Below are 72,089 nucleotides of genomic sequence, written 5' to 3'. Positions count from 1 at the left end.
AGGGTTCGCTGCTGGAGGATGGCGGCACAGATCTAAGGAAGTCGTGTGGGGCTTGTTTGTAACCACGAGACAAGTGTTCAAGGTGAATCGGGGCAGAAAAGCTAAATAAAGTGACGTGAACGTTAAAAAAGGCAACTGTATGATGCTATCCAGGAACCATCTAAGGAAAAACTCCAGCGAGACAGATTGAGAATTTTAAAACAACACCCTCCGTGCCGACTTCCCTGTGACATCTGTTAACACAAGAGGCAGAGCCATTTCCTGGAAAGGGTCTTTGTGTTTACAAAGGTGAGACCCTCTTGATGTTTTTGTGACTTTAATTAAAGAACTGAGGGATGGAACTCCGTCTCGAGCATGTCCCAGGAGGGGACTGGCTGTACACAATGCCTCACGTTCAAACACACAGAAAAAACAGCCAAGGATCCAGGTGCCGTTGATTTTACATGGATGGTAATGGATTATTCTTGCAAAGGGGGTGGGTGGGAGGGAAATGCTTTCAGAGGAGACCCACTCGTGAAGGTGTTCCGTTAATATCTTTTTTACACTTTCTTTTCCTTTTTTGAGTATGTTTGCCAACATCAGGCAAAACAGAATACCAAGATGGAGGAGAGAAAGACACAGAACAGGTTTTTATGGCAGGGAGGGGAGAGGAGGTGAGGGCAGAGGAGAGGTGAGGAGCACAGTTAGGTGGAGGCTCAGAAGAGGTTCTCTGTGACTTTTCTGTAAATTAACATGAATTAAATTTATCCTTGTCTAGCTTCAAATGAGTGAGACTCAAACTCTGATTTATTTATTAGGCGTTGAGCAATTACTGGGGGATGACCACTAATCTAATCCTCTATGCTAGACTGGCTACTTCCCCAGCTCTGCTCCCCAAACACTTGCTGTTTGAATCTTCCTGGGTTATTTCTGCTCCCACAGTCTGGTGTCCAGGGGTGGCATTTCACTGATGTGTCATGACTAATGAAGACCTCCTGTTTTCAGTCTCCATCTGCAACCCCACAGCTTGGTAATTCAAACTCTACCTCTCTCTAGCCCCTCAGTAATTGGCTGTTAACAGTTTTATTTAACCAATAGTTTTAAACTGGGGAGTAAGGTTTGCACAACAAAGGTTGGTGTGTGGGAATTATCTGGCCTTGGGACAACCAGATCCTGGGGTATAGGATTTAGCATATGAATGCAAACAGTCCCAGACCAACCCCCAACATTTTCCTTTGTGTCTGACAGTTTCTCATTAGAAACCTATTTGCTGAGTTAAGGGAAGGTCCTCATATATTAACAAGCCTAAGAACCATTCCAGAAATAACATTGCAGGTTTCTGGAAATCCATGTGCAGAGACTGGGGTTAAGTAGGACTAGGGGTTGGTGCTGGAATGAAAGCCATGGACAAGCACCCGCAGCGTTCCAGCTTGTCTCTGTTTTGTGAGGTCCTTTAGGTCCTGTCTACTCTAGCTCTGCCTTCTCCAAAGGAGACATGGCTGGAGAGAGCTGCTGCCCAGCCACGCTGTGGGGACCAGATTCCGGGAGACTGCAGCAGAGTCTAAGACCCATCCATCGAGCTCTGTGATTTGAACCAGAAAGTTCAACTCTAGGAGCTTCAGTTGTTCATCCTAATTGGTTGAACAACAGAAGAACCAACGTAAACTGGTATGCTGTGCCCTGCCTGCAGTCAAGCACAATGGAGACGGAGTCAGGAAGGCCCTGGGGCTTCTTGGTCAGCTCCCATTGCTTTGTTGGTAGGTTCAGGTTCCGTGAGAGACCACGTGCCAAAAAATAGGGTGGCCAGATGTAGTGGTTCACACCTTTAATCCCAGCACTCAAGAGGCAGAGGTAGGCAGATCTTTGTGAGTTTGAGCCAGCCTGGTCTACATAGCCTTAGAAAAGATAGGATAGAGAATAACTGAGGAAAACACCACCCATCTTGTGGTCTCCACATGTATATATGTGTACATATGTATGTGCATGCCTACATACATGAGCACACACTGAGGAAAACACCATGTCATCTTGTGGGCTCCACACGTATGTGTATATATGTATATGCAGGCCTGCATACTTGAGCACACACATGGACATGCATACATGCAATCTAAAAACAGAAACAAAGGACAAAAAACCCCCATATGATTGGCTGGACTTGATGGCTTATAGCTGTAACCCTAGCTATCACTCAGCAGAGTGGTAGGAGGTGGGTGGCTTGAGCTATACTGCAGAAATCTACCTCAAAAACAGAATCCAAAATACTTGAAAGGAACAGGAAAGTCTCAGAAATTCTCTTGTGTTCTATAAAGCACAGAAATAGTTATTAAATTCCTGGTATCATTCTCTAGGGTAAGTGTTGAATTTGGAGCTCAAGAGACAATAGCAGAAGGGGGTATGTCAACTTCTAAGGCAGCCAAGAAGGCTCCAGAGGGCACTGAGAGGCCAAGAGAAGTGAGCTGAGTGTGCCTGTCAGTGGCGAATGTTGGAGGAAATCTTAACCCCACAGCTTGGCTTCAGGCTATTAGCTGCTAATCAAGGGTTTGGGGTGAGTTCTGTGTATTTTTACACTTGAGATATCTTAATAAGTGTCGAGAATCACCAACATAAGTATAAGGGACTAACTCTTCATAAAAAATTCAACAAAAGATACCATGGGAATCATATGGGAAGAGAATGAACTTCAACACAGAACTTAAAATATACATTTTAACCAGTCACAGATGGCCTCTCGCCTTCTGGAAATTGTCACAGTCTTTTGGGCAACAAGAATGGCCAGCACCCTTCTCATCCCCCAGATATGTTTAAAATAGTCATTTCCTTTGCGGTATCAAACCAAAAGGACATACTGCCTTCCACAGTGGAGAGGGGGGGCTGTACAGTTATCTCCCACAGGCTGGAGGGCAGTACCTCTGTCTCTGCTGGCCTTCCTGATTAGGCAGCTTAGGAATAGGGGTTATGTCTGTCCCCTCTTCAGCATAGGACACAAGAGTTTGGAATATGTAAATCTTCTGGCTAAGGATAGTATGGGGGTGGGTGGAATGGAGAATACAGTCAGTATTGTGGGGAGCCCTGACACTGAGAGGTCATCGGAGTCAGTCTGTGGGTCTACTCTTCCATCCCACTGAACCCCTTGGACCCCACACACCCTGAAACTCCTGATAGTGGTATCAGCTCACACAGCCCCTGGAGTTCCTATAACTGCTTGGCATGACACGGCAGGTCACCGAAGTTGTCCACCTGTGAGATAGGAAAAGACCGTTAAAGTAAATGAGGAGATGGGGACAACTCTCATTTAGGGCTGGGAAGCTGGCGTAGCTGGTAAAGCGTTTGCCTTGCAAGCATGAGGACCCAGTGCCAGCTCCAGAACCCACATAAAAAGGTGAGGATGGCGTCTTTCCTTGTGCTCTGAGTGCTGGGGAGGCAGAGACATGGAAGTCCATGGGGCTTGATAGTCAGCTAGCTTAGGCTTCTTGGCGAGTTCCAGATCAATGAGAGACACTGTTTCCACACACCAAAAAAGATCGTGGAACCGAGGGATGGTGCCTGGGTCTGGCCTCCTCACGCACGCACATCAACACACACCCACTCAGGCACATGTGCACAACTTTGTAGAGAAAGGACTTGGATCGTCAGCTCAGTTTGTGGCCTGGAATGGTGGAGTCTGGAATGCTGAAAGAATGGGGCCCAATCTGCCTGCAGAAGACCAGGGAGGCCTTCTGTGGTCAGGGGGAGTCAGGCGTGGAGCTGGGCAGGAGTCTGCTTCGCTGGTGAGGTCCCTACTCAAACGTCTCTCGTGCCTCTGAGCTTGGGGAAAGGATGGCGCCATGCAAATGCAGAGCTGTTTTCCAGTCCCTAACACATCCCAGATTTGTACAGCTGAGCGTCCGTCCAATCCTGTGAAATTCCCACTGTTTTCCTTTTCTAACAGTCACGGGGCTCACAGTTCAGGAATGCTTCCTTAAGCAGCAAAATAGAATGGGCCAGAGTTCAGGCTCTAGAGGAAGAGGAATGTGGATAATCCTTAGTTCTCAAAAAGCCCCAAATCACAAAGGATTAGCTAGGGAGTGGGGTGGGGGCGGGGCAAGTAGCAGGTTCATCTGCTGTTAGCTTTGCTCTGGTGAGTATTTTCCTGCATAAGCATTCTGAGTCCTCACTAATGACAGGTGCTAGGACACCCCTGGGCATCCGTGGGCACGGGAGGATGGGGGCTACACTCTGCCAGGCGAAATTGGGTGGACAATGCCCTAAGTGTTGAAGCCACGCATGGGTAATGAGGTGCGTGCCACACATGCATGGGTAATGAGGTGCGTGCCACACTGCATTTCTTTTTCTAAAGATGAACTTAATGAAACTAATGGTTACCCTTCTCTTTCTTTTCATTCATTTTCTCAGTGGTCTGGAAGAAAGAGTGGCTTTCTTCCAGACACAAAGTAGACTCTAATCTCCCCAGGAAGAGCCTGCTGTGGGGGTTAGCGACTATGTGTTCTGTTGACTTAGGGGTGCATTTCCAGACTTCTGAGAACTCAGGCTGAGTGGCATGTTTCACCCCACTTTCTCTTGGGGGCACTTGGTTTATATGCCCTGCTCTACCCCCACCCCCACTCGACGACGTTTCTTTTTCTTTTTTTTTTCTTTTCTTTCCTCCCCTCCACCCCCCCCCCCCCCCGCCCGCACGACGCTTCTTGTTTGCCACTTGTTACTTAGGATGAGAAACATTTTGTGCCGTGGCAATTTTGTCCCTCTTAAAGGGGAAATTTCTGTTTTCACACTGTTTCTGGTATAATCCTTTCATGTAGCGTGTCGGGTTGAATCCTCTGGCCTCTCTCTCACCTTGGCTCTTTTAAACAGGCACCTTGAGAACGCAGTTCTGTGTTCCCTTTACCTTTATACAGACCCTGAGCTCATGCACACAGGAGCGACTGCTTCACGTTGGTTGTGTAGCCGGGCAGGCAAAGAAGTAGGACTTACAGACTGAGCTCTCCGAAAGATGAAATCTTATTAAGGTAATATGATTAGTAGATACACAAATAATTGCCTTAGGGATACAGCCAATGACTGTGAGTTGGCTCAGTGAACAAAGGAGTAGCCATGCGAACCTGACCACAGGGGGTTCAACCCACCATAGAAGAAGAGAATGGATCCCCAAAAGTTGTCCTTTAACTCCACATGTGCACTGTGGCCCATGGAAGGAGTCTTCATGGAGGCTTGGGATGCTCACCATTTTCTAATACCCTATAATTGGCAGCAGAGAGATATTAATGATAACATCATCTTGGGTTGACCTCCCTGAGATCTCACAGATATTTGGGAAGATCTTAAGATTGTTTTTCCAAAGGTTTTTAAGTAGAATTCTTTCTCTTTTGATATGGAGAGGCAGGGGGCTCAGTGTATACTGACTTCCTCACTTCTGACCATATTCCTTCTAAAATGCTCACTTAGCTGTGGAAGAGGGTAGTGCTACCTATTTATAGCACTGCTGTAGGGATTAGACTTGATGCAAAAGGCCACCAGACATGCTGGCTGTTAGTAGACTCTCAGATGGCGACAGTCATTAACTGCAACCTGTGAGTCTGACGAGCTGACAAGTGACTTGTACCATATTGTCCCCTTCAGTTCTGGAACTGCCACACACGCTCTTGGAATCCCCATCTCTGTGTCACCTGCTGTCTGAGTTACTTTTGCAGTGTGGTGACCAAACCATGTATGGAGCAGAGAAAGCAGAGAAAGCCCTGAGTGATTGATGTCCTTAGTAAATGTATATTCTGACAGAAGGATGGCCTGCTGGGCACTCTGAGGCCTCAGGCCCATGTGACTTGATCCCCATGTTACCATATGTGTGTTTGTCCTTTCTATGTTCCTTTACCACACATAGCCAGGGTTCTGGGATCCAAGTGGCACAGGTTGAGGCAAAACACCTGACAGAAACACCTTCAGGAAGGAAGGTGCACTTTGACTCGTGGTTTCATAAAGGCCCAGTCCAGCAGGCCAAGCAGGGGGCAAAGCCACTGAGATCACACTAAGGATGGCGTATGTGGCAGAGCTTGTATACCCCATGGTGTACCACAGAAGTAGAGTGCAAAGCAGGAGAAAAGAATTGAGTCTATGCTTAGAAGGCTGCCTCCCAATGTGACCTACTTCTGTCACTTCAGCCCCATCTCCCAGGAGCTAGGGGCTCTCAACACAGCACCACTAGCCAGGAAGAAGCATGCAAGACATGAGCCTGTGGGAGTGGTTTCAGATTTAGATCTTAACACCTATTTCATGAATGTGTTGGATGATTGGATCAGCCACCTCGAAATGCTTCCCTCTTTGTATGGGAAGACTCCAGCTATGACAGAGCTCACCTCTGTGTCAGTAGGCATGCCCCTTTGGTGGGGGTGGGGAGCTGGAGCACTCCCAGGTATGGCTTTCCACTTCTGAAGGCAATTTCTAGGTTAGGGAGGAAATGGGTTTTTGCAAAGCTTTTTTACATAAATAGGAAAGCTGAGCCTTGGATAGGTTGGGACATGCCCAAGGTTCTGGCAGTGTCAAAGAGGAACTTGATTCTGAGATCTGGCAGTTTTAGTCAGGGAACTTTGGAAGCATGCAAGGGACAAGTGTCACTCAAGTCAGCTTCCCATCTTCTTCACCCCTGGGCTTTTGTATGTGTTTTCTCTTGTGCTTCCAGAGCACATGACCTTACCGAGGTGAACATCTGCCAAGAATGGTCATCTCATCCCAGAAGATTCACCGTAAGCAGAACAGGTCACCACAGGAGTGAGTTTTCTCTCAGATACTGTAGAGAATGCAAGTTCAAAGTGCTTCTAAAAGTAAATCTCCCCCGTGGAGGGTTTGGCCTGTGGCGGATGTGTTTGGAAACATGTTTTCTGTAAAACTCAACCTCATTAATCTCCTTGCAATTCCAGAAAGACAGCTTTCACTGCACACATCGGGGCTTGTCCCAAATTCTCCCATTCTCAGTGGCAGATGCAGGCAAGTGGCTCCAGCACGGTTCAGGAACTGAGGGCTTGGGTCTCAGGACCAGCTTGGCCTCAGGAGACTGGTTGTCTTGGGCCTGGACAATGCTAAAGAGATCTCGTACTTCGGCCTTATCCTTCGGTCTCCCATCCCTCGTCCTGTCTGGGAACTTGGAAGGTGCTGAAGGCTGTCACCTTCTCATAGATTAGAGTCCCTCCCTTGAGTTATCTTCAACAAGTTTGAAGAGTCAGCAGAGATGTTTCAATCTTACCTTCCTCAAACTGTGCAACTTTCTGAGTCTCCTTTCCTTTGTAGGGAGCTCAGGAAACTGCCAGAGAATGGGTAGAGAGCCGGTGAAGCACTGGGTGAGTTGTATTGTTGACATAGGCACAGTCATGCCAAGAACCCAATGCCTCAGACCCATGGCAGTAGCAAAGCCTTCCCTAGGGTGAGGCTCAGAGGAATGGCAAAGCCTTCTTCTGGTCTGTGTTCAGGTGTTGTCAATGTGTACAAAAGCTAGCAACTTCAGCTTCACCCTCCCGGAAGACTGCAGTCTGAGGCTGCTCTTGTACAGAAACCTCCCTCCAAGACTCTCTAACTCCTACCCCTGTGTTGTGCATAATAAAAGCACCAAGGTTCTGGCCTATCATTACCTAGCAATGCTGTTCCGACAGAGTGGGCACAACCTACCCAATCCTGCCTTTTTTGTACCATGTACCCATTGTTTGTCTTTTTCTCCACTCCTGCTGCCTGAGTTAGGTCTAGGTCAAAGCCACAAAAGACATGGCTCTTACTCTTTTTGAACAAGGGCACCTCTTAAACAAGTTGTAATCACAGAAAGAGAGAGAGAGAGAGAGAGAGAGAGAGAGAGAGAGAGAGAGAGAGAGAGAGAGAGATGAAAAGAGCCCTGTCTAAGGTTTTACTGCTGTGAAGAGACATCTTGACCAAGGCAACTCTTATAAGGGCAAACTTTTGATTGGGCTAGCTTATAGGTTCAGAGGTTCAGTCAATTATCATCAAGGTGGGAAGCATGGTAGAAGTCAGGCAGACAGAGTGCTGGAGAAGGAGCTGAGAGATCTACATTTTGTTCCTAAGGCAAACAGAAGACTGGCTTCCAGACAGCTATAAGGAAGGATTCAAAGCCTACCTCATAGTGAAACAATTTCTCCAACAAAGTCATACCTACTTCAACAAGGCCACATTTCTTAATAGTGCCACTTCCTGGGATTTCCTTCAACAAGATCACACCTACACTAAAGCCGTACCTCATAATGGTGTTACTCCCTGGGTCAAGCATATTCGAATCACCACATTCTACTCCCTAGCACCCCTAGATTTGTTAAAAAACACATGAGTCTATGCGAGTCATACCTAGCCACAGCACAATGCAAGATACACTCAGTCAATTTTAAGGTCCCATAGTCCATATTAGTCTCAACAACGTTAGAAGTCTAAAGTTTAAAGTCTTTTCTGAGATTCAACGAATCACTTAACTGTAATCCCCTCTAAAATAAAAAAGCACATCACATACTTCCAACATCACAGGATATACATTAGTATTCCAAAAATTTATAGTGAAGAAATATGGGAACAAAGCAAGGCCCCAAAAACCAGCTGGGCAAACTCCAAACTCTGCATCTCCATGTCTGATGTAAAAGCGCTCTTCTTATCTCCAGCTCCTTTCATCCTTGGTGACTGCAACAAACTTCTTCCTCTTGGGCTATTTACACTCCATTTCCTCAGCAGATATCCCGTGGTTCTGACATCTCTATCATCTTGGTGTTTCCAAGGCAACTTAAACATTATACCTTCTTGTTCCAATGTCTGGAATCCACACATCATCTTCTGGGCTCCTCTAAAGGGCTTGGGTTACTCTCCAGCTCTGCCCTCTGTAGCACTCTAAGCTCTCATTGACTCCACTCAATTGCTGCTGCTATTCTTGGTGATCATCCCATGACACTGGCCTCTCCAGTTTGATGGAGTCTTCTACTGCAGCTAGGCTTCACCAATAGCATCTCATAGGCTCCCTTCATGGTGCCAAGCCTCAACTTCTTTGCATGACCCCTTCAGTCCTGGGCTGTCAATTGCAACTGAGTCTGCACCTTCACTAATGTTTTCCCCTAGCCTCTCACAGTGCCAAGCCTCAGCTGCTCTCCATGACTCCTTCATGCCTTAAAAACTAGTGATTTTTACACATTTCCAAGTCCAACTGAAGCATGAGGTACAGCCTTGGCTCTCTCTAGAACACAGCTTCTTCGTGCTCCCAGAAAACACTTCCCAGAAGATTTCACCTCAGTGATGCTGGTATCTTCTTAATCACTTCTAATATCTTAGCTCCAGCTAACTAGTATCAATTGTCCCAGTTGTCCCTTTCATTCTTGACTCTAAAGCCAGAGCCATGTGGGTGAAGTTGCTGAGTTCTGTTGCTTTTGGGGGCTAGAACATGCCCTCCCTTGTACTATTATATAATCACTAGCTTTCTGTTTTCCACCTCCCTTCATTGCTTAAGATTGGCTGTCCTGGTACTTCATCTGTAAACTAACCTTGAACTCAAGAGATTTGTATTCCTCTGTCTCCTGAGTTCTTGGATTAAAGGCATATACCACTATACCTGGACCTAAGCTTTCCTCTACTTGGAACTTGCTCTGTACCTGGCTGGCCTTGAACTCAGAGATCTGCTTGCCTCTGTCTCCTGGAATTAAAGGTGTGTACCACCATGCCTGGGCCTAAGAATTTCATGGTCACTATTCCTCAAGATCCAGATCAAAAGTATGTGCCATCAATTTCTGAATTGTAATTCATTCCTGATTAAAAGTCCAAATGAAAACAATAACCAAGTAATAATAACACCTATCCTTGTTCAATGGTAAACATGTAAACAATAAGCTTAGCTGGGTGGGATCTTGCCCCAAAGTGACCACTCCCTTAATCTGTTTATCTCCTGGAACACAGAATTTAGCTTCATTGCATTTCCTGGTGCCCCTTTACTCTTTGAACCATCCAGTTTGTATTTCCACCCCCTTTTTTTTCTTGCTATGCTTCATCCAAATGCTTTTCATGAGGGTAAACCACAGCACAGAGTCTAATGCAAATTGTTTTGAGACCTCTTTTTTTCAACGCAATTAATTTGACTCTCTTCACCTTAGCCTTGGGCAGACTCTTCAGATAAGGGCAAAAGGCCACACTCTTCACCAAAATATTACAAAAATCTTTTGGCCACATACTAAAATTCTTTTCCTCTGAAATCTCTAAAGCTAGGCTGCCCCAGTTCAAATAACCCTCAGCAACAAAGTCTTACATTTTCTTACTAGGATAGTCCATTAAATCCCACTTAAAGCATTCCATTGCTTTCCAAATCCAAAGTTCCAAAATCTACATTCTTCCAAGCAAAAGCATGGTTAGGCTTATCACAGCAATTCCCCACTCCTGGTACCAATTTCTGTCTGAGTTCAGGTTTTACTGCTATGAAGAGACACCTTGACCAAGGCAACTCTTATAAGGGTAAACTTTTAATTGGGCTAGCTTATTGGTTCAGAGGAAGCATGGTCAAGTGTAGGCAGACAGGGTGATGGAGAAGGAGCTGAGAGTTCCTTATTTTGTTCCTAAGGCAAACAGGAGAAGACTGGCTTCCAAGCGAAGAACTCAAAGCCCACTCCACAGTGACACACTTCCTCCAACAAGGTCATACCCCCTAATAGTGCCACTTCTTGGGCTAAACATATTCAAACCACCACAAATGCCAAATGACAAAGTAACTTATTGCAGTGTAAGTGGGACAGTCACTCTTTAGTAACTAAAGTTCAGGGGACATTCGGAAGCCCAAGACTAACACATGCAATGGTTTGGCTTTGAGAAGCAGAGTGGGGATTTTACCAATTCCAAGAAAGCCCCATTAAAGTATCTGCAGGGATTCTCTACAAAATGAGTGTGTGCCCATGACAGATGTTATTTCTCCTTTCAAATGTGGCTTTAAATGAAACAACAACAGGGGTGGGGGAGGGCCATTGAGGAAGGCTTCATAAAAAGTTCCTTGACATGGAAGAGAATTATAGCAGGAGACAAAGCCTTCAAGGTTGAGAGGAAGATCTAAGAGGGCCTGACAGCACAGAGAAGGATGGAATAGCTAACTGTGTTCAGGAGTCTAGTTGTGGCCATCCACAGTGGGGTCCTTGGTAATGATGGTGGTAATAGCTACTGAGGGAGTGTTAGAAGAAGTAGTGGGATCCATCACGGTGCTGTTGAGAATCCAGTGAAGAAGTTGTATATCTTAGGCCTGGAGGCTTCTCCAGGGAGGGGAGACTAGCAGGGAAATGGCCTTCGATTGCTGCTAGGATAAACCTTCCGTGACAGGCTGCTTGCTTCAATGCCAAGGCCCACACTTGTACCTGGAGGCCTGTAGTGGGGGTGGAGACGGTCGGGTGGAGAGAGTGACAGTGTGAGATGTGTCCATGCCCACAGGGCTGAGGATGCTATTGTGGTACAATGAGGGCATTGAGAGTCCCCAGCACCAGGACTCAGATCCAACCAGATGCCAAGGCCTCCAAAGCCTTGCCATGAAGGTGCAGAGAGCTGTGGTCACAGCCCTTGGAAATATCATCAAAAGAAGTTGTTCAGCGCAAAATGCATTCCATGTGTTGGCCCTGCCCATGTGTTTCTTGTCAATTGGGCTGCTCTTCCTGGGTTCAGAAGGGTTTCTGTTTGAAATTTTATGAGCCTTGGCTGGGAAGGAGCACTTACCCCTGGGTTTGTGGGAGTTAATGGCCTTTTCTGGCGGCACAACTTTGGGGGCCTCAGAGAGTTCCCAAATGCCAGGAAAGGAGAAACCTAGAGCCCATATTTCAACTGAAAATTATGCTTTATTTATAGGCCTCCAGGGACCAAAGCCTCCCCCAAGTCCTTCCTCAGCATCCCTTCAGGATCCAATGTGGTGTGTTTGGGGTCAACACTCAGATGCCCACGTTAGAAGCCCTTCTCTCCGCTCTGGCATCCTCCATCCAGAGCAGAAACTGCATTCATTCTCCTGCTTTATAGTTTTGCTATTTAAATAGAATATTTAGCACTGGTCTTCACACATTGGTATTGACTTAATTCACCTCGGTCAATACTCACAGATACAGGCTGGGGATTGATCGCTGTAGGTGTCATGGGGACACAAAGGAACACAAGTGGGATGAGCAGCTTAGAGCACCTTGTTCCAGGTTCTGCCCTTCTTCACACTATCTGTCAACTTCTGCCACTGTGATGTACCAGTCCCTGTCCCTGCTACCTCTCACTTAAAAATGAGGAACTTGGGTGAATTCAAGGGCTGAAGAAATTCAAAGCCAGGAAAGTTCCTAAACAATTAGTCTAAAGAAGGTAATCAAAGGAGACTCAGGAACACGCTGGGTTTTTGTTTTTCATAAATGACATGACTGCATATTGTTATGGCAGACAGGGACAGGCTAAGAAGGACTGCTGCTGCTGCTGCTGCTGTTGCCTGGCTTGACCATTCTGGGACCACTCGTCACTCGGAATCCTTAAGTCAGTAAGGCATCTCCTGTTCTAACCCGCCACAGAAGTTGCTGTTCACAGTGATTACCTGGATAGGGGATGAATGACCTGTTTAGCCTGCATTCCCATTTTCTCTTTCCTTCCCTTTGGAACAGTAATTCCTGTGGGACTGCTATTTCTCCTTCCTGGATTGATTCTTACCTTTCCTGGAAGTATTGGTTGAGACCTAATTTTGAGCTTGTAGGGAGCCGTATTGGATTTGGACCTGGCCGCCTTTTTACTGCATGGCTCAAAGTGGCTAGGTGACTCTGGGCTGTTTGACCACAGATATTCACCCCTAAGATGACTGCCATAAAGTCTTGAGATTGTTGGACAAAAGCCTCTCCCATGAATTTACGGCACAGGAAGATAACATTCAAGGGATGCCTCAGCTCGCGCAGATACCAGTTATCTCCTGAGTCAACACCCGGTGTCTCCACTGCCTGACCTCATCGTCTACCGCCTGACCTCTTTGCCTCCTGCTATCACTGCCTATACCCTCATCCCTCCATCCTTCGTGTTTCACAAAGGACACTCCCCCTATCTGAAAGCCTTAAAAGCTGTAACGTTCACCCCAATAAACGAGACCTTGACAGCAGAACTTTTGCTTGGTCTCCTTCTTCTCTTCACCCCCATTTGGCCCACAGGTAGAAAGCCTCTTCAGGACCCTGAATAACTGGGTCCCCGCTGGCGGGGACATGAGCTAATCTCTAATAAAACTGCCTGAGATTGGGCTCCCATAGCTTAGTTAAAGAAAGCAGGTCTTTGGTTTTTGCCTTTGATACATTCCTGACCATTTTTCTGCATCCCTTTCTCTCTTTTTGCATCCTGTCTGCCAGGAAGTTACAGCCTCCTCCCCATCTGTCCATTCCCAATGATTCTCTGCCTCACCATAAACCCAAGAGTAACTGGATCTGCCATGGACTGGAACTTAGACACCGGGAATCAAGATAAACCTTTCCTTCTTAGTTGATTTTCTCAGATAGTTTTCATCATGATCACAGAGAGAACAACATATAAACTACGATGATCAAGCCACCGGCATTCTGTGGACCAGCTCTCCTGCCAAGTGCACCTTTTCAGACAAAACATGTTAATTTCTTAGTTTTAGAATTCTACTAGCCAGAGTACCCTTTCTAACCCTGCCCAAGTGATCTCTTTCCCTGTCCTCTTAGTGAATAATACATTTTAGATAGGCTCTGACCAGCCCTGGGACAGAATTTCTTTGCTTTAAATCAATTTGTTCCAATGTGTCTTTCGTTCACAGCTTGGGTCAGAGGTACTTAGTTTTATGATCGAGTATGTTTAAGAAATCCTGCAGAGATTTGATGATATATATTAAATATATATATATATATATATATATATATAGCCACTGGGGATTCTGAATAGTCTTAATTCTTGTATTTTTAAAGATTTATTTATTTTTATATGCATTATTTTGCCTGCATGTATGCTGTGTGAAGAGGTTCGATTCCCTGGAACTGGAGTTACAGAACTGGAGTTACGGTTGTCATGCGGGTGCTGGGAATTGAACCCAGGTCCTTTGGCAGAGCTATATATCAATCTGACACTCACTCTCCTCTCTACAGGCACACAGTTTTGTGTGGTTCTGCTCAACTTTTCCTCATAGCACTTGAAACAACCTCCCCTCCTTCCTTCTTTCCTTTCTTCAGCTATCATTCCATCATTCGGTCACATACGGAGGTCAGTGTGGGTTAAAACTCAGACCCTTTTCAAACCAACTTCTGATAAGCTATGTGCATGCGTTCCCATTTTCCTATTAGAGCAGTTGTTCTTTGCTATTTGTAATTTACGTGTTAAGCAAGCCATATAAACCTTAATTGAAATAATTAACATAAATGGGCCTTTGTATCTTTTGATATAAATAATAACAACTTAGGTAGAGGTCTGAGGTTTATATACTCGGTACACAGAATTTTACTAGCAACTATCCAATTCATACTGAGATGCAGTATGTGCTTCTCTCTGCTTGTCTCTAAAGCTACCTTGGAATGTTTGTCAAATGCTTCCCTCCAAGAAGAATCACTGGAAAGTTGTATCCTCAACTGACCAGTCTAGAAAATTCATGTGCAAACAAGAGATGGAGTTCAGTAGAACTCTATACTTCAAGAGCTCAGGCAGAAGTTAAGAGACAGAGTGGTATCTTGATGAGTGGTAGGATTTAGATAAATGTTAGGGGTCACAGAGGAAATCGTGAGTGTGTAGTAAGTACAAGTAATGTGCTTTGGCATGGGTAGACGAGATAGTGATAAAGTCAACAGATGTTTATCTAGAATTCACTCCTGTGAGACTATATGCAGAAGCTGGCTAGAAGGAGGTCAGGTGAGGTGGATGTGTAGACCATCTTTGCCACGACTACTTGCATAATAAACTGTGGTATTATAAAGAAGGAGGGAGCAATGTAGCAGGACCTTTGTTATTTTCAGAGTGAGGGAAGGTTTCACAACAGACATGAAGATGGGTACAGCTCTGCCAGGGAGAGACAGAGGGCTGCAGAATTCACAGCATAGGTGCCGGATGACAGGTCCACATGATAAGGTCCATGTGACCAAGGAAAGACATAGGAGGAATATGTAATCATTGAAGGCACAAGGGGACATGGCATTTTAAAGTCTTTGTTCAGGGAGAGCAAAGGACATGCAGATGGTACTGAAGCTGAGAGGTGAGAAGATTCTGAAACAGGTGTTTGACCCCGAGGGCCTGGGCTGAGCTCACAGCCATTTAAGAGGCTGATGAAGAGCAAATGTAAATGTTTCCCCAAAGAAGAAAGAGCGGGATGCAACAGCTGTTGACCCTGGGAATTGTGAGAAGGAAAAGGGTAGGCCTGGAAAGATGGCTCAGCAGTGAAGAGCACTGCTCTTCCAGAGGACCCAGGTTCAATTCCCAGCAGCCACATGGCAGCTCATGTGTGTTCCAGGGGATCCAACACCCTTAAACCAGACATACATTCAGGCAGAACATACATGTGCATTTAAAAAAGAGGATGTGCACCCCCACGGTGGGCATGACTTTAAAAGAGAGAGAATGAAAAGGATAAACTGTGAAACATATGGTAAAACTTTCAGCCTATTATGGGATGGAAGGGAAACATGGGGTGCAGAGTCACGGAAGGAGTGGGAGGTCAATGGATCTCCTCCCAGCAAGGGGGCTTCCTGTCAGTAAGCACCTTTGCTACCCACAAGTGGGTGACAATGTTGGTATTAAGTGCTGAGTGTGTTTAGAATTGGCCTAGGACCAGTGGTGATTTTTGTTTTAGACATTCTTGAGGACGGTGAGATTAACTCATGTCTTTTCTTTCATGAGCCAGTCTCACAGAACAAACACATTTTGTGCTAGCTGGGCACCAGTCACTGCAGGAAGTACTTCTGCTGTAATACTGCCTTAGGGCCGAGTAACTCTGGGACACCTTTGTTTTTCCCACTGTGGGATTTGTCAAGTCTTCAAACAGTCTAACTCCAGCTCTGGGCTGAAGCAAGCCTAAGATGCTCATACGGGTTTCTAGAACCTTCCCACCAACTCCTCTTGTTCTTCCCCCAATGTCTCTGTTATCAGTAGAGTGAATCTATCAGTAGAGTAGATCTAACTACAATAATTAAGATTTACTGGTACATTGACCTATTGCTTCCCTTACTCAAGAATGTTATACAGTTAGTCTCTCTTGGCTTTTGTAGCTAAGACCCAGTGCTTATTGCCCCTGCTGGCTCCTTGTTTCCATTTCTCTGAGTGTTAATCTCGTTTTCAGTCTGTTTCCCAATTGATGCTGTTTTCTGGATGACAGCCTTTCCCAGGGAAGCCTGCATGTGAGTTGCAGAACAGTGGCAGCCATCTGCCATCATTGCAGGCTCACCTGTCACTCTCATCACCTCCCCCTGCTAGATACAGCTTAGGTCTTCCAGACCCGTTAGTGCTGAGATAGGGCTGCCAAGGGTTAATGAGTTCTGGCTCCTTCTGTCCTAATCTCTTTTTAGAGGAACAGGCTGGTGCTGGGCTCTATCTAGCCTGTGGGGTAGGCAGCGAAGGAGCACTGAAGGAGAGTTGGGCCCTCTCATCTTTACTCAGAGGGGACCTGTAGTATAGATGCTCAGGGACAGTTATTTTTGTCCCCTTTCCTCTTTCTCTCAGAGCTTCAGCCCCCAGGGTTCCTCATCCCTTCCTCCAGGCCCTGCTCCTCAGACAGAGGGAACACTGTTGAAGAGAACCAGCCTCCAGCCTTTGGTCAGCATTTGTTTTACATGGTTATGCAGTTCTCCAATATGTGGATTACTCACTTTAAAGAAAGCCAATTTTTCCCTGATGGGGGTCTTACAGTTTATGTAAGAACACAGGATATAGACCGGCAGGTTTTATTTTTCCTTGCTTACTGGAGTGTGAGAGAGAAACCCTGATCCACTGTTGGAAAAGGTGAGAACTAGGACAGCCACTGTGGAAATCAGTGTGGAAACTTCCCCAAAACTAATACTAGAACTGCTAATGACCCAGCTAGCTATACTGTTGCTGGGCTCAAACCCAAAGCACTCCATATTCTATTACAGAGTAATTAATTATGCCTTCATATTTATTGTTTTTCCACAATAGCAAGGAAATGGATAATGAAAATGTGATACACACACATCCACACAAGTGCATATGTGTACATAGTTGTGTGGATAATTCTAAATGTAGGTTCTATATATGAGAGATAATATCAGCCTATATTGCTTAGCATATTAATTTCTAGTTCAACCACTTTCCAGTGAATATCATGATTTCATTTTTCTTTGTGGCTGAGAAAACTCCACCATGCCTGTGAATGGACACGAAGGCTGATCTCATTTCTTAGCTACTGTGAGCAAGCAGCTCTGTGATACAATCACTTATCGTCCTTAGTGTGGATCCCCAGCACCAGTGTAGCCCAGTCAGGTGATATTTCTACATTTAGTTCTTTTAGAAATATCCATACTGATTTCTGTCATGTCCATAAGAATTTACAACCCCATCCACAGTGTATAAATACTCCACTTTCCTGTGTCTTCACCAGGCTTTGTTGTTATTTGCTTAACAATGGCCTTTTTTTTCCCAGGACTTTTTAACCACAGAGGAGTTTTGAACTTTGTCAAAGAAGTTTTCTGCCTGTATTGAGGTAATTGTATGATTTGTACAATCCCCTAATCTATTATGTGCAGAATCACACTTATTGATTTCAAGGATTCGTTAGCGTCCTTGAATGTCTGAAGTGATATGCTTAAGGTGTCCTTAAATTCGCTATAACACAATTTTGTGTTGATGTTTGTCGGGAAAAGTGCTCAGTAGTGTCGTGTTTGCCTTGCTATCTGGCTTGGGCATCAGGGTAACACTGACTTCAGAGGATGGTTTTAGGGGTGTTCCTTCTCTTTCTGTTTTATTGAGGAATAGTGGTACTAGCTCTTCTTTAAAGAGTTGGTAGAGTTTGGCGGAACATCTGTCCTTTCTTGGACTCTTTTTGGTGCAGGATTTTTTGTATTTTGCTTCATTTTCATTGGCGGTTATGAATTTGCTTGAGCTGCTTATATTCTTCTTACATCTTCTTGATTTAATTTTGTTAGATCATATACTTCTAAGAATCTACTCACTTCTTACGAATTTTCCAGTGTTTTAGACATAAAATTTCAAAGTTCTCCCAAATGATCCTCTGGAATTCATTGCAATCTGTAGCTACCACCCCCACCCTGGCCCCTTCATCTTTAATTGTATTAGTTTGGGCCTTCTCTCTTTCTTTTGGTTAGTTTGACTCTGGCTTTGTCAATCTTGTCTATTTATTTCAAAGAACCAACTCTTTGATTCTATCCATTGTTCATTCTGTTCCCATTTCATTATTTTCTGACCTGTCTTTATTATTTCTCATCTTCTACTGCTTTGGGTTTGGTTTATTCTTATTTTCCTGAGACTCAGTTACATGGTGAGATTATGTATTTAAGATCTCAATGCTTCAGTAAAATGTACTCAGAGCTGTGTCCTGTCTTAGAACTGCCTTAGCTGTGTCCCAAATGTTCTGGCAAGCCGTGCTTTCATTCTGATTGGACTATAGGAATTAAAAAATTATCTATATGGTTTTCCAGTGACTTACCACTCATTCAAGAGTGTGTTGGTGAAATTTCATTATTTTGTCCTGATGTTAGTTTCTAGTTTTATTCCACTGTTATTTGACAAATACAAGAGATTATTTCAATTATTTGGTATTTGTTGAGACTTGACTTGTGGTCTAGAATGTGGCCAACTTTGGAGAATGTTTTGTTGCTTGTGAGAAGAAAATGTGTTGTGTTTCTGTTGGATGGAATATTCTGTAGCTGTCTGTCAATTCAAATTTATCTATGTCATAGGTGCTGTAGGCGAACTGAGGTTCCTTTGTTGAATTTAATTTGGATGATCTATCAAAAGGTAAGAGTAGGGTGCTGCAACCTACTCTTATTATATCAGGACCCATTCAATCGTGTATTCCCATCATTGTTGGTTTTATAAAATGGGAACCCCAGGTTTTACACATGTGTATTTATGCATTTATAATTATTTGATATTATTGATTTCTCCTTTATTAATGTGCAGTGGCATTCTTCACTTCCTTTAATTTTAGTTTGAGTTATGCTGTATCTGATACAAGAATAGCTATGCCAGCTCAGCTTTGTTAGATTATTTTTGTTTTGAGCCATTTGCTTTGATCTACCTTTTAATCCAGTCAGCCAGTCTGTGTTACTTCATTGCTGACATGAAGCCATTTACATTTCAGATAAGTATTGAGTGGTGTTTATTAATTCTTGTAACTTTTTGGTTACTTTTTTCTATTAGTTAGAGTATCGTTTTCCTTTTTTCTTTGTATCCTACTAGTGTAGTATGAAGGTCTTGCTGGTTTGGTGAGTTGATCATAACAGATTTCTTCTTAGTGCTTCTTTGTTCATCTATTTCTAATTTAAAGAGAGCTCTGATGTTTGCCTTTGCCTCCTTATAGCTTTTAATATTATGTCTTGCTTTTTTTTTGACATCTTGACTATGCTGTGGAGAAATTGCTTTATGATTATACTTATTTGGGGTTGAAATGTCTTTTTTGTTTAGATGTCATTTCTTCTTTTAGATTTTGGAGCTTTCATGTTATAATTTCATTGAATAAATTATGTCTTTTAATATTTATCTCAGACTATTCTAACCCATGGATTATTAGGTTTGATCTCTTTATTATATCCCAGAGTTTTTGGACATTGTAGTCATGTTGATTTATTAATTTTTCTTTATTGATGTTTGGATGCAGTATTCTATCAGCTTTGTCCACCATCTCTGGAATTATAATTTTCCGCTTAATCAAGTCTACTAAACATTTTCTCTACTGTTTTTAAAATTTTGATACGTTGAATATTTTTACTTCCAACATTTATATGTTTTTCTTTTCAGAATCTTAATTTTCTTGCTGACCTTTTCTTCCATGTTTCTGAATTTTCATTCACATTGCTGACTTTTCTCATAAGTTTTGATAACTTATTTCTCGATATTTCTGACTTTCTATTTCAGGTCCTTGATTGAATCCATCTTTTCATTTGTATCTTCTTACAGGTCCTTGATTACTTTTATCAGTAAATGTTTGCAAATTCCATGTTGCATTTTAACCCCAGCATCTTCAAGCTTATTAGTTCAGGAGATATGATCTTTTGGGGGAATTCACTTCCTGTGTCTCTGGTGCAACATGTGCATCAGTTGGTTTGGAAATCTCCTCTACTTTTATCTGGGAATTTTAGAGAGAAGAGAAGAAACTGTTATAATAGAAATAATACCAAAGCACATAAGACATAGAAATAGACGTTAAGTTTAACCAAATACATCACCAATAAACATAAAAGACAAAATGACAAAAGCTATTTTAGAATGTACTGTGATGTTAAACGTTAATTAGGGTAAAGGAGAAGTAATAAATGGATGAGATTAGGGAAAGAAAAAGAGGAAGGGGAGGAATAGAGGAGAACCAATATTAAATAGACAGACAAAAGAGGAGGCACAGTGAATGTCATAATGAGGGGTGTGTGGATAGTTTTAAGTCAACTTGATCCAAGCTAAAGTCATCTGAGAAGAAGGAACTTCAATTGAGAAAATGTCCCCATAAGATTGGCCCAATGAGCAATTGACGGGGGAGAGTCCAGCCCTTTGTGAGGGGTGCCATCCCTGGGCTGGTGGTCCTGGGTCTCATAGGAAATCAGGCTGAGGAAACCATGAAGAGCAAGCTTGTAAGCAGCATCCCTCCATGGTCTCTGCTCATTTCCTGCATTCAGGTTCCTGCCTGTTTGAGTTCCTGTCCTGACTTCCTTCAGTGAGGGATTACAATGTGGAAGTGTAAAGCAAATAAATCCTTTCTGTAGGCATACATTTTTCTCGACCTACTTTATCAACAGTTCAATTTCTCCTATAGCCCAGCACCGACCAGAGGTAGTAGAAAATAGAGGTTATTAGGACACAGGGGCAGCGGACATGTTTAGAAATAGTTCTTTGGAGGCGATTCCAATCTTAATTGTTCTCAGTCCAGTCCACTAGCAAACACCAAACATGAATCAGCAGCTGCAGTTCAACCCAGAAGAAACTGCTAGGCTCACCAACCAGCCCGAATCCACAGACAATTTTCTCTGTATGAAGTCATCACCAGCAAAGCTCAGCAACCCAATGTAAGGCAAACCAATACATGCATGTCATCAGTGAAGAACATCAAGTTGGAGCAAAGGGAACCAATGCTTGAGGTCTCCCGTCTGTGGGGCCATATTCTTTCTAAACACCATGTGTCCTTTCACATATCTGCTTTAGCAAAACATCTTTCACCTATGTCTGCTTCAGGAAAACAGTCTTTCATGTATCTGCTTTAGCAAGATGTCCTTTCACCTGTGTGCTCCAACACAGCATTATTTGACACAACTGACTTTTCAAGAAACCAGAAGTTTCCACTTCATCTTCCCTCTTCAGGTTGCTTTGGGTCATGGTGTTTCATCACAGCAATAGTAACTTCGACTAAGACAAATGAGAAGAGACTATATCAAGAAACTAGAAAAAGGGAGACATTTTAAAGGGGGAGGAAGGTTTCTCAATAATGAGAAAGTTTAATAATAAAATTAAATAATAGTAAGGAGAGGGATTAAAGTATGAAAACATGAGTATTAAAAAGTAAGGGAATGTCAAAATAATACCAAAAGTATGATAGAAATGGCAAAACAGAAGACACATTGGAGGTAAAAAGAAAAACAGAAGAAAAAAGTGAAGGGAAAGAAAACAGATTGCCCACTAATCAAAAGCACAAGTATGAAAAATTAAATGAATACATTGAGGGAAATAAAATATGAAAACAAAAATTTAAAAACACAATAAAGTAAAAATATGACTGGCAGCAGAGTGAAAGAGAGTGGAATCATAACCCAGTAGAAACATTACCAATAGACTAGCCAAGCAGAAGAAACAATGTCCATTCTCTTAAAAAGTTGAAATGCCGGAGTGTCTTCTTTGAAATGTGGAAACTGCCAGTTCTATGTACAGTGGGGATTCTGCCAAGCCTGTAGACTCTTGCCTTCCTTGCCATATATACTGTTGCTGAGTCTGTATTGCACACATGTCTGGTGTCTGTCAGAGCTGTCCTCACGTCAACAGTTTTGCATTCTTTGAGTACTGAGGGCATCTGCTGTCCACACTTAGCTTTATAGTCTGTGGGCTGAGCAGGTTCTCGTGCCCTCTGGAGACTCTCTTCCCAGACTGGACACCATGGAATGGCCCACATTTTAAATGTGTGTTTCCCAAGTGCGTTGGGGCTGTAGGAAGCAACCACAGTCCTAAGATTTTTCAAGACACTGAATATCATTTGCCCTCTTGGAGGGCTTCACCTGTGGATGAGAAATATGCTGGGACTTCAGCCTTCTACAGCCCTAGCCGTGAACAGCAGAAGGGTAGCTCCTGAGGTGGATCTGCCAATTGCTTTTAGGCTCATCAAACTCCAGGATTATTCTCAGTTGATAACTCTTGCCTCAAGCATCTGTCTTTCCCTATGCATTTCCTGGCTTATGGGGAGCTTTCTGCTACTTTTCTGTTGTGCACTGATAACTTTTTTATTGTTTGATAAAATACCATGACCAAGGCAACCTTCATAAGAAAGAGTCTGTGGGGGTTTATGAACTTCTGGAGGGTCAGAGTTCATAATGATGGGGTGCAAGCATGGTAATGGGAGCAGGTTGCTGAGGGATCATAGCTTGAACTGCAGCCACAAATCGAGAGTAACCTGAAATGGCTCAAAGCTTGCTTCCAGTGGCAGACTTCTTTCAGCAAGGCCATGCTTCCTAAACTTACCCTAACAGCTCTATCAACTGGGAACAATTGTTCAAATATTATTCAAACATCTGAGCCTATGGGGGACATTCTTATTCAAACCACTACAACTTACCAGTGTCTGGCTCTCCTAGATTCCACAGCTGTTTCTTTCCCATGGGGTGGTGGCAGACAAATGAAGCTGTCTGGCCTGTGGATGTACCCTGATCTCTGACATCCAAGATAGCTAGCCTAATTTTGAATCATAATTTCTCTTTTAAGATGGTACCTAGTCTGGGCTGGAGAGATGGCTCAGTGGTTAAGAGCACTGACTGCTCTTCCAGAGGTCCTGAGTTCAAATCCTAGCAACCACATGGTGGCTCACAACCATCTGTAATGCCCTCTTCTGGTGTGTCTGAAGACAACAACAGTGTATTTATATATAATAAAAATAAATAAATCTTTAAAAAAACCAAAATACTACACATTAAAAAAAATGGTACCTAGTTACTGACCTCATACGAGGTGAGAAAAAACACATTTTGTCTCCAGTCTAGATCCATCTACAAGAGGTATTGCTGTCTCAATCAGCAGCACGGCAAGACTGGAGGCTTGTGGGGCTGTAGACTTGCCCTCATTTACCTTCTGACTACAGCTTCTGCTTCCCATCACCTACTAGTGAGTCCTGTGGTTGAAGCCCTGTGCCCTTACTTCTTGCTGGTGGACCTCCTGCTTTTTGCTTTGTGTTTTTTTTTTGGGGGGGGGTATCTGTTTACATAATTTACAGGTTTTCAAGACTCTCCCTCTTTGGACTAGGGTCTATTTTTCCTTATTATAACCTTGTTCTTCACTGAGTCTCACAGAGGCAGCCTTAAGTCTGGCATCCCATCCTGGAGTCCTTACTTTCTAATTTAATTATGTAAAACTCTCAGTGAGGAGCGATCAGCTTCACTTAGATCAGGAAACAGAAAAAAAAAGTGTTGACTTTTCTGAAGTCACATACCTAGTCAGTGAAGGGGGCAAGATACAAATGACAAGTGTGAACTTGAGGGGTCCCACATGGTGGGGCAGCCTATCAATCTAAAGCCTTATATCAGTCTTCCTGGGAGAAATCTCTCTGCTCTTCCTCCCATACGCTGGGTCACTCTTGGTCTGGGGCAATGAATATCACCAGCCGTGTCTCCCACCTTGACTTCAAGTCTGCTGGCAGAACGTGCCCAGATGACAGACACTGCAGTTAGCTGTTTGAAAAGGTCCTTAGGATCATGACCTTTCATATCTACCAGTACAGACTGGACTGGAAGGGTAGGTGTCGAGCCAGGTAACGGGAGGAGGCAGTTTATCTCTTTTAAGTCTCATGTTTCAACAGGCAATCATCAAATTCTTGTTCATTGCTAAGTTAAAAATGAGCCGTAACAACAGCTTTGGGGCTCAACAGTGTCCACAGAGCCGAAGAGGAGTAACGACAGTACACATAATTAGTGCTGTCTAGTTGGCCCACAGCTAACAAAAGCAAAGCACAAACTCACTTAGTTATCTCCTATCTCAAATACCCATCTCTGATCCTGGGCCATACATGACAGTCTTTAATTGACTGCAAAATTAAACAAACAGTAAGAGAATGTGGCTAATTATGTTGGCCCTGGGGAAGTGGAACACAGGTTTAATACCCAAGGCTCACATCATCCTGGGCAGAACACACTTTTCGTGCTTACCTTAAATAAAAGTCTCAGTGGACAACAATTTAGGGCAGTTGACTGGTTCCTTGGTCTCTTCATAGGTCACCCACCTCACCTCTTCTCACAAAGAATACTCTCTTTTCTCTGAACTCTCATTCCAATAGAAGTTTGGTTAGCATTTTTTTTTTCTAGTCTCTGAGTCTTTGACTGGGAATGTTCTAGGGAAGGAATATCTAACTTTAGGCTCCCCCACCCAGGTCAACAGTAACTTCACTCAGGACAATGGTGACCTGACCTAGAATAAGGGTGACTTTCTAGTTCTCTGAAAACAAGGCCCTAGGATTTGAATTTGTTTAGATTCATGAAGGAAACTCAAGTCATTTCTGAAGTCATCAGGGTGAGTATGTTCTGCAGGAAGTGGTCTAGAAGTTAACCCAGGGTCCCCGGTGTCTTCATGTAGCTGAGAAGATACGGTTTGGTGGAGGAAAAGACCACAAGTCTCACCAGGTTGTACCTTCTTAACCCCAGAACATTTTAAGGTTAGGTTTTGAACACACGAATGTTAAGCATGTAAGTTTTATTTACTTGATTTACTGTTACCTTGGAAAAGCTATTAAATTTAGCATTGTCCATTTGAATGCTGTTTCGTGTGTGTTATCTTAGAGGAAAGGAGTGTGGGTATTTGTCTTATCTGGTTAAACTACATGCTTATGTGCTGAAAAGAAAGGAAGAAAGAAAAAGGAAATCAGTTTCGAACATAAAGCTTTGATGCGATGGACAGTGTAACAGGTCCCAAGACCTTAGCATAACTGACTCCATGATAGAAGTATTCCATGATTTAGGCTGTAAAACTCAGCATGTAGACAGCATCACATTCCAAAACTAAAACAAAGGCCTAATCCACCAATTTCTCTATAGTTCTGAGAAAGTTTTAAAATGTATTAGCCTTGCTTTTTAGCTTCTGTAGTTCTGCTTCTGGGTAATTGCTTTTGTTAACTGAAGTATGTCAACCCCAAACATGGGGTTTTTTTTGTCCTTAAAAGTTTACTCTGAGAAAAGCTCATTGCTACACCAGGATCCCAAACATCTAAGTGTAATTGCTACCCAGCTAAGAGACATTCTATTGTCATAAACCCTTGTCTAAGCAGTCTTCATTTGTGAATAGCCTGCAATAGCTAGCTAGAGACAGGACAGCAACTAGAACCCAACATTCCAGACTCATGGACCTTTTGGAGCTGAGTAAAGCTCTGGGTATCTTAGGCAGAGCAAGTTTTAAAGTCACACACATGCCTGAATTCCATCAGCCATTGACCTGCCCTGGCACCATGGGCTCTGCAGGACCCACCTTTATCATTCATGAGTGACGGAAGTAGTGTAGGGGTGAGGGTTGTGTAATAGTGAGAGTGAGTCTCTTTCCCATCGGGGGCTTACTGATCCTCCTTCCTCCCATCTCTCCCAACCACTGAAGAAGGGAAGAGAATTGTCACCCTGATCTGTCAACTCAGGGTCCTTGGATGCAGTGCCAATTAGGTTTTATGCTTCATCTGTCTCTGAGCAGTTTACTGGCAAGTCAAGTCCTTGCTGATAATTGATGAGAGCTGTTCTGATGACAGCAATGGCTGACATGGATTGTCTGTGCTACACAGGGGCTGCATTGAGATTACCTCACGGAGTCCTTACAGAAAGGAAGAACCCGGCATCATGCTAACCTTGCGCTACCATCAGAGGAGACCAGGACTACAACCGTTAGGTCATTTTCCTACTATGTCAAAGTTGTCCAGTGTCTGCACTTGGGTTTGGTTGGCCCAGAGTCTCCCTCTTAACATGTTGGTTTTTACTATGTACTTAATGTTTAAATATCTAAGCAAAGTCTACTGTGAGCCTGACCCCTGAGCCAGGCCTTGTCCCCAACCTCCATGATCTCAGAGCTGAAACAGGGCAGCTAGGTGTAGGGTCAGGGGCCATAAGGACCCATTCTCTTGCTTCTGGAGGCCAGGGCACACTAGGGGCGCATTTTATGAGCATGAAGAAAAGGCTTCCAGAAGCACCAGCCTCCCTGCTGGGGCTGAACTGCTTTAAATCCTTCAGCCACAGCATCAAGGTCATAAAATGGAAGGGATGCAATTTCCTCTCGAGCTGGCAGCATAAGGAACTGATGGAGGGAGCGGACACTCCTGCAGATCTGAACTGCTGTTCAGCAGGGCTGGCAAATCTCACTGGATCTATAGTAGTTGGGACTGAAGTGGCTTTTGGGGGGGGTGCAGGTCTGGGATCAGAAACTTGGCAAATGGTACCAGAAAGAAAATATCAACCACAGCTACCATTTTGTAGTGTGTCATTGTTTATAGAATATCATGCTTTTTATTCCAAGCCTCTTTCTCTTGGTTATTACTTGAGTTTCCCAAGACACCAGTTTTGAATCCTTTTGACCCCAAGGATTGAAAATTTTGACAAAGTTTAGAGAGTTAATCCAGAAAGTTCTCATTTTCCCCCCTCCAAAAGTAGGCCTGGATCGAGATTCAGAAGAATCAAACCTGCTTCTAGGATTCTGAGCAGTTTCTTTCTCGTCTACAGGAAGAGTCTAACACTGCATCAGGCATGGTGAAACCCATATGAGATGTGTACAAATACCAGAAGTTGTAGGTTTTCAGATAGTGCAGAATAAAGAGAACTTCCTGGATCGAATGCATACATACAGCTTCATATTTGGGCAATGAAAATACTCACCCTCTACTCCTAAAATGTAGCCTCTCTTTTCTATTGGTAGTAGCACCCGGAGTGTCTAACATTCCTTTAAAAACAGTTGTCCATTGTTTCATGATGTGTCAACTATTAGCTCAATACTTCTTGTCAATGTTTTCTCATGTGACAGTAATTCCCTTGTTTTCTAATTATACTTGGAAATGGCATCCTGCTAGAAATGGTATGTCCTATCCAAGGTCACATGTGCCTTACCTGGGTTGAGTTCTTTGAATTGAGCCCTTAGCATGGACTTCCCCAGAGCAGTAAACGAAGTCTGTTTTGGTTATGCCTTCCCAACACCCTCTCAGACGCTTTCATGTTGATCTTTGATGAAGGTGTGGTAATTCGACAGGTATAGAACTAATGCCAGAGAAAGAACCATGCAAGGTTCATTAGGTAGCTACTTAACAACTCCAGAGAGTGCTCTACAACAACACATAGCAAATAAGAAAAAAGAAATGAAACGAAACACAAGAAACCAAACAATAGAGGAGTATCATTTTGCTTTGGATATTGCTACGAAAACCAACAAATAAGCCATACTTTACGGCATATGAACTCTGGAGCCAGAATGACTGACAGGGCTGCCTTCCTGGTGGTCTTGTTTTAGGGTTCTACCTCTATTGTTCTTACTACTGAGTTGACTTTGGATGGGGCACATATATAGCTACTTTACTTTTGGATAAGCTCACAGTTTACATGAACTGGCCAGAAAGCCTCCTCTCTGCCTGTGGTTGGCTTATGGTACCTTACCACTGTCCTCTTCACTGCCACACTCTTAATTCAGATGTTGCTGTTTATTGAACACAGCCATGCAGTGCTGGACCTAAGGGAAGGGCTTTCCTTCCTCATTCTTTCTGCCAGTTATCTGCTTGGCAGGTTTATTTTAGAGCGTTGGCTCTATATGGCTTCTGGCAGTTGAAGAGCAGCCAATCAGGACTGAAGGATGCTACCTCCGTCTTCCTTCATCACTTAAGGCTGCTTCCTGGGCGTGCTCAAACCTCCCCCTCATTTTTTGTTTTGTTTGACAATTTCATATCTGTTCTATATCTATACATAAAATTTCCTTCGTGAATTTCATTAACATGGCTTCTGTTCTGTTTTTATAGCTTTCATGTCATTGTGCACCCTGGATAGAATCAACCCTGAGAAATTAGGAAGGAGGTTAGGTTTGTCTTTATGCTCTTTGAGCTGCCGCTTCCCATGCTTTTTCTTCCATGAAGTGGACTCATGGCTGCTTAGCTTGAGAGCCTTTGGTGTGTATCTGTTCTCAGTTTACATCACAGCAAAAAGAGGTCACCTTTGACAATGGCTCACAGTGAAGTCAGGTCCTTTCAGGAGGAAAAGACCAAGGAATTGAGTGACCTGCCACCATCACATTCACTAGAAAACTGGATGACTCCATGGCTACCCCAAGGTGGCAAGAATCTAGCAAGACAGAAAGAAGCTATCCAAGGAAAGAAAGCAAGGCTCAAAATGTGTTCCAGCAACTGCATGAATGCAATCAATGTTATTTGAGGAAAAAGATCTGGGTGAGGACTGGTGCCTTCGGGGCCATCTGTCCCAGATGGCAATGTGGCCTGTTGAGAGGCATGTCTGAGTGTGCAGCTGGAGTGTCAGGAGGAGGAGAAAATTGACTACATTCTGCTTCTACTTTACAGATCCCTTTTGTAGAAGATGGGGAAGGTGAACTGATACTCTGGCCTAAGTTATCTGCAATGGCATTATATTTTGTAAGTGTTTGTTATTTTGAAAACAGTGTTAGAAATTCTGAGGCGATCTGTCGAAAACGCACAGCTTTGCCAGACTGAAAGCCCAGTGAATGCTTTGGAGCCTTTGCTGCTCTGTTTGCACAAGTGGAACGTTGTACAGGGGGCCATGTCCTTAGGATTCCTGCTTCAGTGCCATCCCAATTCCCACCCCTGAGCCTAGCTCGGGTTTCAAGTCATGAGAATCCTTCCGATCTACACTCAAGGCATATCAGTATGGAAGGAAAGATTTGGCAGATGAAAAAACAGCAGAGACATTGGGAGGAGGAGTCTTCTATAGGAGCTGTGGGTGGGAATATCTCCCTTGTATTTACAAAAGCAGATTCCACCAAAAATAAGATGCAAAGCCAGGGCAATCAAGCATATTTAAGTCTAGGAGAGTCTAAGTATTTTACATGAGGCTGATAAAGACGAAAGGTTAAGCTGCCAGAGAAAGACATGGTGGCCCTTAGGGACTGTTGAGGTCAGCTTTCCAAGGAAGAAATATGTAGACACGGGAGGAGGTGACCTACCCAAGGTCAGCAGAGATCCACAGCAAGAGAGAATTTCTCAATTGCAGCAGATGTGTTGAGTGTAAGAGTGTAATGGGTGTTTTAAAAACTGGTCAGAGAGAAAGGAAAAATCAAAGGAGTCATGGTCTCTTTCCTCCGGACAGCTGGTGAAATGCTAATGGGAAAGAGAAAGAAACCATAACTCCTCAACTTCTCTGCGCTCCCTCCTTAGCAAGGAGAACATTCTTCCTGTAGAAAAGATGCAGAGTGGCCCCCAATGCAGAGGAGCTGGGGACAGAGAGAGGGGGAGGGGGAGGTGCAAATAAGGGATCAGGAGCTGTCTTTCAGTGAGTTTCCATTTTTGGAACAGACGCAGCTGCAGATGTGATGAAGGATTCCAGGGCTCCGCAGCTGGCAGGGGGCAGATGTTTTCAAGATGGCGGGAAAGGTAGATTTTGAAATGTGGAGACTACAATATGAGCTAGTGCTTGTAAGCCAGGCCACTCAAGGTGTGGTGTGGAGGAGGAACCTTGAGGCTCATCTCCCCCTCCAGAGACCCTTCCTTTCCTGAAAGCAAAGCAACCAGTCAGTGTGATCAGAAGACAGGAGCCTACCCACAAAGAAGAATTCAGGGCAGGATAGGGATGGCTGCAGGGCTGTGAGTGGACATAGACTCTTTCTGCCCTCCCACTTCTGGGCTTCTTTCTGCAAGAGTCTCAAGAAATGCCTTACTAACCCCTTCATTAAGATAAAGAGGTAAGAGACCCAACCGCCTGGTCAGGTGGGCACTCCTGAGGCTGCAGAGCGGAAGAGACCACCAACACTGCTCACCCCTGCCCACATCCCTGGCCCAAGAGGAAACTGTATAAGGCCTCTGGGCTCCCGTGGGGGAGGGCCCAGGAGCGGCAGGACCCCTGCCAGAGACACCTCCGGACCCTGAAGGAAACAGACCGGATAAACAGTTCTCTGCACCCAAATCCCGTGGGAGGGAGAGCTAAACCTTCAGAGAGGCAGACAAGCCTGGGAAACCAGGAGAGACTGCTCCCTGCACACACATCTCGGACGCCAGAGGAAAAAGCCAAAGACCATCTGGAACCCTGGTGCACTGAAGCTCCCGGAAGGGGTGGCACAGGTCTTCCTGGTTGCTGCCGCTGCAGAGAGCCCCTGGGCAGCACCCCACGAGCGAACCTGAGCCTCGAGACCACAGGTAAGACCAAATTTTCTGCTGCAAGAAAGCTGCCTGGTGAGCTTGGGACACACGGAAGCAGAATTTCTCTAGGACCGGGCACGTTCTGTGTTTACCGGAAGACCCACACCCGCGGATCCCGGCCCGCAGCAGCTCTCTGCTCCCAGACCCGGTGAGAGAGAGACCCAACCGCCTGGTCAGGTGGGCACTCCTGAGGCTGCAGAGCAGAAGAGACCACCAACACTGCTCACCCCTGCCCACATCCCTGGCCCAAGAGGAAACTGTATAAGGCTTCTGGGCTCCCGTGGGGGAGGGCCCAGGAGCGGCAGGACCCCTGCCAGAGACACCTCCGGACCCTGAAGGAAACAGACCGGATAAACAGTTCTCTGCACCCAAATCCCGTGGGAGGGAGAGCTAAACCTTCAGAGAGGCAGACAAGCCTGGGAAACCAGAAGAGACTGCTCCCTGCACACACATCTCGGACGCCAGAGGAAAAAGCCAAAGACCATCTGGAACCCTGGTGCACTGAAGCTCCCGGAAGGGGCAGCACAGGTCTTCCTGGTTGCTGCCGCTGCAGAGAGCCCCTGGGCAGCACCCCACGAGCGAACCTGAGCCTCGGGACCACAGGTAAGACTAAATTTTCTGCTGCAAGAAAGATGCCTGGTGAACTCAAGACACAGGCCCACAGGAACAGCTGAAGACCTGTAGAGAGGAAAAACTACACGCCCGAAAGCAGAACACTCTGTCCCCATAACTGACTGAAAGAGAGGAAAACAGGTCTACAGCACTCCTGACACACAGGCTTATAGGACAGTCTAGCCACTGTCAGAAATAGCAGAACAAAGTAACACTAGAGATAATCTGATGGCGAGAGGCAAGCGCAGGAACCCAAGCAACAGAAACCAAGACTACATGCCATCATCGGAGTCCAATTCTCCCACCAAAACAAACATGGAATATCCAAACACACCAGAAAAGCAAGATCTAGTTTCAAAATCATATTTGATCATGATGCTGGAGGACTTCAAGAAAGACATGAACACACTTAGGGAAACACAGGAAAACATTAATAAACAAGTAGAAGCCTACAGAGAGGAATCGCAAAAATCCCTGAAAGAATTCCAGGAAAACACAATCAAACAGTTGAAGGAATTAAAAATGGAAATAGAAGCAATCAAGAAAGAACACATGGAAACAACCCTGGATATAGAAAACCAAAAGAAGAGACAAGGAGCTGTAGATACAAGCTTCACCAACAGAATACAAGAGATGGAAGAAAGAATCTCAGGAGCAGAAGATTCCATAGAAATCATTGACTCAACTGTCAAAGATAATGTAAAGCGGAAAAAGCTACTGGTCCAAAACATACAGGAAATCCAGGACTCAATGAGAAGATCAAACCTAAGGATAATAGGTATAGAAGAGAGTGAAGACTCCCAGCTCAAAGGACCAGTAAATATCTTCAACAAAATCATAGAAGAAAACTTCCCTAACCTAAAAAAAGAGATACCCATAGACATACAAGAAGCCTACAGAACTCCAAATAGATTGGACCAGAAAAGAAACACCTCCCGTCACATAATTGTCAAAACACCAAACGCACAAAATAAAGAAAGAATATTAAAAGCAGTAAGGGAAAAAGGTCAAGTAACATATAAAGGGAGACCTATCAGAATCACACCAGACTTCTCGCCAGAAACTATGAAGGCCAGAAGATCCTGGACTGATGTTATACAGACCCTAAGAGAACACAAATGCCAGCCCAGGTTACTGTATCCAGCAAAACTCTCAATTAACATTGATGGAGAAACCAAGATATTCCATGACAAAACCAAATTTACACAATATCTTTCTACAAATCCAGCACTACAAAGGATAATAAATGGTAAAGCCCAACATAAGGAGGCAAGCTATACCCTAGAAGAAGCAAGAAACTAATTGTCTTGGCAACAAAACAAAGAGAATGAAAGCACACAAACATAACCTCACATCCAAATATGAATATAACGGGAAGCAATAATCACTATTCCTTAATATCTCTCAATATCAATGGCCTCAACTCCCCAATAAAAAGACATAGATTAACAAACTGGATACGGAACGAGGACCCTGCATTCTGCTGCCTACAGGAAACACACCTCAGAGACAAAGACAGACACTACCTCAGAGTGAAAGGCTGGAAAACAACTTTCCAAGCAAATGGTCAGAAGAAGCAAGCTGGAGTAGCCATTCTAATATCAAATAAAATCAATTTTCAATTAAAAGTCATCAAAAAAGATAAGGAAGGACACTTCATATTCATCAAAGGAAAAATCAACCAAGATGAACTCTCAATCCTAAATATCTATGCCCCAAATACAAGGGCACCTACATACGTAAAAGAAACCTTACTAAAGCTCAAAACACACATTGCACCTCACACAATAATAGTGGGAGATTTCAACACCCCACTCTCATCAATGGACAGATTATGGAAACAGAAATTAAACAGTGATGTCGACAGACTAAGAGAAGTCATGAGCCAAATGGACTTAACGGATATTTATAGAACATTCTATCCTAAAGCAAAAGGATATACCTTCTTCTCAGCTCCTCATGGTACTTTCTCCAAAATTGACCATATAATTGGTCAAAAAATGGGCCTCAACAGGTACAGAAAGATAGAAATAATCCCATGCGTGCTATCAGACCACCACGGCCTAAAACTGGTCTTCAATAACAATAAGGGAAGAATGCCCACATATACGTGGAAATTGAACAATGCTCTACTCAATGATAACCTGGTCAAGGAAGAAATAAAGAAAGAAATTAAAAACTTTTTAGAATTTAATGAAAATGAAGATACAACATACTCAAACTTATGGGACACAATGAAAGCTGTGCTAAGAGGAAAACTCATAGCGCTGAGTGCCTGCAGAAAGAAACAGGAAAGAGCATATGTCAGCAGCATGACAGCACACCTAAAAGCTCTAGAACAAAAAGAAGCAAATACACCCAGGAGGAGTAGAAGGCAGGAAATAATCAAACTCAGAGCTGAAATCAACCAAGTAGAAACAAAAAGGACCATAGAAAGAATCAACAGAACCAAAAGTTGGTTCTTTGAGAAAATCAACAAGATAGATCAACCCTTAGCCAGACTAATGAGAGGACACAGAGAGTGTGTCCAAATTAACAAAATCAGAAATGAAAAGGGAGACATAACTACAGATTCGGAGGAAATTCAAAAAATCATCAGATCTTACTATAAAAACCTATATTCAACAAAATTTGAAAATCTTCAGGAAATGGACAATTTTCTAGACAGATACCAGGTATCGAAGTTAAATCAGGAACAGATAAACCAGTTAAACAACCCCATAACTCCTAAGGAAATAGAAGCAGTCATTAAAGGTCTCCCAACCAAAAAGAGCCCAGGTCCAGACGGGTTTAGTGCAGAATTCTATCAAACCTTCATAGAAGACCTCATACCAATATTATCCAAACTATTCCACAAAATTGAAACAGATGGAGCCCTACCGAATTCCTTCTACGAAGCCACAATTACTCTTATACCTAAACCACACAAAGACACAACAAAGAAAGAGAACTTCAGACCAATTTCCCTTATGAATATCGACGCAAAAATACTCAATAAAATTCTGGCAAACCGAATTCAAGAGCACATCAAAACAATCATCCACCATGGTCAAGTAGGCTTCATCCCAGGCATGCAGGGATGGTTTAATATACGGAAAACCATCAACGTGATCCATTATATAAACAAACTGAAAGAACAGAACCACATGATCATTTCATTAGATGCTGAGAAAGCATTTGACAAAATTCAACACCCCTTCATGATAAAAGTCCTGGAAAGAATAGGAATTCAAGGCCCATACCTAAACATAGTAAAAGCCATATACAGCAAACCAGTTGCTAACATTAAACTAAATGGAGAGAAACTTGAAGCAATCCCACTAAAATCAGGGACTAGACAAGGCTGCCCACTCTCTCCCTACTTATTCAATATAGTTCTTGAAGTTCTAGCCAGAGCAATCAGACAACAAAAGGAGATCAAGGGGATACAGATCGGAAAAGAAGAGGTCAAAATATCACTATTTGCAGATGACATGATAGTATATTTAAGTGATCCCAAAAGTTCCACCAGAGAACTACTAAAGCTGATAAACAACTTCAGCAAAGTGGCTGGGTATAAAATTAACTCAAATAAATCAGTTGCCTTCCTCTATACAAAAGAGAAACAAGCCGAGAAAGAAATTAGGGAAACGACACCCTTCATAATAGACCCAAATAATATAAAGTACCTCGGTGTGACTTTAACCAAGCAAGTAAAAGATCTGTACAACAAGAACTTCAAGACACTGAGGAAAGAAATAGAAGAAGACCTCAGAAGATGGAAAGATCTCCCATGCTCATGGATTGGCAGGATTAATATAGTAAAAATGGCCATTTTACCAAAAGCAATCTACAGATTCAATGCAATCCCCATCAAAATACCAATCCAATTCTTCAAAGAGTTAGACAGAACAATTTGCAAATTCATCTGGAATAACAAAAAACCCAGGATAGCTAAAGCTATCCTCAACAATAAAAGGACTTCAGGGGGAATCACTATCCCTGAACTCAAGCAGTATTACAGAGCAATAGTGATAAAAACTGCATGGTATTGGTACAGAGACAGACAGATAGACCAATGGAATAGAATTGAAGACCCAGAAATGAACCCACACACCTATGGTCATTTGATTTTTGACAAAGGAGCCAAAACCATCCAATGGAAAAAAGATAGCATTTTCAGCAAATGGTGCTGGTTCAACTGGAGGGCAACATGTAGAAGAATGCAGATCGATCCATGCTTATCACCCTGTACAAAGCTTAAGTCCAAGTGGATCAAGGACCTCCACATCAAACCAGACACACTCAAACTAATAGAAGAAAAACTAGGGAAGCATCTGGAACACATGGGCACTGGAAAAAATTTCTTGAACAAAACACCAATGGCTTATGCTCTAAGATCAAGAATCGACAAATGGGATCTCATAAAACTGCAAAGCTTCTGTAAGGCAAAGGACACTGTGGTTAGGACAAAACGGCAACCAACAGATTGGGAAAAGATCTTTACCAATCCTACAACAGATAGAGGCCTTATATCCAAAATATACAAAGAACTCAAGAAGTTAGACCGCAGGGAAACAAATAACCCTATTAAAAAATGGGGTTCAGAGCTAAACAAAGAATTCACAGCTGAGGAATGCCGAATGGCTGAGAAACACCTAAAGAAATGTTCAACATCTTTAGTCATAAGGGAAATGCAAATCAAAACAACCCTGAGATTTCACCTCACACCAGTGCGATTGGCTAAGATCAAAAACTCAGGTGACAGCAGATGCTGGCGAGGATGTGGAGAAAGAGGAACACTCCTCCATTGTTGGTGGGATTGCAGACTGGTAAAACCATTCTGGAAATCAGTCTGGAGGTTCCTCAGAAAATTGGACATTGAACTGCCTGAGGATCCAGCTATACCTCTCTTGGGCATATACCCAAAAGATGCCTCAACATATAAAAGAGACACGTGCTCCACTATGTTCATCGCAGCCTTATTTATAATAGCCAGAAAATGGAAAGAACCCAGATGCCCTTCAACAGAGGAATGGATACAGAAAATGTGGTACATCTACACAATGGAATATTACTCAGCTATCAAAAACAACGAGTTTATGAAATTCGTAGGCAAATGGTTGGAACTGGAAAATATCATCCTGAGTGAGCTAACCCAATCACAGAAAGACATACATGGTATGCACTCATTGATAAGTGGCTATTAGCCCAAATGCTTGAATTACCCTAGATCTCTAGAACAAACGAAACTCAAGACGGATGATCAAAATGTGAATGCTTCACTCCTTCTTTAAATGAGGAAAAAGAATACCCTTGGCAGGGAAGGGAGAGGCAAAGATTAAAACAGAGACTGAAGGAACACCCATTCAGAGTCTGCCCCACATGTGGCCCATACATATACAGCCACCCAATTAGACAAGATGGATGAAGCAAAGAAGTGCAGACCGATAGGAGCCGGATGTAGATCGCTCCTGAGAGACACAGCCAGAATACAGCAAATACAGAGGCGAATGCCAGCAGCAAACCACTGAACTGAGAATAGGTCCCCTATTGAAGGAATCAGAGAAAGAACTGAAAGAGCTTGAAGGGGCTCGAGACCCCAAAAGTACAACAATGCCAAGCAACCAGAGCTTCCAGGGACTAAGCCACTACCTAAAGACTATACATGGACTGACCCTGGACTCTGACCCCATAGGTAGCAATGAATATCCTAGTAAGAGCACCAGTGGAAGGGGAAGCCCTGGGTCCTGCTAAGACTGAACCCCCAGTGAACTAGTCTATGGGGGGTGGGCGGCAATGGGGGGAGGGTTGGGAGGGGAACACCCATAAGGAAGGGGAGGGGGGAGGGGGATGTTTGCCCGGAAACCGGGAAAGGGAATAACACTCGAAATGTATATAAGAAATACTCAAGTTTATAAAAAAAATAAATAAAAAAAAATAAAAAAAAGATAAAGAGGTAAACTAAGTGCCTGGAATGGCAAAGTAGGAAAGAGGAATCCAGCTGTTGGTGCAGAAGCCACCTTAGTCCATGTGAGCTGACTCCCCACCTACAGTTTCCCTACCTGTTCATGGCTCACCCAACCTTTCATGCAAGCTTTCCTAATTTCACTCTCGTATCATTCCAGAAAGATCACATTAAGAGACATCATCTGGCATCTAGTACCTGCCATCCCTGGACTAGGTTCACTGTGACTCTAAAGGTGGATAAAATCTAATTCTTGGTTTTAATGTCTCTACTGCAAGAGACTCAGCGGCATGGAACCCCATATGGAGATCAAGCAGAGTTTGATCAGATCTTTGTTGAAGAGTCACTGTCACCCACATGGTGTAAATGTCCCTGCTAGATGCTTCCCACAGGCAGGGAGTATCTCTTGGTCAAGTTTGTATTCTCCCCTGATTTCTGTGGAGGACAACGGAAGCTGGAGCCCTACACTGCCCCAAGGATCTCAGACTTTGGCTAATGTCTCTAGAGTTCAGAGTGTGATTCTGATTTTGATTCTCCAGGATACCAGAGTTCCAGACCGTTTTCTCTCCCTCTCATCTCTTTTTCTTAACTCTGCTTTCTCGTACCATGAAGTTCTCCTGACTTTCCTTTCAAAGACTTAACATAGATCAGAAATTTGTGTTTGAGTCAGCATGTGCCACTATCTGGAAAATGGAAGGTCAGCAAATCAGGCTAGAAGACTGTGACTTGCTCCTAAGGCTTGGAGGCTAGACTGAGCCCAGGATAGGGGAAACAGGAGACAGTTCCAGGTAGCAGGCATTCATCATGGGCCTTCTCTCTGGTATGTCTGAGGCTTCCACAGCCTGTTCTGGAAGCTTGGAGGAAGATGAAATCCCTGATATGGGTGTGAGGAACACGTTCTTTCCCACTGAGCCTGCTCCCTGGGGTGCAAGCCTGGGGGTGGCTTTGGAACAGAGACAGCTTTCTGGGTTCCTTGGCTTACAAAGAGTGAGATATTTAGCCTGGGGCTGCATCAGGACCCAGATTCCAAAGAAGAGCCTTCAGGATGCTGTGGGCTCTGGCTCCAATGCCACACATGGTCATGGGTTTATGTCACTGTCATTTCTTTCTTACTATGTTGACTTTTGGCCAAACAGACCTAGTTCTCTAAAGCTAAGAAGGGCTTCATTGTCAGTAATAGGTGGTAGGACTATGAAGTCGCTAAATGCCAACTCCGAGACCTGGGATTCCAGGCCACTGTCATCATGAGCCTACTTCCTAGGCCTACGACTTTGGCTCCTATCTTCAGGAAGTGTCATCTCTTCATCATAACCACTGCTTTAGTCTTGTGAACCCAGTAACGTGTAAAAGTGAACATTACCTCCGTGGGGCTTCAGAAACATAAACGAACCTCTCTCCCTTCCTTCCTTTGCCCATTTTTCTCCAATATTAAACAAAAATACTGATGTAGGCAGGCAATGATCTGAAGCCAGCCTTACACAGTAAAGTTGTCTAGGAAAGGTACCAGTGAGACCCTCAATGCTCTACACCAGACAAAACTTTATCCCTTATGCTTCATGATAAAGTCTGTATTGAGTCCTGGCACGAGTGATACTATTAGTCATTGCTTTTGTCATGGGGCTTTATGCGATGCTCATTAGTCATTAAAACACTAGTATGAAACAACTTCAAAGTCAGAGCTGCCCAGGGATGCAAGTCACTATGTTGAATTCCCACTCCTCAGCAAATGATTTGGATAACTCTCCTGAGAGATACCTAGAATCTTCTGGAATAATGTCAATGAAAGAAAAAAAACCCTTAGGGCCTTATTGGGTAGCATTTTGGTTCTTATATATGTATGTATGTGCATGTATGTATTTATTTATCTTTGTATATATGTATGGGTATTGTGTACATACATGTACATAATATGGAGGCCACACTATCTCCACTTTTGTTTATTTTTTGAGGCAGAATCTCTCACTGTACCTGAAGCTTACTGGGTCAGCTAGACTGGCTGGCCAGCAAGCCTCAAGGATCTTTCTGTCTCTACTTCCTCACAGCTGAAGAATACACTGCTACACTTGGTTTTTGGGGGCCTTGGGGATTTGAACTCGGGTCCTCATGCTTGCATGGCAAGCACTTTACTCACTGAACTATAATTCCCTTGGTTCTTTAGTGTGAAGAAATTCTGTCCACTCAACACTGTCTCAGGGGGTTGAGTTCTATGGAACAGGCTAGAGAGAATCCATTTAATAGCACTTAACATCCTTGAGAATAGAAGTCTCTTTTTCTGACTCTGTATCCTGGACTATTGGGTCATTTTCATATCTTTTGGATCACTTATAACCCTGTGTCCTCTCTCAGAGGATGCTTGATTTTTCAGTGTCCTCAACAGATGGCACCTGGACCTGACCGGAGGACAGTGACAGTATAGTGAGGCCATAAAGTTGGCCTCCATTTGCACTGGTTGTACAACCTTTTCTCTTTTTTAAAAACACAGCTGATATTATTATTTAAGACTTAGCATTTAATAAATTAAAACATCAAGATGCTTTTATCCGAGTCTCTAGAAACTAGGTCATCATTGGATTAAATTCTTACATTAATTAAGCAAGTTGGTATTTTAATCTAAGAGCAGATAACTTATCCTTAAAATTCTCTGTCTCTCATTTGTGTCAGGTTCTTGTTTGTTCAACACATCTTAATGCATAAATCAATCCATTTGTTAGTGGCTCCACCTGGTCTCGTATGATCTCTAGTTTTGGGGAAATAAAGGAGGAGGTTGAATGACAAAGTCCATTAAACCAACCACACACTTTCTTGCAAATGACACATGTATTATCCTTGAATAAGGTGGCTGAACTGTGAAATCACTTAATGATTCTCTCATTGAGGTTAACATGTTGAGAATACCCAAGCTTAGCTGTTTCCACATTCAGTTAGTAAGTGAAAGTTCATTTTTAATGATCTGGGTGGAGTTCTTGAAAGACATATATTTGGTTGCCATTAGTATATGTCTGGGTACCCATGATGTCATCTGCCCACACAGAATGTTGCAACATTGATTGTCCTGGTGCAGAGGCAAGCTATTCATTCACTGAATACAATAGTATTGGGAAATGCATAAGAGAACAAAACTGACTTGCCTGATGTTTTCAAAGATGGAGAAAAAGCTGCCTGAGCATAAGTTGCCAGCTGCCAATTCCCAAAGACCAGATGCCCTGTCTCCAAGGGCTCTTCTGCTCTTATCTCAAGAAAGGAAAAAGCAGCAGAGATCTCACCAGCAGCTTCTGTCACTTGGAAAAAGCTAAGAAGACCCAGTGACTGGTGAGGGAGGCAGCAAGGTCACTGCAGGAAGACAGGCTCCACATTGAAAGAAGAGGACTGAGGGAGGCCTGGCATCACTGCAGGCTAGAGGTGGAAGGGAGCTATGGACCTGGTATCACGATAATCCTGTTACCACAGATTTAGGTTGGTCGGGTGAGTCCATTTTGCTCCCTTTCACCAGGTGTACATTGTTGTAGATCAACAGGAAGCCATCAACACCACCTTAAGCTGGGACCCTCCCTATACTAGGGACTGTGATTATGATGGTCCAAGTGTCCTTTGGAAACGTGTGTCTACTTCTAGGACATAGCATAGAGGGACTTTGGGAGAATGAATCATATTTTCATATAATTTGTGAAGGCCAAGAAAGAGACTTCTGTTTGCATAAACCATGAAGTTCTCAGGAAAATTGTTCAATTGCAAAGATCCATGAAGGACTGGTAGAGAAGATGAAGCCATAAGAGAGAACTCAAGAAGCTAGACTCCAACAACCAAATAACCTAGTTAAAAGTGGGGTACAGAGCTAAACAGAGGACTCTCGACAGCGGCTGAGAAGCACTTAAAGAAGTGTTCAACATCCTTAGTCAGCAGGGAAATTGCAAATCAAAATGACCCTGAGATTTCAACTTACACCTATCAGAATGGCTCTGATCAAAAACTCAAGTGATAGTACACATTGGCAAGGATGTGGAGCAAGGGGAATACTCCTTCATTGCTGGTTGGAGTGCAAACTTGTCCAATCACTTTGGAAATCAACTTGGCAGTTTCTTAGAAATCTGAGAATAGTTTTACTTCAAGACACAGCTATACCACTCCTGGGCATATACTCAAAATATGCTTCACTGTACCACAAGGACACTTACTCAACTATGTTTGCAGCAGCTTTATTCGAAATAGCTGGAAACAACCTAGATGTTTCTCAATTGAAGAATGGATAAAGAAAATGTGGTTCATTTACACAATGGAATACTACTCAGCTATTAAAACCTAGGACATTACACATTTTGCAGGCAAATGGATGGAACTTGAGTGAGGTAATCCAGAGCCAAAGAGACATGTATGGTCTGTAATCACTTATAAATGGACAGAGGAAACTCAGTAGTTATTGGTGGTAGATAGGGAACTAGGTAGGAGAGGAATCGAGGAGGGGAATAGGGATGGCAATCAGGGGTGGGGAGAAGGACCTGGAGAAGGTTAGGAAGCAGTTCAGAGCATGTCTCAGTCTAGTTGGAGACCTGGGATGAGGAAGTCTACAGGGGTGAGCCTAGCTGAGATTCCTACCAGAGGGGGCTATAGAGACTGAAATGTAACCAGGAAGAAGTTTCCAGAGGAGAAATGGGGACAAGGGGCTGTTACAGCCTCTGCTCCCTACCATCGGATCCCCTTCTCTCTACCTGGACTTCATGCTTGGGCCTCAGAGGGAGAGGATGTACCTAGTCCTGCTGGGACTAGATGTCCCAGACTGGGGTGGTGCCCCAGAGGATCTCCCCTTCTTTGAGGAGAAGGGGAGAGGACAGCAGGGGAAGGGATTTGTAAGGGGAATTGAGAAGAGAGAAGGGAGGGGGCTGTGATTGGGATGTAAAGTGAATAAAAAATAAACTAAAAGAGAATATAAAGATAACAATGTTTTACTGGGGGGCAGGGGACTTACTGGGTTAGCTAGTCTGGCTGGCCAGCAAGCCTCAAGGATCTTCCTGTATCTGCTTCTTTAGAGCTGAGAAACACACTACTACACTTGAGGTTTTACCTGTGCCCTGGGGATCTGAACTCAGCTAGAATCTGGGGAAACTCTCCATCCTCAGAGCTAGGGAATTGAGATAAGCCAACAGAGTAGAGCCTGCACAGGTTTTGGCTCACAGCTTGGTCAGGTTTCACTTAACTTCCTCAAACAGAATGCTCAGTGGTGGGAGGTGGGTGCAGGAGAATAGCAGGATGCAGTGACCTGATAGAGAAAATGGGACGCTCTTTACAGAGGGAAGGGAAGGTAAAACAGCACTACAGATGACTGAAAAAAGACACAGGGAATCATACTATTAACTGTCTACCTCAAAAGAAAACCTGTGAGGCACACAATTTCACGTGTATAGACAGAGTTTTAATGAACTCTTCTCATTGGGCTGATAGTGCTCCCTCCAAAAGTAAAAGACAATCTAGCAAAAACCCCAGCACTAAGCGTGAGAAGCCTTCTTTTGAATTGTTGGCTAGGGACATCCAAAAGATCCCCAAAATATTCAGCCTACTGCTGTTCACCTTGGCTACCCCCCAGAGGTGGAAGGTAAGTCCCTATTGCTGAAGATGCTATGCACTTCAGAAATGGCCTAAATACCCTTGAGCTAGAACTGTCCTGAATGTTTCTTTCTGAGGATTAGCTTTTATGGTACCAACAGGTGTCATAGAAGCTACCAAAGGAGGGAAGCAACGCCTAGTTCTACCCAGCTATGACAACTACAAACCCAACAATGACCAAGCATGGCACAGTAAATCTACAGGTGCAGTAGTGGCACATATACTTGGTGGTAACCAACAACTCTCTAATTGGACTTTTAAAGTAAGAGAGAAAATATGCCTGGTACTGGAAACCTAGCTACTACTCGGTGCCAGTGAAGCCATGGTTATTGGAGGAGAATCTACAGCACTAATTTTAAAGCAGCATAATCCACAACAATAACTTAAGCATTTGCCCTCTACCCACAGGTAAGCAGTCTTCACCCCGCATCCAGGAAACTTCTCTTTACAACAGATGGAGACCACTACAGAAAACCACAGCCAATCAAAATGCAGAGCTGAGCAGCCCAGTACCAGTGGATGCATCTACAACACACACCCGTACCCAAGGCTCAGGGACCATGGTGGATGAGGGGTGGAAAGATTGTAAGAGCCTGAATATAAGGAAGTTTGCTGTGATAGCGTGTCTTCAGAAGCAACATCCATAAAGTCTCACCAACATGACTGCCTGAGTATGAGCTGAGCCATACCAATATCAACGGACAAGCCAAAGTAGTTGAGGAAAAGCCAGCAGGCCTCAACCCTACTCAAAGAACTAAAATCAACTGAGAAAAGTTGGGAGCAGAAAAGGGGGGTCTTCCCCAGGGAAGAGTGCAGCAGTTGGTCGTCCAGTGCCAAATGCAAACACACAAACAAGTAACCAGGTTATATTTAGGAATAAATGTATATGTATATGCATATATGTATATACTTATAAATTTGCAAGAAGTGTGGAAATAACACTTAGTGAAAACAGAGGCCATGGGTTTGAGGGAAAGCAGTGAGAGATATATGGGAGGGTTCCGAAGGAAGAGAGAAATGTCTTTGCATTATAATTTCAAAAATGCAATAAAATGAGAGCTGGGGAGATGGCACAGCATTTAAGAGCACTGATTGTTTTTTACAGAAGTCCTGAGTTCAATTTCCAGCAATTGCGTGGTGGCTCACAACCATCTGTAATGGGAGCTGATGTCCTCTTCAGGTATGTCTGAAGACAGCTATAGTGTGCTCATATACATAAAATGAATAAATAAATCTTTTTAAAAAACAATAAAATAATTGCAAACTCAAAATATAATTATTAGAAAACAAACCAAACAGAATACTAAGGATGGAAAGATCACTTCATAATCCCTTCATTGTCAGAGGCTGAGAATCTTCACCAACCAGAAAACAAAGGAACAAAAGGTGGATGTCTGAGTTAGGTTTTCTATTGCTGTGAAGGAACACCATGGCCACTAGAACTCATCTAAAGGACAACATTTACTTGGGGCTGGCTTATAGTTCAGAGGTTCAGTCCACAATCATCATGGCAGGAAGCAAGGCAGCATCCGGACAGACATGGTGCAGGAGAAGGAACTGAGAGTTCTAATCTTGATCCATAGGCAGCAGAAAGAGAACTGGCTTGAGCACCCGACCCCAAGTCTTACCCTCTGGTCACACAGCAGCTCCAACAAAGCTGTACAGTGCCACTCCCTATGGGCTAAGGGGGCCATCTTTCTTTCAAACCATCACATTTGTGGTTCATTGTAAAGGTGCCTGAAAGCTATTCTTTTAGCAGTTATCTTTTTCTAGTCATAGAAATTAAGTGTCGTCTGTTCTTAAAGTAGCATCAGTGTATGGAGAAAAGCTATTTCACTCCTGGGGAATATCCAGTGTAAAAATACATGGGGATCATGGCAGACGTGGGAGAGTTGAAGGAACTGATGGGAGAACCTTATGTTGATTGGTGAATTCCCATGAATAGAGATGAGTTTCATGAGTCACCAAAGCCATGTTGGTAGCAGTGCATGCTGGAAACTGTAGATTCATTCACCCATCCATTCATCTTTATTATTTGAGACAGGGTTACTCTGTAGTTCAGGCCAGTCTTGCATGTCTGATCTGATCTTCTGCCTCAGTTTCCCCAGTGCTAGAGTTACAAGTGGGTGCTCAGCTTCAGAGCTGATTGAACCATGCTGGTTTCAAGTAGTAGAAACTTGGAGAGTCTAAGAGAAAGCAGTGCTGACTTTGAGTCACAGGAAGTTCTGCTAAAGTGGTAGCAGCTGGGGCTGTGTTCATCAACTTCTTATCTTCGGACTTGAGGAAGTCAGCTTTGAGTCTTGGATCTAGGATGAGGCAGAAGGCAATTTGCCTACCCCACTGTTTGCAAACTGGTATTTTAGATCTTGACATATAGGAGGATGAATGAAAATGAGAGTCTACTTAGGCAACAACAACAACAACAACAACAACAACAAAACCATCAGGAAGGCAAATAGATTGATTAGGAACTGCCCTCAGGTATATCACAGTGAAGATGAGAACAGCAAAGTGAGTCATCATAAGAGACCAATAACCAGGAAGAATGGCAGCTAGACCTTTGGTTCACTGTTCAGAAGGGCCAGGGACAGCAATGGATGATATCTTCCTTAGAGGAAGATGGGCTGGTTAAGGCCATTCTCATGGAGCCCTGCAGCCTTTCCTAGACCGTCATAGATACTTACCTTGTGGTGCTGGTCCCAAAGAACACTAGGAGCTTAACAGACCTATCTTCTTCTAAGGCAAAGTCCAACCTGTGTGGGAGGACAGAAAGAAGGAAGGGAAAAAAGACCCACTGGACAGGAATACAGAAAACAAATGCATCTTAGGAGTGACTGGGGCACAATCTTAGCGCACGTGAAAGGAGATGAGAGACTTCCCAAATTAGAAAACCTACCAGCTCCTCAGAACGGTGTTTCCTGAAAATAAGTAATAGGATATGTACCCTGGTTCAATGATATTGTTTTATGACTGAACAGCATTTGGGTCTGGGGGGGGGATGACTGAGTTGGTAAAGTATTTTTCATGATAGTATGAAAACCTGAGTTTGATCCTCAAAAGCCACTTAAAAAAATTCAAGTGTGGTTGTGTGTACTTATGATTCTACACTGGGGAGGAAGAAACAGGCAGAACTTGGGTTTCACTTGCCAGCCAGACTTGCCTGATTGGAGAGACGCTCCAATCTCAAAGTAAGTCTCAAAAATAAGGTAAATAGCATATGAGAAATGACACCCAAGCTTGACATCTGGACCCCCATATTCAATGTGCACACCTGTGCATGCTCACTGCCCCCATAAGCAAGAAGGAACTAAGTAGGTCGGAAGTCAAGTCATTGAAAGATATTATAGTATCCATCAAGGTATGAAGCAGACTAACGAACTCACAGACACTGAATGTACACCAGAGAGATACGACCATGAAAAAGCTTAAATTGTAATGGATGATTACAAAATGAGCTATTTTTTAAAGTAAAGAATATAGTTTATTCAGGGCATGGGGAGGGGAGTTGAGAGGACAATAGAGGCAGAGAGAGGCAGAGGCGAGGGGGGGATAGGGGCCAGCAATGAGCACATGGAGCGAGGGGGGAGGGAATAGGGAGAAAGAGGAGGAGAGCTGAGGAGACAGAGCTGCAGCAAGAAGGCAAGAGTAAGAGCAAGAGCAAAATGGGCTAATTTTAATAAGCAATGTTAATCGCCTGATTTGATGGCTATTTGTAGTATTATAAAAAATTGTGTATTTATGCACGGTATAACAAGGGATAGCAATTTATTCCTAAATGTCTTGAAAAAAAGTTTCTTTGTATAGTATACATATGTTTTCTGTAACCTTAATATTACCTAAAAATAAAAATCTTTTGGAAAAGAGATTTCTCGCAAAATAAGAATATTGGAATAAGTAAAAAAACAAACAACTAAACAAAAATACCCCCAATATAGTAAGAATAGTTCCAAAGCAAAAGAACACACACACACACACACACACACACACACACACACACACACACACACACACACACACAGTCTGTTGTTTCAGCTCTTGGGCATACACTGAAAGGACTCTGCGTCCTCCTGTAGAAATGCATACTCATCCATGTTCAATGCTGCTCTATCTGCAATAGCCAGAAACTAGAAAGATATCCAACAGTCTAGATGTCCAAGAGTGGATGAATGGATAATGAAAATGTGATACACTTAAATAATGGAATATTATTCACCTATTAAGGTAAGTGGATAGAGCTAGGGGAAAAAAGCAGTAAAAGAGAAATATTATCTGTTTTCTCTTACATGTGGATGTTAGTTGTTTTTTTTTTTTCCTTTTTTTCGGTGCTGGGGACCGAACCCAGGGCCTTGCGCTTGCTAGGCAAGTGCTCTACCTCTGAGCTAAATCCCCAACCCCTGGATGTTAGTTTTTAAACTTTCGATATGAGTGCCACAATCAGAATACCCACAGAAGTTAAGTGCCTAGTAATGCACTTGGCAGGGGTGGGAGGAAGATCTCCAAGGAAGAGAAAATAGAATATAGTCTTATGGAGAGGCAAAGGGGAAACAAGAATAGGGGGATTAAACAGGGAGGGAGATAATAGAGAGGGTAGGGGAGGGGACATGGGGAGGGACAACTAATCCTAAAGGCCATTGGCTAGGCATCTTGTGCCACTCTGTAAAACCTCCACTTCCAGGAGTATGTTACATCTTTGAGTTGTTGGCCAAAGGGGCTCAAATCTCAGGTTATTGTTAGACCAAGTCTAATGGCTATTCTCCACAACCTGATGGTTTCTGAAGACAACACTTACTTATTTCATTGAACATGGAGATGTCAAACTGGTTCCTAATTAGAAGTTTACCCTCTACTGACTAGTGTTTATGGTACCAGAAGGTACGCTGCACACTACAAGAGGAGAAGGGAAATCATCAATATCTCCCAGCTACAATTCCTGAGTCCTACAACAGTGACCTGCCTACAAGATAGATGGCCCACTAGTGGCACCAATGTCACAGTAGTCCAACAACTTTCTGTTTGTAAGGTCTACTCCACGAGATGGAACTCATACCAGCCACTGTTAAAGTGGCCAGGAACCTAAGACTAGATATGTCACAGGGAGGGGACAATCTATTACTAATATTTTGCTAAGGGAACAGCAATAAAATTGCTCTCAGTGACAGTCTGCTATACCCATGAATTACTCAGTTCACATCATAGAAGCTTCTTCTTATGGTTGATGGGAATTAACACAAAGACCCACACCTGGACAATGTGTAGAGAGTGAGACACTTTGAAACATTTTGTCCTAAATGGGATGTCTCCAACATAGCCCTCTCCTTAAGGTTCAGGGATCTATGTGGAAAAGGATGAAGAAAGACTCTAGAGCCAGAGGTGATAGTTGACTCCACAAAAAGTGTTGTCTAGTCACAACAGGGCTACGCACATATGAATTCACAGAGACCGAGGCAGCATGAACAAGTCTTGTACCAATTCAAGCCAGAAAGGATCCCAAGCCAGAAAGGGACAGGGAAGTGGACACAGGGTCCCACCTGTAACCAAGAAGCTATATGTAATTGGTATCCACTGGCAAACAAAACAATACAAACAAAACCAAAAATAAACCCCGAAACAAAACAAAACAAAACAAAACAAAACAAAACAAAACAACAACAACAACAAAAACGGTTTTCTTCTATGGCGTCTTCTATGGATTTACTAACCACACTTCAGGGCTGGCCATGTGCCCTAGAGAAGTTGCCCGATACAAACTCAAGAGTATTTTTGTGTACCTTTTGGGCTTTGTTTCTGCATTTTTTTGTGTTGATAATTTGTTTTGACTTCCATTTTTGCAGGGTGTGTGTGTGTGTGTGTGTGTGTGTGTGTGTGTGTGTGTGTGTCTTAGAGTTTTTGTAGCTTCTTTTTTTCTTTTTGAAAAGGAGAGTGAGGAAAAGGACATAATGTTGAGTAGATAGAGATGATCTAGGAGGAATTGAGGAAAGGTAAACATAAATACATTGCATGACGAAAAACATTTCAATTAAAAGTAATATTTTTAGAATGTTCCCAAAGTTCATACCTAAATTCTATTCTGAGAATCAGTGAAAAGTTGGTCTAGCAGACATTTCTTTTCAGTGATCATACCAAAGAGAAAAAATATTTCCCATATTACCAAACATTCCACAGTGAAGTCTCAGTTTGGGCGAAACCAAGAATAATGGCTAAAATTTCCTAGGAAGGAAAATGTGAATGAAAAGTTTTTGTCCAGCAAAACTGGATTTCAAGAAAACAAAACCAAAAACAAACAAAACAGACCCCCCGCCCAATTGTTACAACTGCACAGAGCTTAGGGAATGCTATTCTCACAATATCTTCTTAAAGTCTATTAGAAAAGAAGCTAAACAATTAAAGAGACATTAACAAATGCTACCATCTGGCCTCTATTACATCAGTGAACTGTTAGCCCTAATGCCATCAGCAAATGTTTCTCTAAGAGCCCTTCTATTACAGCCATGGCCTCTGCAGGAGAAACCACCATTCACTTTATAATTCTTTGTGTGTGTGTGTGTGTGTGTGTGTGTGTGTGTGTGTGTGTGTGTGTGTGTGTGTGTGTAGGTATGTACACTCATGCATGGAAGCCAGACAACAGCTGATGTCTTGTTCTAGCATGCTATGCTCTTCCATATCTCTTTGAGACAGGATCCCCAACTGAATATGGAGTTGAGCTAATGGCCTACCAGTTCCCCTTACTCAACAGTGCTGTGATTACAAGCATGTATGATCACACATGACCATGTATGACCACACATGACCATGCCTGGCCTTTAATGTTGCTTGTGTCACAAAGGCTTTCACCCACTGAACCATTGCCCAGTCCTAAAGATTTTCCATCTTCTCATCTAGCATCTGTTGTGGTAAGTCTATCTTTTCAGCTCTGTTCTGCCAGTCCCTGCTTTTCAGTGCTTCTGTAAGTTCCTTTAATCCTAGGTTTGTTCCACCTCTGAAGTCCTCTGGTGTATAACGTCCCATGTCTCAGGAGAATGCTCCCAAATGCCTGTGCCCTGTGCTTGGTGGCCTCTTACTGGTTGGTATACACTGCTGAGTTCTTGATGTTTCTTTGGTAGGCATCAAACAAACACTTTCTTTATGACCAGACTCTGCTCATGCCCTTCTGGCTTCCACTTCAACTTACTTGAGGTACAGAGCCAGCGGTGGCTCCAGGTAGAGTGGTTCCTAAAAGGGGCACATGTTACCCAGCCCTCTTCCAGCAAGGGTGTTGAAGAAGGGAGAGCAAGCGGGATGGTGGACCCTGTTGACTTTTAGTAAGGAGTGAGGAGCACACTTGTAAGCTTAGAAGTGTCAGAGTTAAAAATGTCAGGGCTGGGGTGTTTATTCCATATTTCAAGGTCCTAAATTTTCCCAGCAGGGCTCCTGTACACCATCATCGCTGACCCAAATTCTTGTGCATTTAACTGTCTTTGATAATCACATTGATTATTTGTGATTAGGAAAACTGAAAGATTCTTTGTAGGCAACCCCAAGAGGCTTTTTGGCCTTCAGAGCAGGCTTTCAATTGCCTGTTAACCTCAGTTGTTTCTTATCTTTCTGGGGGGCGTCATGGTATTTAGGTAACTGTCTAACCCTGTTATCTTAGAGCACCAATTGTTTCCAACATCTCCAATGTGTAGATTGCTGGAGCAAGACCTTCCCCATAGATCCTGGGTGACTGAGACATGATTTCCACTGTGGTTCCAGTCTATGGTATGTTCTCTCAATTCACTACTGATCAATGTTTGGACTACCAACCTGTGCCTGTGACATAATGATGCCTACCATTGATGATGGGTCCTCTTACTTGGTGGATGTTTGAGTAATCCCACTTCAAAACACCATCTTTGGCCCATATTTCTCAGATTGCTTCTGTCTCTACAAACTTACTTTGTTTCTTCAGAAACAGGAAACAAGCTGTATCAAGGAGTCAGCATCTCCAAAAAGGAAAGGAGAGGAAGTAAGATTGGGTAAAAAGAAAAGTCCAATAATCAAGTAAGTCTACTAAAACCTTCATTGATCAGCCAGGGGCTTTGACACAGAATTGACCACTGAAATGTCTGCAACTGGGTCCCAAAGGCTGGGTCTTTCAACCTCACCTTTCAATGCCAGACAAAGGGTGCATTGGTGAGACACAATCTGAGGAATGGAGGGAGCTCTCTGCAGGTGAGGTGGACACAGAAGGAGCCTTTCAGGAGCAGGCTGTCCACTAGATTCCTGTGGCTGAGTGGCATGCTCTTCCTTGATGCGATATCTATGCAGTGTATCCCTGTGACCGCTCATATACACTCCAGCTGCAGACTTTGAGAAGGCATGTTTAGTATAATAAAAAATACTGAACTCAAACAGGAGTGGCACGTGCATACACATTTGAAGATCATCAATGTTCTGGTAGATAGAGCAAGGTTACTCTGAGAAGACCATTTTATGTGAGATTAAACAAAGACCGAATTCATTTAAATCCTCCTCCATTGAGGATAACGACCTTTACACGAATGTTCGCTGAAAGATCTGTGAAAGGCTAGGTCAGCAGCAAGGAGCACTTATAGAACCAAAAGACAATACTGAACTATGATTTTCAGCTAAAAGAAACCAAGACACCTTAAAGAGAAGCATGATTCAAGGTCCGGGAACAAATGGATCTGAGTAATCCAAAATATTTGTCCCACAGCATAGCAAGGGGTGGAACAAAGGACGCTAAAACCATGTCAAAAGACTCAAGAACAAGTTCAAAGATGCTCCTTTTGATTAAAAAAAGAATAATTGAAACATCAGTAAGAGTAGGAAAATAGAATACATTTACATTTTTGACTTAACAATGAGTCCTTAAAAGTTGATCAGTTACCTTTGAGTGATGACAGGAAATCAGTCGATTTCCTCAGAGATTAACGAGGAGGCTGAAAGAGTGGTACTCAGTTTGCTCTCCTAAATGAACTGGGCCCCTGGGTGGCCACGTGGTAAATAAGGGAGACAACTCAACAGACCCGGTTAATAAAGGGAAGCAAAATCTCAGCATTAGAGGACCAGCACATGACGACTGCAATAAATCAGCGGGTCTGCTCAATAGAAATATCACAAACAAGAGACATGGCCAAGCATTACGTGCCCCTCAGCAAACAAACACCACACCATCTGTAGTCTTGCCAAAAAGATCAAACCTAAGTCTGATTGAGCCCTCAGAACCCGCTGCCATTTTTAAAGAAATCCAGGGGACAGAGGAATGTATTGAACTCCACCATGAGCATGCAATTAGCAAAATCCAGATGGTAGGAAACGCTGAGGCCAGACTCGGGTATTCAACAGAGAAATTAGGAGAAGAAAAACATAGGAAACCTGTAGAGGAAGAAAAAGATTGAAGGCTTAAAAGACAGTTTTTAAGTGAGTGAGGATCGGCCCCATAGTGTCTAAGGACTAAGACATGGCTGATACCTGTCCTTACATAATCATGTGCTTATCACAAAAATCAGAAAACACCTATTGAAGGAAGAGGGTGCTGAGATCAGTCCAGCAGTGGATGGCTCCTGGGCAGCTGGCAAAATCCTACAGTTTGATTTCCATAAATGTTTGCAATAATGTTGATATTTTTAGTATTTTACTAGCCTATATGTTTGTATAAGTTTCTATTTGTGTTTTCTTTTATAATAAAATGTCGTGCTCACACACACACACACACACACACACACACACACACACACACACACACCCTTGTTTTGTGATGCACAGTTAAAGCTGTACTCAGAGGGTAATTTGTAGTTTTAAATATTTACATTAGAAGAGAAGCTAGATGGTAATTAGTCAATGAGGCAGAAAAAAGTAAAATGAAGAAAAGGACGTAGAATAAGACAAATCATGTATTGTGGAAAATATTATTTGGGTGGTTCTACCCCACCTTAGATGTTTAGTTCCCAAATAAAAGACACAAACCTTTACATATATAATAAGCCTTAAAGCACTAGAGCTGGGCAGACATCAACTCTGTGCCAGTTTGTCTACTTCCCTGTCAATAATCCTGAGATATCACTTGCTGTCTTCTGCCTGGGCTGCTTCTACTCCAACTGGACGGCACTCATGGACGTGTGCTCACGACCCACCAACCTGTGGCACCTTCCTCCTCCTCTTCCTCCTCTTCCTCCTCTCTCTCTCTCTCTCTCTCTCTCTCTCTCTCTCTCTCTCTCAAGTCCCATGTACTTCTCTTTTTCCCAGCTACAGCCTGTAGGCATCTTCATTAACCAATCAATTGGAAGGCAAGGTCTATACAACAAAAGCTGGTACAAGTGAGGATCTCCTTATGTTGAGGCAATTAGACCCTGAGATACAGAATTTAGTATTATGGTACATAGCAACAGACCAAATCTCAACAATCATGGAGGTGGGATCTGGAATTAATATAATGAAAATAACGCCAACAAAAAAGACTTCCTGGAAACTTTAAAAAGTCATAAAACTGAAAAAGATTTTGATACGATTCATTGAGAGAGACGCCCATAGATAAATTCCAGCATGCTTCAGAAACAAGACGTTCTTGCTAGATTAAAAGAATAAAGTAAAAAAAAAATCTATGCCAGCAACATTTGAAAATAGGTGTAAACAAGGAAAGCTTCCTTGACCCTGTTGGAAGACTCTTCTCAAACCAGTCTCAGACAAAAAGATAAGAAATATGAAGGGAGTGCTCATAGATCTTCCTAAAAGGAAAAGCTGTGTCCAGATAAGCCACACAGGTTTGTGGGCTTCAGTTATCACTTCTACAGCATTCAATATGTCATCAGGGGACCTACTCAACCAGTAAGATGAATATGATAAATCAAACATATGTTTATAAAGAAAAATTAGATGGAGATATAGCCTATAGATGATATGGCTTGCCACCTTAAGTCATCTTAGGTAATTATTTGTAGATTCATTAAATCTGATATATATATATATATATATATATATATATATATATATATATATATACTCAGAAAGAAGACCAGCTCAAATTTAAGATGGCTGATGGAACTAAGTAGGTGTTTTGCCCCAAAGAAAACATGTGACTGGGCAGAAAGAATTCGAAAAACCATGCTCAACCTTGTTTGAGGTTGCATCTTTGGGAAAATGCAAATCAAAACCAGTTATTCCCTTCTAGCTATTAAAATGGCTGCTATTTAAAAGCCCAAAGACAACAAGTGCTGGTGAGAATGTAAAAAAGAAAGAACAGTAGTAGCATCCTGTTGGTGGGAAGTGAAAGTAGCATAGCTCTCATGCAAAACCGTTCCTCGGAAAGTTAAAAGTGGATCTACCATCCGATCCAGCAGACACACGTGCTGGCCTAGGTGCAAAGCAATAGCATTGCTATCTCATAGACGTTTCTCGACTCCTGTGCTCTACTGCATTATTTATGATGCCCCAGACAGGAAGACAACCCAAATTACCATGGTCAGCTGAATGGATGAAGATGCACACATGGTTATTACCAAGCATGTAAACATAGAGGGGTGGCCGTGGCAGCCATCTTCCAGTAACTCACCAAAATGACAAACACAAAGGGAAAGAGGAGAGACACTTGGTGTATGTTCTCTAGGTCTTTTAGGAAACATGGAGTTGTTCCTTTGTCCACATACATGTGAATCTACAAGAAGGGTAATGTTGTAGACATCAAGGGAATTGGCACTGTTCAAAAAGGAATGACTCATAAGTGTTATCACAGCAAAACCAGAAGAGTCTACAATGTCACCACAGCATGCCCTGAGAATCAAACAAGTTAAGGGCAAGATTCTGGCCAAGAGGATCAACATGTGAACACATCGAGTACTCGAAGAGCAGAGACAATTTCCTGAAGGGGGTGAAGGAGAACGATCAGAGGAAATGGAAGCCACAGAGAAGGGCACCTGGGTTCTGCTGAAGCGTGCCAGCCTGTGCCACCCAGAGAACACACTTTGTGAGGACTAATGGGAAGGAGCCTGAGCTGCTGGAGCCCATGCCATTCGGATTCACGACCTAATGGACAAAAAGGAAATAAAGGACCCGGACTGCATCAAACCTATAGTTACAGAGTGGTGGTTACTGGAGGCCAGGAGATGAGGGGAAAGTGAAGATATTGGTCAAAGGATACGAATCTTCAATAACAAGATGAAAAAGTTCTAGAGACTTCATGTACAGTTTGGTAAATGTAGCTATTTACCAAGTGTATGGCAGACTTAAAATCTGCTGAGTCAGCCAGAACTGTTTTTCTATAGTGTTAACTATGTGAGGTTACAGACATGCAAACTAACTTGATGTTAGAAGTAATCTTGCAAATATTGAAACATCATGTTGTGTACCTCAAATACATTATAATTTCATAAAGTTTGAGATTACAACATTTATTCCTTCCTTCCCCTTCCAAAACTTTCCATGTTCTCCTACCCAGTCTCATTCGAATTCTTGGCTCCTTTTTCACTAATTATTTTAACATATATAACTCTTACTTGTCAATCTATGTCAACTCAGCTAGAAAAGAAGAATGGACAGGTGGCAGCTGTAACATTTTTATCATTCATAACACCAATTTTCCGAATGCATTTTGTGTCTGTGCAAGAGATTCAAAATCCCAGATTCCAGAATCAGACAGCCCCCTCAATGAATCATAGGAACACCAGTCTCCTATAAAGGAAGGGTCCTTTCTGTTGGGCTTTCTGCAGGGCTTAGAGTAATCAGGACCACATGTTCTCTTAGAGCTGCTCCCAGGAGGGCAGGAAGAGGAAGGAGCCGGGCATGAGAGCCAAGTTTATCCTTCCAAGCCATAAATCAGATTATGTAGCTTCTTCTCCCCCAGGGCCAGAGTGAGTGAGGGGCAGAGACAGGCCAGGATCTCTTCGTAGGTGGAGTTCCCTTCACATGGAAGGAAAAAGGAAGGAAAAAGGACCATCTGTTGGTATGCAAGGGTGTTGGGTGCAGGCGCCCTGAGGATATTAAACTTTGTGACTGCTTGCTCCCTTATCTAAAATCCGCGGTGTTTGTGTGTAACCTACATACATCCTCCTGGATGTTTAAAACCATCCCTAGACTGTCATAACTAATACTTATAAATATGCCGTACAAATAGTTTTTTCAGTATATTGTTTAGTGAATGATGACATGAATAGAGAGGTTTTTTTTTGTTTGTTTGTTTGTTTTTTTGTTTTTGTTTTTTTTCTTTTTCTGGGTAGTTTTGAAACTGGTTGATTGAGTCTGTGATATGAAGCCTGTGAATGTTGGATTGTATTAAGAGTGGGGAAATGGGGAAGGAGTTACTCGCTTCACACACACACACACACACACACACACACACACACACACACACACACACACACACAGTAATGTCACCAACAAAGGCCAGTCTATAAGAGCAGATGTCAGAGCAGACCAAGATAGAGGAGATACAGTATGACCCCAGACATAAAGACTGAACAGTGTAAAGTTATTGATCTTTGCGAAGCCAGTCCACAGGTGGAATGTAATTCTGATAAAAATCCATGAAAAAGGTTTGAACAGAATGCGATGAGCTATTTCTAAAACGTATATGGATGAGGGAGATATCCTAAGTAGCCAATACATTACTATGCAAAACTGTCAAAACCAAAGGATTTGCCCTAATTAAATATTGCTCAAATCAAATTTCTAGTAGCTTTCAGAGAATTAAGTCTCATTGGGGCAATTTTCAAGCAAAATTTGCTTTTGTTGTTTTTTTCTCCCTTCCCCTGCTACTCAGTCTTTTTCCTTCTCTTTGACTCTCCCTCCTCCTGTCGCTCACTTTCTATTTTGATGTCACATGACTTTTGCCCTCTCTTCTTTCTTAGAAACTCTTGTCCCCCCAGGGTGTCCCCTGCCTGGTTTCACTGTCTATACTCGCTCTCAGTGCTTCTGAGACATGCCAACATTAAACATTAGGGCCCATGTGTGAGATAAGAGATTACAAGGGCTTGAATTTAAAGAGCGTGGTTTGGATGCACAGGTAGGGGGAAAGCCCTGTGAAGCAGGGTGAAGCTCTCACGCATAGCTGGTAAAAGCTATCTCTAGATGAAGAGCTGCCACTGAAGACCAGTTGGGAGAGCTTACACACATGGATCAGGTGAGACTGAGGCAGCTGCTCGTGCCTGTGAATAGTGTGTGTCTGTGCCTTGCTTCATTCTAAAGGATTGCAAGGATTCAACTGAAAAGATAAAACTCTGGTTTTGTAGAGAAAGAAAATACAACTTTGGGATTTTGAAGACCTTTGTCTTCCCTGGGCAGAGTTGATGATATGAATATCTTATGGTTTACAGATTTCACACTAAGTATATTTCCTAGAGGACTTCTATGGGTGCACTGAGATCCACAGGCAGGACTATGCTTGTCACACAGAAACAGCAAAAACTAAAAACACCACCATAAATCTGTCAGCACTAGAATGGATCAACAAATTGCAGCGCCTTCATGGAATGAAGCACTGAAACAAAGTTAAAAAAAAGTTCTTTCTGTACCGATACGGATGAATCTCATGTTGCATTAAAAAAGTCACAAAAAGACATGTAATTCAATTTATGTAAAGATAAAATATCAAAACTGAACTTACTGTTGGGAACTCACTGATATGCAGTCAAGATATAGAAAGGAAAGACTGAACATGATCGTTCCTTGGCAAACACTAGTTAGCTCCAGGCTGGGGTAGACATGAGACTCATGGAGATTTCCAGCAACTGATTGTTAAAGCTAGAGCCTTAGTCTGTCTGTCCCCTCCCTAATCCCTATCATACGCTGGAACTTAACTTTCGATGTGATAGAAGAAGGATGAAGAGGTTTTAGGAAGTGATCAGTCATAGTCTTGTGTCTTCATGAATAGGCTGGAGAAAGTCTGCCTCTTCGCCCCTTTTGGTATGTGTGGACGCATAGAAGCCATCATATGCAAGGAGTGATTCTCGCCAGACAGCAAATCTGCCGGCACCTGATCTTATAGTTCCTAGTTTCTAAAACTATGTGCAATAAATTACCCACTCTAGGATATTTTGTTATATCAGGAGTGATCAACACACTGTTCTATATTTACAAGGTAGCAAGTGCTTTTGTGCCTATTCAATAAAAATTCTTTTTATAGCACAAAAATTACACATACAGTATGTTTTATTTAAGGAATAAAATCGCTTTTTTAAATTCTCTGAACATGACATACTGAAATCTCTAGACTGAAACCCCAGCAAATTACTTGGCATCTTAAACACAGTAGACCTGTGCTTGTATAGCAAAGGAGTAGGTAACACTAAGGGAACAACAGGCTTGGATGGACAGACAGTGGATTGGGACACACAGTCAAGGGCATACAGGGCAGGTTAGGTCTGAAAATGTATGGAATACACAATGAACAGTACAAAATAGCTGAGTTTAAAGCCATATAAAAAGTAATAAAGAGACAAGTACATAGTTTAGAAATCAATGATAAAATATAAAGAACAAAATTAAGATCTTCCAAAAAGCAGATGGAGGAGATAATGAGCTATCAGTACTGTGAGAAGATGTCAGTCATGGGCAGGAGAGGCAGCCTCGTTCAACCCTGAGCATTGCCAGAATTGATTCTGTTCCTTTCCTAAATTCCTGGACCAACCACCTGTACTTCTAAGGTTATCAATACACTGCCACAGAATTACTTGCTTATTTTCTCTCTTTGGTCTTGGAGGTCAGTTTCTAAATTCCCTGAACTCTGCCCTATTTATGATTGATTGCTGGTGCACATAGAATGTATGAATAGAAAGTTTTCCTTTTCTAGACATAGTTGTGTCTAGCAGAGAGCCCTAGTCAAAGCAGCTTAGAGCACAGGCATGGGGAGGGCAAAGAGCTCGGTGAGTAAAAGCGCTTGTCACACAACCTGACAACCTCAGTTCGGACCCCCAGAAGCCACATAAAAGCCAGCTTTAATAGTGCGAGCATATTTGATCCCAGCACACCCTGTTGGGGTGATGGGAGGTGAATGGATGTGATTCTCTAGAAGCTTAAAAACCAGCTAGTCTTACAAAGCAACAGGCAGACCCTGTCTCAAACATGGCTAAGTACTGACACCCAAAGGTTGTCCTCTGACCTCTATATACTCAAGTCAGACTCATGCCTGCACTCACATACATGAACAACACACACACACACACACACACACACACACACACACACACACACACACACACACACACACTTAAAAATGAGGTCAGCCAAGTTATAGCCCATGGGTCAAATCAGCCTATTGCCAGTCTTGTAAATGTTGTTTGTAATGAACTGAATATTTCCAAGTGTTTATGTCTCCCCAAATGCAAATACCTAGGCCCCAAGGTAAAGAGATTAGGAGCTGGGGCCTCTGGATTACTACCTTGTAAAAGAGACCCCAAACTGATCCCATTCCAAAAGTGCTGGGTAGTTTTATGTCATTTTGACACAAGCTAGAGTTTGTCACTCTTTATACCATGGTACATGAGGTAGCCGTCCATGAACTGAGAAGTAGGTGCTACAGTGTAGAACTATGAGAAATGTTCCTGTGGTTTATAAACCATCTGGTCTATGGTACACGGTTGTGCAGCATAAGTGGACTAAGAGAGTGATTGACTGCTACACAGCTAGTCCCATTATGCTCCCCATTGCCGTGTATGGGCTCCAGCAGCAGAGCTGCGAAGTTGCTGGGAGGCCAGGCCAAGGAAAGCATACAGTATGTGCTTTCCCTCATGTTGCACACAGGTTTGCCAGACCCAGGCTTAGGCAACCATACCATTTGTTATCTTTACACATGAGGAGCTTCAGGGACCATGTCATTCCAGGATTGAATTGAGTGGCTCAGTGTCATCTCTGAGCACCCAGATTCCTTCCATCATGTCCCTGTACTGTCAGTGTGTGATGTACAAGGTCAGAATTCCGGGAAGAAGTGGGTATAAAGGGAAGGGATGACGTTGTTCCTGTGTCTTTTCTAAGGTATTTACACTTGTCCCACACTATCTCTAGGAAAGTTAGCCCCTCATTTTTATTGGTCAAAATTGAATTCTTAAGCCATTCATTGCTCTACTCCCAAAACCAGTCATTGCCAAAGTTTATTCTGGCACCATAACTGGTTCATACAAAGCAGATTTCCCATGAATCATGACAAGTATAGATACTAGATTCAAACTTAAGTTCTGTGCATTTATGCAGGAGAAAAGTCTTCAGAGCAGACAACCAGTGGTGGATACTGTGCTACTCAAGAAATATTTGCTGTATGAATCATTTGTAATGAAAGCCATCTATACCCTCTTTTAAAATTCTCTATGTATTTTTAGACTTATTTTATTGCATGTGTATGTATGTTTTGCCTCTATGTATGTGTGTGCACCATGTGCATATCTGGTGCCCGAGAAGGTCAGAAGAGGGTGTAGGATCCCCTGGAACTGGAGTTACTAATGATTGTGAGCCACTATTTATGTGCTGGGAACCAAACCTGGGTTCTCTGCATGAGTCCCAGATGCTTCTAACCACTGAGCTATCTCTCCAACTTTATGTATTCTTAATGACCTGAAGATAAACAAAGATTCAGTGTCCAGTGATGGTGAAGCAGTGGGGAGGGGAGTCTGGTCTTTCTTGCTGATGAATGCTGGGGGAACGGCTGCTATCTAGGAAGATATCAAAGTACCCTGGGCTGTCCAAGGAGGTGACTCTTGGTTTCCTTGTTCTGTCCCAAATGAGCTGACTAGTGTTATGTCAACTTGACACAAACTAGAGTCATCTGAAAGGAGGGAGCCTTGATTAAGAAAATTCCTCCATAGGATCCAGCTATAGGGCATTTTCTTAATTAGTGATTGATGGGGACAGGGTATCATTGTAGGTGGTGCCATACCCATGGATCTATAATAAAGCAAGCTAAACAAACCATGGGGAGCAAGTCATTAAGCAGCACTTCTCCATGGCTTCTGTATCAGCTCCTGCCTCCAGGTTCCTGCCCTGACTGAGTACCTGCCCTGGCTTCCTTCAGTGAGGGACTAAATGTGGAAGTGTAAGCTCAATAAACCCTTTCTTCCCCAACTTGCTTTGGTCATGGCATTTCATCACAGCCACAGTAATCCAAACTAAGACACCAACTAACAAAAGAAGAAGCAGCAGTGACCTTATTAAATATTCAAAGCCATCTGGGGCTTGTGATCCTCAACCCTGGCTCTGTGGTAGAATTATAGAGGATATGAAAATATATCAGTAGTTAAGAACATCTTCAGAGATTCTGTTGTGTCTTAGATCTTTTTCTCCTGATCCCCTGGAGTTTTACTTTTAAATTAAAAAAAATACATCATTACACTACTTCTCTCTTCCCTTCCCCCTTCCAGCCCTTCACTTATTCCTTCCCTTTAACTCCTCTCATGTCTCCCTTCCTCATCCCTCTCAAATGATGGCCTCTTTTCCTTGGTTATTATTGTTCCATGTATGTAGAGGGAGGTGCTTATACTAAAGTCTGGCTCCCTAATTGGTTCTTGGTTTCGTCAATAAGGAGGGTAGGAGCCAATTACTGGGCGAAAGGAAAGGTGGGACTTCTGGGTCCCAGGAGGAAGAAGAGATGTGGGGAAAGAGAAAGGGCTATTGGGCCAGGCTTTGGTCTGAGAAGCACACACAACCATGTAAGATCTTGGGGAAGCTAGAACCAGCAGCCTCGGATGCCAGTGGATGGCTGACATAGGCTGGCTGGTAAGGTTAGGGGTGGGGATTCTGCACCCAGTAAATGTGTTATCTGTCAAGTTCTAAGATAATAAAGCTGTCTAAATGTTTTCTTCCTCAGAGCAAAGGTGGGCAGAGACAGAATAGCCAGGTTAAGGCAGGGAAGGGCTGGGAGCTCCAGTGCAGCTAGGAAAGGTGATAGCTTGCTGTTGGTGGAGCTAAGTAGGGAAGACGGGTAAGTCTGGAGTGGGACTGCGGGCAGCTGATATTTGAGCTAAGCCTAGAGCGAGCGTGGCAGTTCCGGGAAAGGCAGTAGCATGCTTTAAAAATTACATGCAATCCACAAATAAACAAATAAATATGTAGATATGACCTCTGGAGTTCTTTTAGCGTGATTTGGTATATATGATCTCAGGGATGACTATTTTGTATTGAATAACCAATTAGGGGGATAATTTGTGGGAGAGGCTAATTCTCCCTTTTAGAAGGATGCTGAAGAGTCATTGCCTTCTAGGGCATATGACAGGACCACAAAGCTAATGGTGTGACCTGCCTTTCTCTAGAGACCTGCATTTTAAAAAATTTACTTCTATTCTTCATGATACATTTTTGGTCCCAGTCACAACGCTGGTGACAGGATCGGAAGCACCACTGCTTTGAATCATATATCCCTGGATTTAGATGGCTCCCTCCCTGTCCTTGTGAAGCCCACCCCACTCTCACCCATTGGGTTCTGTGAATAAAAGTGGAGCCGCTTTTCACTCTGTCCTGAGGCTTCGACTCAGCCCTTGATGCTGGCTTTTCGTGCTTGTGCTTGGGCCTTCCTACATTTCCCTCTTTGCTGTGGGCCAGTGCTACTCCCGTTTGTGGCAAACTACAGAACCGGTCTGCCTGGTGCCAGCAGCCTGAGTGAAGAGAATCAGCTGTGTGACTTGTACTGAGCCCAAGGCATTTGGTTGCCTTCAGCCAAGCTGCATACTGCGGCCTGACCCTTGCACTCGCCATTGAAGTCTCAGAGCAAAAACAAGTTTCTTACTCATTCGTTACTGAGTGCCTGGTCTAGGCAGAGAACGAGCAAATGCATGTAGGACATGACAAAGTATTTATCCTCATGGATCATCATAGAGGAAACAGTGAAACGATGACACAAATACACAGGCAAGTATGAAATGTGACAGTGCTGACAGCTAAACAAGGCAGGTGCCCCTGGAGACAAACTTGTATGTGACTGTTCCTTCAAAGTGCTCTCTGCTTTGGCTGTAGCTAAGGCCATCTTTGGAAAAAAGCTTGGTGTACCCAGAGGTATTCCTGTATGACGTGTTTATGACACAAGTTAAGCGTGTCTAGAAGATTCTCGGCTGCTGTTGTTCCTTCTTGAACTGTGACCTACGAACTCTATTACGTAATTCCCATTGTTAATGGCATTGCCCTAGTTGGCCTCCATTTTTCAGGAGACATCTTGTGGGAACTAAAGTAGACCTTGTATGAAGTTCCTGACAGCACAGTGGGTTCTGCCATCTCTTTGGCTTTGCCACAATGGGAAGTAAGAGCAGGCAACCGAAATGAAAACTTAAGGGTTCTTTGGGAAAGTAGTTGGATGGTGTTTTGCTGGGGCAAACACATGAAGGAACGTTTAGCTGAAGCAGACAACAGAAGAAAGGTTGTTCTACCAAAGCAAGCATGTGAAAGGGCATGTCATGAAGGAGTCTTTGCTAATGATGCATATATTGTTCTACCTCACATGCATTATTGAGCTCCATTGCTCAGGACTCCAGAAAAAGAAATGTACCCCAAAACTTCTGGTAACGTGCTACAGTTTCTTGCCACTTCCGTAGACTCAGACTGATTGGCAAAATGATGTCAGCTAAGACAGACTCAGGTGCTGAGACGACAAGTGCTGAGGCAAGACCTGTGGTGGACACCTGATGTTTGGAGAGACTGTATATAGAACTCAATAGACAGTGACAGGGTCTCAACTAGGCTTTCTCATAGAGCTAGCTATGCAATGCTTGTTGGTCCCCAGTCTTTGCTGAGAGACACAGCTGAGAACTTCGCCTTGGCCCTCTGGGTACCTCCTCCTGCTGACTCGTGTCAAGGCTGAGGCTTGGTTGTCTCTGCTGGGTGGTGCCACCACTGCTGATTCCTGTTTGCTAACCCGACTACTGAACTGGACGGCTGATATTTCCATGAAGTGTTTTCAAGTAGATCAAGCTGCTGCTGCTGACCTGTGAACTGAATTGCTGATTTCCAGACAACACAGATGGGAGCTGCTCCAAAGAATCATTTCTAAACAGGTCCACTTCCCCCATATCCTTTATTTTCCACTATTTCTGGTGGGTGGTGGGTTAAAAGGGAGGTTAAGGTGCTTAAGAACCATCATTAAAAATAAGATTTGGAAAAATTAAGTTACAGTTGGCACCCAATGTGGAGCCCAACACTATATGTATCATTATTGAATAATCCTTCTTCACATGTCCTTCACCTGTTTGCTTTAGGAGAGCATCCTTTCTCCTGTGTCTGCTTCAGTGAAACATTCCTTCATGAGTCTGCTTTAGCCTTTCACCTGTGTCCACTTCTACATGTTCCTTCACGTGCTTGCCCCAGCAAAACACCATCCAACTGACTTTCCAAAGAACTCTTAAGTTTTTACTTCAGGCCACTACTGGCAGAAATCTTGGTTAATTTATGCTTAAAAGATGAGTTGGTATATACTCTCATTCAGTGTTCAAATTCTGTTATTGCTTCTAGCTTTTAAGGCCTTATTTCTAATAGAGGAGACAAATTTGAGAACAACAATTCCAAAATACTAGATACAAATTAATCAGTAGTCCACGAATTCTCTAGGGCTTTATTTATAAATGTCACAAATTGATCCATAAAAGTATCTTAGTTTTAAAATGCAAATAAGTACACCAGTGATAAAACAATAAACAAAAATAAAAAGAGGGAGGGTACTAACAACGACAGGAGTTGATCAAAACTGCCTTAGCAGCGGGGAATAAAGAATGCACCTCTTGTTTTCCTAGTGGTCATTATCCATCTGAAGGAATTGTGCCTGTCCTAGTTAGGGCTACTGTTGCTATCTATTACTATGATGAAACACCACAACCAAAGAAGGTTTGGGGAAGAAAGGGTCTATTTGCACACATGTACATATCACTTTTGAGCATCAAAGGATGTCAGGAGAGGAACTCAAACGGGGCAGGAACCTGGAGGCAGGAACTGAGGCAGAGGACATGGAGGGGTGCTGTTTCCTGGCTTGCTCATCATGGCTTGCACAACCTGCTTTGTTATAGAACTCAGAACAGCCATCCCAGGGATGGTACAACATTCCTGCAATGGGGTGGGCCTTCCTCCATCAATAGCTAATTAAGAATATGCTATATAGCAGAGGTTCTCAACTTTAGGTTGAGGCTTCTTTGGGGGTAGAAAGACTCATTCATAGGGGTTGCCTAAAACCACCAAAAAAACCCCACAAAAATTTACGTTGCAGTTCATAATAGTAGCCAAGTTACAGTTATGAAGTGGCAATGAAATAATTTTATGATTGGGGTCATCACAACATGAGGAGCTTTTTAAAGGGTCACGGCATAAGGAAGGTAGGGAACCACTGCTGTACAGGGTTGCCTATAACCCCATCTTATGGAGCTGTTTTCTCAGTTGAGGTTTCCTTCACTCAGATGACTATAGCTTGTGCCAAGTTGACAGGAATCTAGCCAGCACAATGCCCTTAGCTATCTAGTTTCTGTGAACCTCACTAAGGACAAAAACAGTGGTCTTAAGACACCTTCAACCTTGAAACCTTGCTGCTGTGCCCTGTTTAATGGCTCAAAGTACAGAAAGGATGCTGGATTTGGAGAACCCATGACACAGGACCATGTCTGTTAAAGTTGGCACCATTGGGTATCCCTTGTTTCTCTTCTGACATCGCTTAGAGGTTTTCCATTTCCAAGGGTGTTGGGACCATAGTTTGGGGTTTCAGTCCAGTCACATGTCCTGGCCCATCTTTATTCTATGGGGATTAATCCTCCTGAATGCCACACAGCTTCAGCCGGGAGCACACATCATCTGATTCTTTTCCCCAGAACATTCTCCCCTCCTAAGTTAGTGAGTTACAGTGGCTGTCTCAATTTCCCAGCTTCTGACTATACTAGAGAGCCAGTGAAAGACTGGAGAATACCCTTATAAAGACTGGAGTGAGACCCTTATAGTCTTAGTATTCATTTGTAAGGTAGGTAGAGTCATTTGATTGGTTACAGGTTCTTCAGAAAGAATATGCAGTTATAAGAATATTTAGTGTTTTTATAAAACGTGTTCTTGGACTAGTATGAAGTCAAGAAGTTCTTGCTAGATTCACATAATCTGGGAAATATGGAGTCACTCTTGGCTCTTCATTTCTTATCCTTTATAGCCAGTGTACTGGCTGGTTTTATGTGTCAACCTGACACAAGCTGGAGTTATCACAGAGGAAGGAGCCTCGGTTGTGGAAATGCCTCCATGAGACCCAGCTGTAAGGCATTTTCTCAAATAGTGGTCAAGGTGGGAGGACCCAGCCATTGTGAGTGGTGCCATCCCTGGGCTGGTGGTCTTGGGTTCTATAAGAGAGCAAGTTGAGCAAACCAGGGGAAGCAAGCCAGGGGAAGCAAGCCAGTAAGTACCATCCCTCCATGGCCTCTGCATCAGCTCCGTTTCCTGACCTGCTTGGGTTCCAGTCCTGACTTCCTTTGGTGATGAACAGCAATGTGGAAGTGTAAGCTGAATAAACCCTTCCCTTCCCAACTTGCTTCTTGGTCATGATATTTGTTCAGGAATAGAAACCCTGACTAAGACAGCCAGTCTTCGACCTGCACACTGTGGTATGTGGTGTTTTTCTTTGTACTACCAACTTCTCAGTCCAGGTTCTCATTCCCTGGCCATGCCTCCCACCTCATTCAGTCCCAGCCTTTGTGCATACCTCAGAGCAAAGTTCCTTGTGGTAGGCGACCTGGTTAGCTGCCTACTACTGAGGCCAGTAGAAGTAGGCCATCTTGCTTCCTGGCCTGCAGGGCCACCATTTGCATTTCTTAGCCTTCCTTTCATTACATCAGCTCTCCTAATTGGCTAGTATGTTTCCCTTACCCTTTAAGAGAAGTGTCTCAAAGTGTCACCACAGAAATGAAACTCAAATATTTGAGTCTGATTCCTTTAACCCTTTTCATCCTTTTTTCTCTCCCTGGCAGGCCCCTTGATAACAAGTCAAAGTGCTGTAAGACCATCTTCCTCATTCTCTCAGCAATGCTAGGGGCATCAAAAGTGCTATTTTGAACCCTGGCCTTAGTATTTACTTCCTGTGTGATCTTGGATAAGAGGCATGGGTTGTTTTGTACCCCAGCATCTTTACCTGGTAGTGTAAGGAATAAATGATCAGGCTACCCCACAGTACAGGTTCCATACATGCTTGATACTTTATTGTCACCGTTATTGTTGATGACGCAGGTCAATAAATGCCTTAAATTTAATCAAATCATACAGGGAGTAGCTGGTGGGCTCCTACCCCCTGGTGACTCAACAACTCTACTGGTATTAGTAGGACATGCTGGGCTATCCTTCTGTGAAGCCCTGTGCTGGCCCATGTGGCTTGAGGATAGCAGAGCTACCCTTAAGGCTCTGGCCATATCCCCTGTCATTCTCCTGTCCCTTTTTCTTTGCCCTGACAACCGTGCTGACAGTGTCTTCCTTCTTTATAATTGGTACTTTTGTTTTGGCTAAGAAGTCATAGTGTATTCATCTGCATTAGTACCACTCGTTTTAATTTTTCTCCTTGTCCCATGTCCTAAGGCTCATGTTCTAGGGCCCATGTAAGCTGCTAGAAGGCCTAGAATGTTTCACTAATCTCTGTCTTCCACAGTGTGATGGTTGTGGGAAACAACAGCAATTGTCAGTTACCTCATCAGTTACAGACCCAGCAGGAGGACTCTAGTGACTCCATACCCATGGGCCCACGGATGTTATAGAGTCTCACCTTCCTCATGGTGCTGGGAAGAGACAAGGCTCATTCTCTTCTTGTGGGCACAAAGAATTCCAGAGACTTCGGAGCCAAGGACACCAATCCACAAGTGCTGCCTATATTTATTCGAAGCACATGTTCAAGAGACTAAGCTTCATGATCTCCCAGGCCCCTGTTTCTTCTATAAAATGGGGCTTAGGTCATGCAGGAGGTGCCTACAGAGTACATAGTCCTTACCTTTTCCAGATGTTTACCTTTCTCTACTTCTTACCTGTGAACTCTTCCCTTTTAATATTTCCTTATCCTGCGTTGTCTTGTACCTCACATAGGTCTCCCACCCATTCCCTCTGTTCATGAAGTGGCTAGCTTTTCATGTAGCACTTTCTTCAATAAGCTCTGGTGTATATTGTACCATACTGTGATCCAGTAACCATCTATCAATGACATAAGAAGTTTGGAACCACTCTTCTGTATTTCTGGTTTGGCTTCTGAGCAAGATTGGGTAGCACTTCTGTGCCTTCTGAAGTAATTCATGCTGATTAAGTCCACCAAAGTGAGCAGAATTAACAAGCGACACCTTCGGGTGGGAGTATGATGTCTCTTTTCTACCATAGCAACAACGAAAGGCAGCAACAACATTGAACTGTTGGAGACCTGGGCCGATAAATGAGGATGGCTTGAGCACAGCTCCACATTTTTTATGACTTAGACAGCTTGTATTTATCATGAATTTAACCGTGTATAGTTTAAGGTTTCTGAGTCTAGCAAACTAGCCAATCCTAATTGCCACAGGTAACTTACCCAAGTGAAGCTAAGTACGAAGATGCTCCCTCCCCCACCATGACCAGGGTCTCGTGCAATATCAGGTGTTTACCACCTTTTAAAGGAATGTGTCCTAACTGAGCACATGGAGACTCAAGGCAGGTAAGGCCACCTACTGCTAGCACCCACTCATCTGAACGGCTTCTGTTGCTTCTCTAACGCAGAATGTAGTGTGCTTGAACAATCCTGGGGGCAGGGGGACCACTACCTTTCTAGTAAACTCGCCAAACTTTAAAAGAAAATTACGTTAAAATGTTTACCTTTATAGAGATCAAAGATTAAGATGTGGTAGCCGCGTGTTGGTCTGAAGTACTTCTCCAGCTTCAAGTCTTGGCCCTGAGCCCATGTATACTGCATGCCATTTCCTTCACCGTCTCCCACCCTGAGTCTCTCACTGTTCAGGGCCAGGTAAAAGCTGAAACACTCTTGAAACAAAAGAATAGTCACTGGGGAAGGAAGATTTTCCCTTAGCCAAAGCTCTGTTATTGCAAACTGTGAGGACAAAGCCCCACAACGTTGGACACCACAGTCTATCCCCTCAGATGTGATAAAATAACCCCAACGAGCAGCCACAAAACCACATGGAGCTGCTCACCTCGCTAGCCACCAGAGTTTGGATCTGTTACATCTAGCCACTGACCCAGCCTCATCCCTAGGGAAGACTCAGGCATAAAAGCCTTGGGAAGGTTTACTTGGAAGGACACTACTGACGCTGATCTGAACAAAGCCCATGGGGTTGGTGTTTTATTTCTGTGAACCATGACTCAGGGCTCTGAAGCCACTGGTGACTCTGCGAAGGAGCTTATGCGACATGTGCGGGGAGCATGTGGAGACCCAGAGTAAGAGGTTAGGGAGTTAAATGTTCCTCAGAGGGGATAATATACCACACTGAATCATTCACAACCAGAACAAGACAGGCTTTCTTTGGAAATGGTGGCATTTCCTTAAGTAAAAACAAAACCTCTCCAACAGTAGGCAGTCGTGGGGCCTTGCTCACTTCTTTGTCCATTTTCCTTTTAGCAGACATGGAGGAGAGTTGGGTTTAAGTCTGTGAATGACTTGCTGGGCAGTGGAACTATTCCAGAAAAGGCCTGTGAGATCAAGAGACTGAGTTTTCTTCAAGACAATAAAAGGAATAGAAACTTTTATGAATCAATATATCTCCTAAACATTTGTTTAGCTTTTCTTTTTAGACTTTGGAGAAGAAGTCTATGAACCCCTTACGTTCAAGGTAGGAAGTTATCTACAGATAACAGATATTATTCTCAAATACTCCAAGTACACACACACACACACACACACACACACACACACACACACACACACAAACACACAGACACACACAGAAAGACGTACACATACAGAGAGAGGAGGTAGAGAGGGAGGGAGAAGAGGAGGGGGGGCTTTTTAAAGAATAATTAGCCTTTGTTGAACACCACTGTATGTTGAATGCTCACATTTTTCACAAAATTTCAACTGGTCTTGTTGTGCTTGGATCTGAAATATTGTCCCAAAGTTCTTGTTGAAATGTGAATCTAATAGAGCACTGTTAGAGTTGGCCTTTGGGATGTAATAGAATGTTAGGAGTTAGGGTCCACTTGGAAGAAGTAGGTCATCATGTGTTTTCTCTTTCCTGGGGGGCAAGCAGAACCATGCCACAAGACAGAAACTGGTAAGGTCGAGCAGATTGAGGAACCCTAGCATTTCTCATAATTGAGAAGGGTAGGTGTTTGAATCTGCTCCTAATCCAGTTCCTGTCCTGGAGCTTGTAACCACAGCTTGGTCTCACTAAGGTGACCATGACAACTAGTCAGGTAGCATAGAACACAGCGTTCTGAGGTATCAGGATGGGCCTCGAAGCTTAGCCAATAAGCTTCCCTTCCAGGACATTCCTTCCTGTAAAAGGTATTTAATCTCTGGCATTAATCATCCTGAGTAAGTCATGTGCATCCATTTTTCCACCATGAATAAACAGTTTGGACAAGCAAGGACTGTCTCCTTTGTCAAGAACCGCTGTCGCTGTGGGGGTGGGCTGAAGGTGTGTGGGGGGAAGTGGGGAGGTGGGAGGGTGTCGAGCCTTTATTCCTGAGCCAGGCTGCCTAGAAAGGCTCTCAGATCTCCAGACATGGCTCATCTCAGGCCCTTGGCCCCCCTTCTCAACTCCTTTGTGGTTCCCAATAGCACCTGACTGCCCAGGAGTTTGGGAATCCCAGCCTTGGTCCCAGCCTACACTGTTTCTCACCCAGAGAAACACAGGCTGGGGCCCTCATCTAAGGCTGTATGTGTTTTCCTTGAGTGGGTGTTGGAGTGCCATCAACCCGGCACCCAGATGGTGGTGAGGAAGAAATGCACTGAAGTACCCATGCTTCTTGTCTCCCTGAGTGGCGTCCTGACACCCCAGCTGTGAGGTGAAATGCAGACCCATAGTACCCCGCCACACACACACAAACGGATTACTTGAGGTAAGTAGCTTTGCTCCACCACCACTCTCATGATACTCTCTCTCACCTGAAAATAGTGGCAACAATAGCCCATGGGCTGAGTCCTCTGAAACCATGAGCAGAAAAAAAAAATCCTTTCTTCCTTATGGGAGGAATCATGGATTATGGGAAGAATGATGTCTTGGAAACAATATTGGAAGCCTAATTTAATTCCCTTTCTACCCTGACCCCAGCTGGAAAGAAATGAGAAGGCTCAGGATAACAGAGTGATAAGAAGTTCTCACTTTGGCAGGGACTAGAAATGAGTAAGTAAGCCCACTGTCTTGCTAATTGGGCTGCTTGGGAACCAGACAGTTTTCAGTCTTTCTAGAAGAGGCTACATTGGGTGTGGCTGGATGGTGATGCTTTTGTCTTGCAGTCTCTAATTTCTCTGTGATTTTAGGATCTAGTTAGCATAGGTACATGATTGATGTCTTCTAGGGTTTCCTAAGTTGGAAGGAAGGAGAGAGAGATTCAAGATTGTCCTCTCACTAACGCTGGTCTAGGGACAAGAGGCATCAAGTGATACAGTCAACTCAAGCTGGAGAGCTTTGCATGTCTAGTCTCATGATTATCCAGATATTATCAATCATTTAAAATACTTTTTAAGATTTTAATATAATTTCATGATTTCTTCCTTTTCTCTCCCCACCCCCATATACCTCTTCTTGCTCTCTTTCAAATTTGTGGCCTGATTTTTCATTAACTATTGTAACATATACATATCCATATATATCATATATTTACATACATCTACATCTACATCTACATTTATATACATCTATGCATACATCTATGTAAATATCTACATATACATGTACATACATACATACACATACATCTACATATGTGGTGTTTTCAGCATTAGGGATATGCCTTCCACATTTGGGGTAGGGGGCTGTTGGTAGCAGCCCATACCGCGCCCAACGTGGGGCCGATTTCCTGTGAGTGAGTCAGCAGGGCACAGCTGTTGTCCACCCCAAAGGATGCAGTGCGCATGAGCCAAGCACGTCACAGCCCGCTCTCGGGGCATGCAAATTGGGCATTGGGGCTTGCACCAATCGGGTAGTGACACGAGTCTCCTAAGCATATATAAGCAGTGCCTTTTCCTCCCTCGGGGTCCCTGTCCCTGTTCAAGAGAGCAGTACAATAAAGGCTTGTTCGCAGAAGAACCCTGTTGCCGCGCATCGTTCTTGCTGGCGAGACGTTGGGCGCGCGACAGGGGGCAAACAGGGACAATAACATTGGCCTGTATGTTTTGTGAGTATCTTGGCCAAACCTGGCCAACATCTCCAAAAGGGTTTCTTATGTTTGGGATTGGGAGTTTTGTTAGATGATCCTTAGCTTTTACAGGGA

At 43.3% G+C, this 72,089-nt stretch overlaps 1 long non-coding RNA gene across 1 annotated transcript; it reads left to right on the top strand.

Moving 5' to 3' along the window:
- The first annotated feature begins 49,654 nt into the window (after nucleotides 1-49,654).
- On the top strand, nucleotides 49,655-56,138 carry LOC102549793 (uncharacterized). Its single transcript, XR_351901.5, has 3 exons — nucleotides 49,655-49,863; nucleotides 50,468-50,540; nucleotides 50,731-56,138. It is a non-coding gene; the product is annotated as an uncharacterized LOC102549793 (long non-coding RNA).
- The last annotated feature ends 15,951 nt before the right edge of the window (nucleotides 56,139-72,089 follow it).

The sequence above is a fragment of the Rattus norvegicus genome, chromosome 2 (genome assembly GCF_036323735.1).
Source record: "Rattus norvegicus strain BN/NHsdMcwi chromosome 2, GRCr8, whole genome shotgun sequence".
NCBI classification, from domain to species: domain Eukaryota; kingdom Metazoa; phylum Chordata; class Mammalia; order Rodentia; family Muridae; genus Rattus; species Rattus norvegicus.
This window is presented reverse-complemented; position numbering and strand designations above follow the sequence as displayed.